The sequence below is a fragment of the Rhipicephalus sanguineus genome, chromosome 1 (genome assembly GCF_013339695.2).
Source record: "Rhipicephalus sanguineus isolate Rsan-2018 chromosome 1, BIME_Rsan_1.4, whole genome shotgun sequence".
Classification (NCBI taxonomy): Eukaryota; Metazoa; Arthropoda; class Arachnida; order Ixodida; family Ixodidae; genus Rhipicephalus; species Rhipicephalus sanguineus.
The window spans coordinates 270382612-270447230 of NC_051176.1; the positions used below are offsets into that span (position 1 = coordinate 270382612).

Consider the following 64619-nt stretch of genomic DNA (forward strand, 5'->3'; position numbering starts at 1 on the left):
GTGGACAAAGTAAGAACGGTTAAAGGTAGCAAACTCATCCTCACAACACTTGTAGCTTACATATTAGGGAAAACGAAACCACCTTCTTGTTGCTTAATTTTATTTAAATTATGATCATTCAGAAACTCACCGATAGCTTTGCCACATGACACGTAGATAACAGCCACCCACGTGAAATCATATAAATTCATACAGCTGGCGTGCCTGTCCAGAAACTTACTGAGTTGTGTTTTTTATTGTTATGTTTTTGCTTCTACGGCATTGTTATTCGGGAGCAATCGCCTCAATATAGCATCTTACTGAGTGAAGATACAGCCTCCTGTCTGATGTTTCTTCGTTCTTTTGTTGTCGTTTTTTAAATGAATATAAATGCGCTTCAGACCCTGTGTGGTTCCCGTCGGAAGTCTGAAGAAGTATTTCTGGGCCGTCTCAGTAGCCCTTTCGTAAAGAAGGAAGCCAAATAAAACGCACCATACTGGATGGTGCAAGTACGAAATTACGGAAGGAAGGTTAAATAAAACGAAAGTATCCGCACGACGCGCTATAACGTTTCTATCGCTGTGCTGAAGTATCCAAACGGTTATCCAGCAATACGGCATGCCCGACATTGCCTATTGCATGGATCACCGCCGCCTGCGCAAACAAGGCCTGTAATTTTGTCGTGAGAATTCCGCGTAGTGGGAACGCAGTAGCGAACGCTTCAGTGCGTCTCTGGAAGAAGTGAGTGCAGACCCGAAATTTTGTGTGAGACTAATTCTATGAATTAGAGAAAGCCGCCTGCCATTAAAGCCAGCGTCGTATAAATACGAGGATTGTTTTCACGATACGAGGCTTTATTTTATTTTATCTTTGTGCCTGTGTTGTGTCTGCTTTTAAGCATACGAAACTGACGCGCCTTTTTCGATATTGGCTCACTTGTTTTGCTAATGAAGCATTCTCAAAAGCAGGCAAGTCATTGCTTATTGTTAAAACCACCTTTCTTAAGAATGCTAAGAAAGTTCTCGTTTCGAGAGTAGCTTGCCTTTTTACAAAGAGAGGGCGCAGCGACGACCCGTGCCACAGTTGTAACAAAATACCATAAAAACATTCATGGAGAAGGAACCGTGACGCATGTCTCAGCAAAGAGGTAGGTATGTGCCACATCTCTCCTGTTTGATCCCATCGAAGGCAATTGACTTGTTCCAACGGTTTTTATACGCAAATATAACAATAATAATTTCATTTGAGTCTAAGGCTGCATGCACTAAGCAATTGCCATTCTAGTCATCCTTGTTAAGTCATGCCGACTGGCTCCGAGTTATCCCTGCTGGTACAAATTTTCACAGATATAATAGCTTTATAGCCAAACGTTTACGATTTCATAGAGTGGCTGATATTTGGTAAACGTTAACTTAGCTTCCGTTTGCTGCTGCCAGCATGCCTTTTCTTGAAGCTTTTACAACCTTACAGATTTGAATGAAAAGTTTAAGACACGTCAGTCACTCGTTCCTTTTTTTTTGTGTTTTTTTCGTAGGATATACTCTAGTCACTGTACTTGTTTTTTTTTTCTTTTGTTTTTAAGTCGCAATAACTTTTTTTTTTAGACGCTCGATTCACCTGATCTTACTTCGCGCACAAAGTGGAACCACTATTTTATTGCGTGTTTTCGGTTTAGTCTACAGAATGTAAGCGCACTAGCACTGACAAAGAGTCGCCAGTCGGTATTCTCAGCGTGCCCTTAAGGTCATCAAAATCGTATTTGTCAAAGGAAAACAATTGTCCGATCGTCTAGTAATATATTTTGCCCGCGTCCAAACGTCCCTGCTCGTACATTGCTCATTTTGTGCCGAGCTCAACTTGAAGAAAATCAATATCTTCGATTTCGCGCCTATAGAAGGCACAGAAGAGCACAGAGACGCAAACATCGCTATGCGAACACACTTTAGGGATGGTTGGAAACGAAACAAAAGCTGATCAACGTTGAAGCACCGCCAAATAATAATAATTAGAAGGTATAAATGCTAAGACGGTACTCTAACGCGTTGCACCAGCAACCGCTGTAGGTGGTGCATCAACATTAATTCTATCCGTATATATCAGCTATGCAACTGATAAAATGTTTTGTTGTCGTTGTTGTTGTTGTTGGTTGGTTGATTGGTTGGTTTGTGGGGTTCAACGTACCAAAGCGACTCACGGTATGAGATACGCCGCAATGGAGGGCTCCGGATAATTCCGACTACCCGGGGTTCTTTAACGTGCACTGGCATTGCACAGTACACGGGCCTCTGGTATTTCGTTGCCATCGAAATGCAACCGCCGCGACCGGGGTCGAACTCGTGTCTTTCGGGTCAGCATCCGAGCACCGCAATCACCGTGCCACCGCAACGGAACGCCATCTTCGAGGCAAATTTGTCCCCTAAGTAGCGTTTGACTATGAGTGAAAGTTATTCATGTTTATGTTAAAAAATTTCTGCATGCATGGTTATACTTTGTGTTTTGTACGTATTGCGTGGAACTTGGTTCCTTTTTTTTTTGCTTACTGTATGAAAGAAAGCATGTTAACGAGGCTTTTTTTTTTGTCCCTACCCCTTTCTTTTGTTTGTTAGTGTGAAGTATTTTGGTTATTTCCTCGCTATGCTTATCTCTTCTCTGGAGCTTTATTTTACGTTCCTATTCCAGAAATATCAGCCTGTTTGCTTGCCAACCTTTTGTCGCAGTTCAAAATTAGTTGCTAACGTACGACTTTGCACCGCGAGAACATGAAAGTATGCTGTTGCCACACATCGTTCGCCACATTAGTCACAGCCTCTAATTTTCTTGTTGCCCTCCGGCTCCCCAGATTCGAGTTCCTCAGGTCTCCAATAAAGTTCTTGTCATGTCATGTCACATACAGTAATTAGTCGCGCTTACTTGATCATTCCGTTTTTTTATGTAATGAATTTTTTTTAAATTTCATTGCCTTTTCATAAGATCATTTACAGTTGCGATAATCTGTATTACGGCGTCGTAATATAGATCGCTCGTTATTTCCTTAAAATGTGTGTTAAAAGCTGCTCTTTCAGGCAGACTTCGAAGATATGCGGAGAACAGTGTTCATGCTACTGCCCGCATTGCCTTATCTCTCTCAAAGTTATTGATAATACATTACCGTTGTGTTAAAGCAGCTCATTTCTTACGCGATTATTGGCTCCTTCAGGTTAGAAGCAGGAAGTGACGCACGAAAAACGGTACACGTGTCTCTGTGCGGAGCGGTTGTCACCATTGCAAATACAAATGTTGGAATTAAGAGGCTATTTCTTTGAACACCACAGCCTACAAGAGTACGTACGAAGTTAGGCTAGTTAGCTGGTCGTCGCTAGCGAACAGCGCTAATGACGGCACAAGAAGGGCTAGTGGACCACTCAACGCTGATTATATTTTGACAGCAATACATACATGTATAACAACACACGTAAACACATAACCAGTCTCCTATTCGTCAGTATTCGTTTCTTTTTTTTATTGCCGGCGCTATTCGCTCTGTTGAACTTGCCATCGCCACATACGCTTAACGAAAAAAACCTGGTGTCACGTTAAGACATAAGACAGCGTTTTGCCTTAACCCTTAACAGGACTAACTGAACGACTTTGCATCGACTGGCCCTGGTACAGGTCTTGCTATTAAGTAGTCCTTAGAGAACACGTTCCGCAATGACTGCCTAGTATACAGTACCGCAATGCAATAGGATAATTCAAGATTAAACGACATTTCACCCATCTAAAGAACGTACCTTCCAAAAAAAAGAAAGAGTACGGGCATCTCAGATTAAGCTAAAAAAATGGTCATATACTATAGAACAGCAACATCCTACAAATTGTATTCCTATATGTCTGGCGATAACCCTGATTACAACATTGGGACATACTTTAGTGTGTAAAGTTCTTTTTTCACTGCTCACTCGGCTAAAATGGGAAGAAAGAAAACAAAACGAGACAACCCGTAATCTCTAACTAAGCTCTGGATTTGCAAAACGCTCCTTTTTTTCTTTCCTTCTTTTTTGGAGCGGACACGAGGGGGTTCCCGTCTGTACAGAGGATCCGCCAGGCACCTCGCGTGCGAAGGCGCGCCCGCCGCCGAAGGGCCCGCGTCGTCCTCGGGGCAGAGAGATCGCGTCGCATCTTTACTGCCGCCGGCTCAAGCCACGTTCGATCGAATGTTCTCAATTCGGTCTCTCTGTCCGGGGCAGAACTTGCAGCGCAGAGAGCGGCCCTCGAAGATCTGCACGTCCTTCCTCTTGCAGTAGATGATGACAGCGAGGAGGAGCAGGAAGCCCAGTAAGCCGCCCCAGAGTAGCAACTGCTCTTGTCTGCACCGACAAAGAGAAACAAAAAGCAGCAGCTGCTGCAGCTACAACTACGCAAGCACCAATGGGCGCGCTTATCGACTCGTCGCGTTCGCAAATGAACGCGAAGGCAAGTATGCACTGAACCGACTGTCAGGGCCTGCGGGGAGAAGGCAGGAGAGCGGGCCGTCTGTCTGTCTCTCTCACTCTCTCGATTTTGCTCGTCCCCCCATTTTCTTTATTCGTATTTACGCAGCTTCCCGTACTGCTTTGTTTGAACGCAACGCGGACACATCGTACTCGCTCATTCGCGATGTGCCGCATCTCGAGAGAAGCCCCGAAGGAAGAAGAAGTGCGTTATTCGAGACCGCCCTTTGTCCGGGCGAGAGCAAAGAAATGTACAATAAACACACGGGGCCGATAAACGGCATCGCGTCGTAGTCCTATTGGGTGGTACTGCAATGGTTTTTACTGCTCCGAAGCTGAGGCGTGCACACGTGCGCGCACTTGGACTTGTAGAACGCGCACCACGGCCCATTGTCTGTCTGTGCTATGAAACAGATTCCCTTTTTTTTCTCTCTTCTGCTGTAGTACCCTTTTCGCGAGACTGGTGAGTCATTTTTTCTGCAACACAATCACCCGCAATACGAAGTTTTGGCGGCATGGATTTCATTCCTGCTTGGTAGTTTGAGTGGGATATATAACAGAGCGGGGATATGTCAGTGGTCGTCGCGACGTTATGTTTTAAGTACACATAAGGAGCACTTCCGAAACATTATGTTTCTCCTTCGCCACCCATCGCTCTGATGTCTTGAACCGCTTCCGTGCTTTTAGGTTACATCAAGCTCCGATGCCGTGACCGCATTAACAATGTCAATAGGGCCTCGTTTTAAGTACACAAAAGAGGGCCCTGGCTTTTTTTTTTCCTTGTCTGGTAAAGATGTTTAGCTAAGAGGGCACTAGGGGCATTGCCCTTTGACGGCCCATCGGAGCATAATTGTACTGAAAGCTGTCGTGCGTGCGTGTAGGTCTTTTCTTTTGCGTACAGTATCGACCGTGGTCCCAAAGCGATCTCGTCTATATGCATCTAGGCTGCATGTAGACGAGGACACAACTTGATTTACGAATCACGATGAGCAGCGTAGTAACCAACAATTTTAGGTAATTAACTCTTATGGGGCTAAGTGCAAGCGGGTGTTTCTATTCTTTCAAAGAATGTCGTTTGTCAGGGCAGCTAGATTTCATTTTTTCGGGTTTTGTTTTTGTTTTTTGTTGTTGTTTTTTTTTTTCAGAATAAGGGTGCACAAAGACATCTATCAGCGACAGCATGAGAACCAACAGTTTCCTCGCTGCTGCAACGCTGGTGCTGCTGCGTTGCAGCAGTAGCAGCGTTGTCACCCATTCCGACGCGGAAAGGATAGTATTTTGCAAATGCTACACCAAGCCACACTCGGCAATGTGCACTGTAGCCTCGATGCGGAATACTTGAGACGTGGGATAAAGTCCAATAAGCGATGAACGTGGAGACCTAAGAGTCGAAGGCGATGTACGTAGACGTGTGTGTTGGAAACTTGGTGTGTTTCGCAAGGACTGCGTGGCATCGTTCGCAAGTACACGAGAAGTTTCGCTGCGGTTACAGTTCTTGACAAATGGGTAGGTTCCTACATGCCCTGTTCGTGAGCAGATCGACAGAGTAAGAATCGGTCTACACTACAAACTTAAGAAATAGTAATCGTAGTTGCTAACTATCTAATGCTTACTATCGTAATTGCTAACTATTACTAACTGCGTGTCGCATGTGTTAGAACCGTGCTAGTAACCGCAGTTAGTAACGGTAGCGTGAGTAATATAATTGGTAGTGACCGTTACTAATGGCGCTCCTGTATCCACAACCTTGTCAGCGTTATGAACCAGACTGAATTACCAATACGAAAAAAAGCAGCCTTGTGTGAGCGTTCTAGACAACAGTTAAGCCGCTTCAATGCAAAGGCATGACCAGGAAAAATGAAGACAAATACGGGCTGCATTAACACGCTAAATTTTAATTGTGTTCATTATTAATGGAAAGTGACGGTCGTACAAAGAACGTGAAGGGGCGAGTGACTGGTTGTACACTTGACAGAGGTATATAAAGTAAACTGCATCACACAACGCAGTGAACAGGATACTGCGCAACATGTTTAGCTCCCTCAAACGCATGTTTAGTCAGAGTTCCAAGGACAGCTTGTGCCGGTACGCACTTATGTATTTTTAATCACAACTAAAGCTGGGGTAGTAAAATTTCTGTAGTCTAATGCATCCACGCATGGGTGTAATGAGGGGTAACTTAAATGTTACTCAAATATAATGAAAGAAGCTACAGTAGAAATAACTTTGCACGTAAATTACCGTTACCCAGCACAATGTGTTACTGGCAGGATGAGGTAGTAGCCATTACTAACTTACTACGGTTGTACCTCTAAAGTTGTAGCATTACTGAATTACTGAATAGGCAGTAAAAGGTTAGTAGGTGTTGTTAAAGGGACCGACAACTGCCCAGAACATGAAATGAGATGACTCCACTGATTGAAAGATTGTCCGTCGCATTGACTCAAGCCAACCCTGTTTTTTTCGTGAGAGGTGGATTTTCATTTTTATTTCTTAATTGAAAGTCGCGAAAAAATGACCTGTGGCGCCTCTGGCGGCAAGAACATGAACGATCCGCTGCACCCGGCCACGTGACCGTTCATTGCTGCACGCGGTTGACGACTATTTTTGTTAGTATTGAAATATTGTTCGTTTCTTTATATTAAATGGTATTACTCCATAAAAATGTACTATAGGCCTGCGTTAGTAGTATACATTAAAGTGGCGCTGCCTTCGCGTGACGTAATGATCCTATGCTCGTCAGCGTGTCTTGAGCAACTTTTCAGCGTGCTCATGCAACCGTGCAAGCAGTTTCCAGGTCGCTATTTCGGAGCGACATAGTTTTGCTACCTACACTTTGTCTCAGAAATGACGCGCGCTGCTACTCGGCGCGGCCGCGCATATGTGTAGTGACGTTTTTGATGACTTGGCTTGGCTCGTGCATCGGGAGAGTAACGACGCCTGGACAAGCCACCCGTGACACAGGCGCAGGCAACCTTGGACGCATGCGCACACAACGCTGTACAAATACAGCGAAGGTGTATAATGTCACATCATCTCATTGTAACAGCTCGTTATTTTCAAAAATAATTGAAAAGCTCTAAATAAAGGTGGTTAAGCATAGTTGCAGGAACTCCTGCGAAAGCAAAACAACGATAGCTTTCACAAATCGCGAGAAGAGCTGGCGGCATCGCTATCAATTCTCAGCGTTGCTGGAGGAAAGGTACGTCCGTGTTTAGATCCTTTCAGATCGCGAAATACTGCTTGTAAAATTACTACGTGCTTTTGGGATTAACTACGGGACCTACAAGCACTGCGTAGGGTGAGCTTTCTGTCGCGGCGTAAAAAAAATGGGTCGAGAAAAATCGGTTGCCGATCCCTTTAAGACGTGGTAACACCTACCGTTATAAATCTTTTGATTGCATTTTACCAGAATTTTACTTAATATATTGAAGGATGATTTAGTTAGTATTTTTGAAGAAAAAGTTTGAAGAATTTTTGAAGAGAGAAGGCTTTGCGTGTTTTTTTTTTTTTTTCGAAGTGTTTCTCTGTATTGTAAACCTATCTGCATAGGCACATGAAAGTGTAAGCTCTGTCGCTGGAAGTTAACAACAGCAATGCTTCGCAATTTAAAAATACATAACAGACAGTAAACATACATGATTTCAGACTTTGCCTTCTTGGCGCAGCAGGAGTGCTTGCCGTATTCGGTGCAGCAATCGGAGTTCACGCACTGGTACACATTGCTGGGATCAAACCATCCTTTCGCCTTGTCTATCAAGCAGTCTTTCTTGGCTGAATAAGAAAGAGAGAGATGTCATTGCTGGAAAAGAAGACTACAGAGCCCTTATAAACTTTGCGGCAAAAAGAAAAGTGTGAAAAGCGAAAGTCTACTTCGACTAAGGCGTAGCATGCTGGTTATATCTTACACAAAATAATAAAAGTATCCCTTGTACGTTCCTCAAAAGAATATGCACATTCCTTTGGAGAACGTGTGTTCAGTTCATTTCAAAGAAACTACGAAATTTTTCTTTTATGAAGGAGGGTCGGGAACAAATAAGTGAGAAAAGACAAAATTAAAATAAATTCCAAGGTTTTACGTTCCAAACTTACGACAACTTTCTGAGGTACGCCGTATAGTAAGAGACTATGGAGTACTTCAGCGTGCACCCAAGTCCAAGTAAACAAGCGTTCCTGCATTTCGTCCCCATTTAAGCACTGCCACCAAGACCAGGATCGAACACACGACCTTGAGCTTGGCAGCGCGACGCCATATAGCCACTAAGCTACCACGGCCAGTCGGCTCTTACAAATACAGAATTGAGATGCGCCAATATGGCAGGTCTTACATAAAACAAGCACAAAAAAATGGCAGTTGCTATTGGCAAAAACCTGAAACTACGCGAACTCTCCGACAAATTCACTAAACTGTAAAAGTGAGCGCATAGTGGACCAGCGCATGAATGCATGGCGGCAATCTTTCATGATAGTGTCTAGCTGTTTACAAAATAATAGCACTGTGCAAGGGAACGTGCTCACGAAATGGAATGAGAGCAAGAGGGGTCAGGAAAGAATTGCACAGGCCACGTGCTGCCCTCCACACTTTGAGGAATCGCATTTATAATGACCAAAAATCAGAGCTCTCAGTGTTTGTACGGGCTCCTTACAAGCCTCACAAGATTGAACAGCGTCAATGTACAGTCGCATTCTGTACAGTCGCGAGTGAACACGGGAGTGCGTGGCTTTCCGAGCTCCCAGCGCAGTTAAGCGGCAGCAGCGAGAAGCGTTGCTCATGCCCAGTACGTCCGGCGTGCGAGATTTCCACCTTCGCGCGCACTGCGTCAGACAAGCAAGCGCGTGTCGTCTGCTGCAAGCGTACTGCAGTAAGGAAGCCGTGTGCTTCAAAGCGGCAACAATGTTGGGCTTGCATTTACGTTCCACACGATGCACGAATAAACTTCGCTGAAACTTCGATGTAATTGCGTTCTCAAGATCATCATTGACCTGTAGCTAGGCGCTTTTTCGGACGCACAGTTTGTGTTCCAGCATGACCTGGCGCCGGTACACACTGCAAAAGTTGTGAAAGAGCACATAGAAAATCGTAGGATCGCTGTGCTCCTCTTGCCGGCGTGAACATTTGTGAAAATATGTGGTATTATACATAAAGGCAGCTATGGTGCAACTCCGTGTTTACGCGCCGACTGCGGACGAGCCCAGGAGCCGTTCGCGAAGACAGAGAATATTCGGGTGCATCATATTTTGGTGCCAGCGCTGTACTCGTCAATGCCCTTAGAATGGCAGCAGTGTTTCTTTTTTTTGCAGAGGGGCACATGAAAAAATACTAATTAATATCAAGCTTACTGAAACTGCTTCCTTAAACGTAAATTTTTTGTGTGTGTGTGAAACGTGCACCAAGTAACAGTTCAAATGTTTGCGTTTATCTGCCTGTTCGCTGTACGACTACAAGAACACAGGAGAAAGAAGAATGCCAGAACTAGGTGACACGCCAAGCATAAGAAACACGCCGTTTGAACTGAGAGCATACAAATTTTAGTTGCCGTTAAAATACGATCACCACCGAGGCCGAGAAACAGCTAGTAGGCGACACACAAGCACTCCGGTGACGTGATGCGCTCGAAGGAAAGCTACCCTCCTCGCGCATGCGCGCATGTGCTGCGGTGCGTCGCCTAACGGCTTTGGTATAGTACACAAAGCCACGCACTCCTGTGTTCACTCTGAAAAAGATTTCCACTGTACATGCGTTTGGTTTTGTTGCAGGCATCTGCTCCTCATGGTGTTGCAACGAGCATAAACTCACTGCGTGAAGACTAATGTAGATGAAGGACGAAGCCTGAGGGTTGTTTATTCGCGCTCCATTTCTTATGTAAAAAATGACGGGAAAGTGATTCTGCCAAATGAAACTTTTACTAAAAGATGCGAAAACTTGTTATATATCCTATATAAAGTTATCTGAGGTATTATTATTTATTTTCAGTATGCGTAAAACATTCTTGCTTACATATGCATTCTAATGAGCTCGCATGCATGGCCAATAGGCCATCCTACGTCCCTTATGGGAAGCGGGACGTTCGTGCGCAGTTGGTTACTATTATTGAGTTATGCCTCAAAGGGCTTTCGAGCGCCCCAGGCAACGTGGACAACTCTCCGATCTCTAAGGGAGAGACCTTCAACATTCGATCGGTTCCATTCACGTCGGCGAGTATATTTAAAAGTGCTGCTGTGTTTTGTAATTGCTTCGGTATCGCGTTTAAGTGCGCGCATGTAGCAGGAGAATAGCCAACCTTATCGCACCGCTTCGCTTTTTGAGACACAGTTTACCATTTAACATTTTCACCCACTAAAGGGCTAACTAATCAGAAATTCGCGCTTGTTGTACTCGCTGTCTTTCCTTAACAATAATTCTGTTTGAATCTCTCCTCGGAGTAACTTTGAAGAACTTCTTTCAACTTCCTTCTGCAGAAACTTTTTTTTGTTGTTTAATATATTTTAGAAGATGAAACAACTATTCCCTCATTCTGTTCTCTTAATAAAGAAAGAAGGAAAGAGAGAGGCGAAGTGGCCGTTTGCTGTTCCTGTGAACTCACTTTGACAGAAAACAAGCAATTGGTTTCATATAAGAAAAATTTACGTCAAGATCACGATGTGATCAGTGGTATATTCGACTTATTGAGCGCCATTATTATTCCGCTAGATTTAATCGATGCTTAAGAAACCATTTTCAAAATCTATGGATATAAAGAAAATAAAAATATCAAAACTTACACAAGGACCTCCGTCACAGGAAAACACAGTTCTTCGTTATTTGAAACGATACCTAGAAGTGTGTGTCTCTGGAGCCCAAGTTACTATGCCCAAACGCGAAAACAAAATCTGTGGTTATCAAACTCCCGTACAAACGCGTGATTTAAATTTCCAAAAGGGATGTGATCAAAACAAGGATTTAGGGTCGACTGTAGTGTGCAGAACTGGTATTATCAAGAAGGGACGTCTGGGCAGCGAACAAGTCTCCTCGCGGAGGCGTTGGCGTCCAGTTTGAGATACCTCTTATTCGATCACTGATGATGACCTTAAGTCACGGTCTCATTGCGAACCTCTGCCTTGCTTGAAGGAATGGGGCATTCAATAGGCCTGGCAAACAAACACTTGCAAGCTTTCGTCTAAGGCCATGCTTCAACAAGGTGAGACATTCTTAGCATCGCAGCTTCATTGCGCAAGATATGCTGTCCACGTTGCTTACGAAGGAGCGCTTATCACATTTACAACAAAATTGCTTTTTATTATTTGGGCTTCTTCGGAAGGCGGCAGTGGGGAATAGTGCGCTTTATGTAGGCATCTACAAAATATACTCTGTAGTATGTAGACTGTTGACACCAGCACGAGTTACAACCAGAAGCATAAATCGTACTGGATGTGGTACGCGATGTGAACACAGCATAAGAGCCTCGATCTTTTCAGAGAATAAACTCCGTTTTCACTGTCTACCAATGAGAAGAAAAAAAAAGCAATGTTTACTCACCGGCATATGCAATGTAGGCAAATGAGGAGAGCCATAGCGCGACCAGCGCCGACGGCAACAACTCAGAGCGGCCGCGATGCGGCATCCTCGGCCACGTCGTAGTACTCGAGCGCGTGTGCTGCTGCCGGTTGCGTACCGAGCCACCTGTACGACAAACAGCGCTACGAGCGCCCCGGGTCCGGCGCCGCGGGCTGAGGCCATTGCGCGGCAATTCCTCCGTCATGGTCTGTGGCACAGAGGTGTTTGGTGGCACCGTCGTTATGGGAACCGCTGCCCGAGAAGAGCGCAAACGACTATGTAACGCACCTCGCTGGAGGGGGCGGGGAACGTTGGTTGATAACGAATGCCTCGGTCTACTTGGGATTCTCCGGAACGGGTCACAGGCGTTGGGGAGCTCGGCCACGGGCCGACACGCACTACGTGGCCCCAGCCACGACCACGATCTGGACACGGGGGCCAAACTGGGCTTCTCCGGAGAAAAAGAAAAGATAAAAAAAACACGTATGATGCCTTCGTTCGCTAATTGACGACCCCATTAGTGAGCAGCCCTTGCGCAAGGGTCAGTGGTTGGACAGTGTATTGTTGCGCTTTCAAACATTTCTTCCGCGCGGAAGTTGTCGAAATGGCCTCGGTGGTGTCCGGTGGCGCATCAAACTGGACCATTGCTGCTACCAAAGATTGAACTAGTGAACCGAGTTAGTCGGGGCCCTATTCCATCCTAAACCTCCCTTCTTATTATTTTCTTTTCCTTCTCCAGAGATCCGGCGGTCACGTGAAGCGAAGCGGGCGCTCGCGAAAATGGGTCAGTCACGGCGTTCACACCTGTTAGCTTATGAATGCGGCATGTTCTTATCGCACTCGAAAATCAAGACGAAAGTAATGGGGAACCCTGGATGTCGCACATAATTCCTTAATGACTCATGTTGCCAATAACAGCACAGCTCTGAAAATTCAATCCGAAAGAAACAGAGAATTCACGCGCCCGTGGATTATCAACATTGTTTTCTTTTTCTAAAGAAAACAGATTTCAGAAGTTTACACACCTGACCACCACATTTCCCGCTACCTGTACTTATTGTTGTTTTTGTTGTTGCTGTTGAACCTGGACGTCTATATGGGAAGATGGCTCCATGACATGGTCTTTCGAACTTGTTTTGTTTGTTACTGGCCATTGATCATTTACCTTGACCGGCAGAATTCGTCCTGTAACCAAAGTGAGCAGGTCAGCACCTACTCTGGCACGAAATCAGTTCAGAAATGAAAACATTCATATCAGTTTGGGCGCCGATGACCGTTGAATTTATCATATAATCAACTCAGCTTCAAAACGTCGTCGTCTGCGTGAAAAATTGACCTCTTTCGTTTATATGTTGCGTTTATATTTCACCATCTTGAAATATATAATCTTGGCATCATTTTTATGAATAATTTGTATTGGTTGTTCTGACTAACAACTCTCTATTTAAATATCGCCCATCTAACATCAGCTCCTAAGGATACTAAGCTATTGCCACGTATGTAAAGCGGAGGGTAGACTATGGAGGGCTGCTTTGCTGTCGCAGAAGATAGACCACGAATTAGGTGTCTGCTCCATGACAAATTGAAGAGCAGCACGGAGCGCTACTAGTTCAGCAGCTGTAGTTGAGGTTGCGTGAAACATTTTGAGCTGTATTGTGATAGCTCTTGCTGGAATTATTACGGCGGCGGTTGAGCTTGTAGTCATAACTGAACCATCAATGTAAATATGGGTGTGAGCAGTGTACACCTCATGTAAATACTGTAGTGCAGCCTGTTTAAGGGCAACCGATGACATTCTTCTTTTCTTCGTAATTCCAGTTATGTTAAGGCGCACTTCGGGTCGATGTAGGCACCATATAGGCGAGGATGGTCTTGCTGCAGGCGTATAGTTCGATGGTAAAGAAGTACTATGGGCAGCAATAATGTGGCTGAATGCTTTACGTCATGGCTCACATGAGCAGCTCGTCGCGGAAATCAGGCAAATCCACCATAAGCAACAGAAAAAGGGCACCGAGTAATATTCCAGTGGCTGCCTAGTCACTGTGGCATTCAGGGAAATAACCAAGCGGACGCAGCTGCCCGATCCGCTCACGACAGTGTCAGCAGTATCACCATCCCCTGTCAAGATCGGACGCCGCAAAAGAACTTCGTGTGCTAGCCCGTCGTATAACGTTATACTTGTGGAAGTCATCGACATTTATAAGTGCACGGCTGCATACCTTGGACCCTGACCTTAAATTACGCATCCCGTCCAGCTTATCACGATGTGACTCTACCCTGCTGGTCCGTCTATGGCTGGGAGTGGCCTTCTCAAATGCATATTCGTTTATTATTGAAATGGCTGAGAGCCCGTCATGTGAAGTCTGAGGGTGCAGCGCACCTTCTCTGTGAGTGCGCCCGCTTCAACTCCGAAAGAGCGGCCCTCTCAGCCGCACTAGGCCAGCTGGACAACCGCCCTCTCACGGAGAACAAAATCCTAGGGCCCTGGCCTACCCAGTCTTCAGCACGAGCCGCTCTGAGTTCGTCGTTGCGGTTTGTACAAGCAACCGGATTCAATGTCAAACTGTGACTGTTGGCAGAAAATGTTGCTGTGTAGTACTTGGACTGCGGTCATGACTGTGTTTTTTGTTGTTGTTGTTGTTGTTGTTGTATTTTGTCGCGTGCTATCGTCACATCTCTTCTTCTTCTTTTTCATTCTTTTACATCCCCTTCCCACGTACAGGGTACCAAACCGGAGACTGCTTCTGGTTAACCTCCCTGTCTTTCCTTTCTCTCTCTTCTCTCTCTCTCTGCCACGTATGTAACTCCTTTGCCTCCGTCGTGACATGCATCTGTTTGTTCCACTTGTACTGCAGTGTGATACTGACGGAATTGAGCCTGTTCAAAATAAAGCAATACGATCAATTTGCCACTGCAGCGATTAATTTTCACCTTCTACTATGTCGTTGCTAGGCCTCGCACCCCTCTCGCAAAGCCGCGCTGTTGAACTAATAAAGTTTCTGTACTGTATAATATTTGGTTCTTGTCTTCTAACACGAAATACTTAGATATACCCTTTCAAACAAGGAATTTCATTTAGCTTATAATTTCATGCGTTCCTTTGCGCGTACTTATATATCGAAGAAGAAATTTTTCATATAATCATCGATCATTGGAACTCTCTATCAAGCGACACGCGTTCGTTAGCACTAGATCTGGTTTTACGCACAATTAACGATATTAAACTGCTTATTTGAAATCGCTTTGAATCCGCGTTATTCGATGTGTTCTTTTCATGCGCGAAAGGCTGCGGAAATTTCGTGTTGCTTTTTCCTTCTGCATATGTGCTCCACATCTACCATAGCTCCAAAAGTGTCTTCGGTTAAAATAACTAAATAAATAAATAAAACATTGCGTTCACTTTGCTTGGTTACTCTCTTTCTGCGTGGGCCGGAATATAGAGTGCTGGCCCATCTATCATATATCTTTTCGGGTAGCTTATATCGACATTACAGGTATTTGCGCGAAGTAATTATGAAGGATTGTCGAAGTGAGCATATAAAAACACAAAAAAGAGAGGGAAAAAAAGGAGTGAAATAGCATCATGAAGAACGGTGTTGCGTACAAAACGCATGACCTTACGCTTAAACTAACTCTACGTAATCTGCTTTTCTATTTCGGTTTCATTCACAGCCAAAGAAACTTGCCGCCACGCTCTCTTTCATTTAGCTGCATACAGCGCACGTGTTACCCTTGCGCCAAACGATCGGCCCAGGTTCGATCACGCCCAACCGTATAATGTGCCGCGTCTGCACCCGCGTCTGCGTCCTGTGTACACTGACGGGCCGCCTCGCGACCCCAGTCCCTCCGTGCTAGAGGGAAGTGAGGCCGCATCAAAGCTATAAAGGCTCTAAGCGACCCTTTCAAGTACTAAAGTTACATATATTAAGTGAAGTTTGAATGCAACCTGAATTATTTGCACTTGCGCCTAAATATGATTACAAAAGAGGTCATAGGCGACCATGAACGGCGCCTCTACGGCAACAAAGAAATGAGGACCCGCCTGAAATGACTGCCTATCGTTTGGTCAGCGTCGTTGCCATTGCTCACCCAAGCGAAGTGGATATAGACCGATAAATATAGGACATATAGACACGGGTTGTAAGGCACTGCACGCCTCCGGCCATCGACCGACGAAGCGAGGAGGCCCGACGAGTTGAAGTGTGCCACGGTCGGCGACGATTAAAGTGCCGCCGCCAACTGAAAGTACTGAAAGCGTACACACCATATATAATGGCCCGATTGAGTCTTTTTCCGAGCCCCATCTAGCACGCTCGCGAGCAAGCCCGAGTTTTGCTCGAACTTAGCCAATGAGTCGGCTCGTCGACAAACCGTAGGCAAAGCGGCAACTGAGCAGTGGCATGGGAAATTGTAGTTGCTATAGAATCGCAACGGCGTCACATTAGCGCACCACGAACTGTTAAAGTCCCGCAAGCCCAAATGAAGTGGTGTCTCTGAAAGATAGAGAGATAATAAAACGAGAGAAAGGCAGAGAGGTCAACCAGAATCGTAGCATCCGGTTTGCTACCCTACATTAAGGGAAGGGGGAAAGAAAGATGGAAAGGAAAGCGGAGAGAAGGGCAGGCGCGCGATAAAAAAAATATAAAAAAAGATGAGCGAGCAAATAGGAATAAGTGACTGCACAAGTATCATTCACATACGTATCCTTTCGTCGTCTTTTCGACACACAGAGAAGGCGACAGTACTGCGCTGCTTCCAGGTTAGGTATATAATGCATATACGTGGTGAATTGCGAGCTTGGTTTTAATTGTGCATATGGCATAATGGCAATGTCAAAAGGCATTTTATAAACACGTAAGCGATGACTCGATATGTCAAGCGCAGACTTCTAACTTGAACATCCCGATATAAGCATATAAATCCCCACCAAAGGCTCTGCATTTTCCCGAACATTGATTCGTCTAGACATAAACAACACTTGACAGGCCACTGCATTTTTTATTTTTGGTGCGGCAAGTTTTTAATCTGTCTGAGGAAACAGACAAGCTGGATAAACACGGCAGAAAATAGTACTATACCGGATTAGAAAAAAAAACTGCGAATATACAACAAAAATGAAGGACAATTTCATTGCGTAAGAAAAGCCCATGCCGAACGTGAGATGGTTGGATGTGACACAGTTGAAATCACGGCGCCCGGCTCCTACGCTGCTGCTACATCTCGTCATTGTTTCTTCTATCAAATGGCTTTAGAAAAAGGATTTTGTGGAAGCGCGCCCTTCGCTTTTTTCTATACTGCGAGAAGTCCCGCCCGTGTCAGATGAAATAAAACCGTTCTTCCGACGCGGACGAACGTTTACCGCGATTGCTCTGTGCCCCTTATGCAATAACGTTAAGTTAAAATTCTGAAGGATGTGCCCCAAAGGGAATTACAAATATTTCAGCTGTCGAAATTTAATAAAGAGTGGTCGATTCTTCGTCTTCTTGCGAAAGTGCTATTTTCTCAAACAAAAAAGTTTGTTGCACTCACGACGTGCTATGCTAACGTAGACTGCGCTACAGATAGGTTTGTTGCTGGGTATAGAGATTCCGCTCTCACTGTACTGCAGTACTTTTAAATCGTAATTATCAATGGAAAAATTAGCTCGGCTACGACAAGAAAAGACAGCTCTGTTTACGAGGCATCGTACATTCCCATGTTTCCATTCTTCATGTGTTAAGACCTCGTTTATGCGAGGTATCTATCTATCTATCTATCTATCTATCTATCTATCTATCTATCTATCTATCTATCTATCTATCTATCTATCTATCTATCTATCTATCTATCTATCTATCTATCTATCTATCTATCTATCTATCTATCTATCTATCTATCTATCTATCTATCTATCTATCTATCTATCTATCTATCTATCTATCTATCTATCTATCTATCTATCTATCTATCTATCTATCTATCTATCTATCTATCTATCTATCTATCTATCTATCTATCTATCTATCTATCTATCTATCTATCTATCTATCTATCTATCTATCTATATCCTTCAGTAAATATTTGATTGCTCTTCTGAACGGTCAAGTACAACAATAAGTGCTTGGGCCTTGAGTCCTGCTTACGTGGTAAGTATACGGCACTGTTGATCGTGTAACCTATACGGTAAAACTAGTGTGTTGCCTGTCAGGTTTAGCGGTTTATCTCTTCGTAGTGCTTGTAAACCAGCACTATAAGAAAAAAACACTTTGATGGCTCTGTGAACTATGGGGAATTTTCGCGGTTTGTGAGGTGTCATGTTAAGAAAACGCCTGTGTTACCGTATTAACCTCGCCTGCGGTTCACTTGTTTGGCGCTGTATGCCGAAAGGTATCGCCCAGATTCTGTCCGGTTATTCCCTAGCAAGAACTCCACCATAATTACGCTTTTCGAGTACGCCTCAAACGCATATAGAGGACAAACTGAAGCTAAGTAACGCGGGTTATGTTATAATAATCAGCAATCCTGTGGATGCAGTGGAGAATGACAACGTGACAAACTGAGACACTGGCCAGAAGTAACGTCTAAGCTAGAGACGTTTACTGGGACTGTTCACGTTATTCTGCTTCCCAGGGCCTCTGAGGTATATAGATTGTGACCGTAATGCGTGTTATATCTGAACTTCTGGCCTTAATTTCTGTTTCTCTGTTGAGCTTCTCCTTTTCCTATTTCCAGTTTTCCCTCCGCCCTACATTCTAGGCCTTAGCCTTCCAGCTCTCCCCTCTCAGTTGTCTCCCTGATTAAGTACCACTCTCACGGCTCAGTATTTCACGGCTGCTCATCATTCGCCATTGCATGTTGCTCATCCTTCGCTTTAAAACACGGGCCACAGCAATCAACCCATTCGGTTTTTCTGCCGTCATTTTTTGGCATAATGGCGCCGGTGTGTTAAGTCTTCAACCATCTCATTTCTGAAGTTTGAACATCACGGAGTGTGTTACAATACTCACCGTAGACGGCTAAATAGACAGCTAAGTGGACAGCGGCCATCTTAAGTCCCATCCCAATTCCGACGTAGACGGCAAAATAGACAGCTTCGAGAAGACGGCATCGGAGACAAAAACAATGCAGGCTACTTTGCTGTCCAAACAAGGTGGCGGCTCAGCGAAATCTTCGGATAGCTCGGATCTTGCCGGTATGGTCGTCTGCTCACAAGCAGACGCTTTTCCAGGCGCTCAATGTGAGCTAAGTTCAATTTTTCATAGATTTGAACACGAAAGAAGTTAAAGAAATAACAATTACGTTAGCTTTCTCTTCTCGACGCGAGGTGGCGTCACGTTGCGTAGACGTCATGCAGAGGCGTTCCATTTCACGGGCAACGTGGGCTCGCTGCTGTCTTCTAAGCTGTCAGCGTAGACTGTCTACGATGCTATCCAGAATTGGAACACAGCCATAAGGCACTACGGGGCACACGCACCGCTATACCTGTGTTGCCCATTCGTGAAACTTCTATATGAAAGATTCGCTACCCTCTTTTTTGACGAAACAGCGCGTAAGTAAACGAAGGACGAGAAGGGGAGTGCACAGGACATGCGCTGAACTCGCAACTGAACTCGTCGTACGTTCCTATATTGTAAGTGTTATTTTTTCAAATAAACTTCGCTCGCGAGTTCAGCGCATGTCATGTGCACTCCTTTTCTCGTCCTGCCCCGCCACGGTGGTCTAGTGGTTATGGCGCTCGACTGCTGACCCGAAGGTCGCGGGATCGAATCCCGGCCGCGGCGGCTGCATTTTCGGTGGAGGCGAAAATGTCTGAGGCCCGTGTACTTAGATTTAGGTGCACGTTAAAGAACCCCATGTGGTCGAAATTTCCGGAGCCCACTACGGCGTCTCTCATAATCATATCGTGGTTTTGGGACGTTAAACCCCAGATATTATTATTATTATCCTTTTCTCGTCCTTCGTTTAGTTACGCGCTGTTTCATCAAACATGGTCTTCAACCAATTCGCTCAACTTGCCATCTTGTTTCGCTACCCGCTTCTTTACATATACCTCAATCAGCACTGCACGGATACCTCGCGCACAGACCTGCGTGTGCGATCCTGTCCGTTACGCAGCGCCGTAAAACACAGCATGCCGACTCTCTTGCGTCACCCTTTTTATCCTACGAGCATCAGCCATATATTACATGTCACTGCACTCATTTGCATGGTCGTCGCTAAATGGCTGCAGCCTCACGACCAAGCAGAGGAAAATACGAAGTCTTAGCGTGGAAACAGCGTGAGAAACGAGAACTGAGGGAGACGCCGCACTACCCGTGCCCAACTTTTCGAAAACCGACAGCGAATCTACTTGCCATGTTTCACAATATTCAACAAACGGAATTTCTGACGCCACTTCATCGAGGCAAGGATTCTCCCTAATCAGATTTTCTGTCGCCGAAATGTTGAGGCACTCTACTTCATCCTGCAACCATGCGCAATAGGAATGTCTTCAACAGTCGGTAAAAATTCACAGCGATGCAAGAGCGCAGTTCTCTGTCGACGTCGACAGAAGAGTTTGATCGGATCACTTTCACTCTTCCTGGTTTGCATCTAAAAGGAGGTCATGAAAAGCAAACCTCCCATTTGAGTGATGTTCAGCGGCTTCTAAAACAAGCACATGACTTCGAAGATGTTACCTTAAAAGGATATTTAAAAATTCACTCTGGATCCTCTGCCAACTCATCCACCCGTTTCTTTGATCTTTCTCGGTGTTTTATTGAGTTCCTTTCTTCAAACAAGGCCTCGTATTTTTTCTATGAGACGTTGCCCCATGAAGCAGGCACGTAGGCAAGGGGGGGGGGCCGTGCCCCCCCCCCCCCCCGAAATTCGTCCAGCCTTTTATATTCCCGGGCAACTTTTTTTCTTTTTACCATGAAAAGACTTTCTTTCGAATAATTAGGCCTTGCCCCCCCCCCCCCCCGAAAAAAAATTCTGGCTACGTGCCTGCCATGAAGAGTCAAATGGTTTTTCTTCATCTTTCTTCAAAGTAGCTTTTTAATCAGAATACTGGACGAACTTTATACGCATTCGCCAAAGATCAGTAACTACGTTTTGTGCGCGAGCTCGAAGGTAAAGTTCCAGAAAGACAACATCCGGGCAAATCCTGTGCAACGTCTTTGAAGCCATCTAGGGAGTTGTGCACATGGTTTTTACATTCTATGTTAGATCATTCGCTATAGAGTTTGGCAGCTGATCTGGAGGTTACGTGTTCTACACTGGCTGCAGCGATTGTAGCATGAGTACCAAAATGCCAGCGTGCATAGATTCAAAACTGATCCAAAATCTCAACACTGTGCCTTCTCTTTTAAACCCATGTACTACTAAATACTAAACGGCTCGATAGTTCATTAGATTTTTAAAGATAAGAAGCGTAATTCTCAAGGTACTGAATTATTACAGGTTAGCTTTTCGAGATATCCATAAGACATTTTTCTTGCTTTTAAAATGAAGCAGATAACCGTCTTCGGGAAGACTTTTGACATAGGCTTTAAAGACCTATCTAAAATGCTCTAAAATGCTCTAAAAGAGTACAAGGAAAAGAGAAGGAAAGAGATCGATGTTGACCAATGGAAGTGCCAGCTTCCATCTGCCAACATCACGGGAAAAAGAGAGGGGGGGGGGATATACAATAATGAAGGTAAACACATAGCACACACTAATGGGACGCAACGTGATGATACTTTCAGCTGAAATGCTGAATTTGGTCCAATCCTCCGATTCTCTCGTTCAGGTGACCGGCTTTCAGCGTACGTTGCAGTCAAACACGTGAACGAGGCGCTGAACGAAGCAAACGTTGAACGAGGCCCTGCAGTACATACCGTTAGGCTTGAATCGAGAAGAGTATTTCCACAAGCGCATGCGCAATGCGTACTGCAACCTCAACGGCTGTGCGTAATTGAAAACAACATAACCACCGTCACCACACAAATCGAATACCTGCTAGACTTGAATGCCTAAAGAAAGGCAAGAAAACAATGCGTATGTTTCTCAGTCCTGAAGACTGCATCCGGAAGGCGGTCCCGTCAGTTTATTTTAACTCAAGGAGCCGGACTGCAGGCATGAAACTAGAAGCTTCAAATTTTTTCGTCTTTGACCGCCTATGTAAACTAGCAGTTACATTGCATAACGCAGAAATAACCTGCAATAATCTATCAAGTGATTATTAGAAAGCTCGTGATGGTTAGCGCAAACGGAACACGGACGAAAAGAAGAAAAAACGACGACACTTTTCGTCCGTGTTCCGTTTGCGCTAACCATCATGAGCATTTTCCAACTCGCCCAATTCGCTACCCTCCTTAGAAAGCTCATTCACGATGCTTTGTAAAACGTCTATATATGAAATTATCAACATTATTTTTCAGAAAATGAGGTATTTCTCGGGAGGCCCAGATACATTATTTGTTTTAAGTCAGTTTCTCACTTCAAGCCTGCATTCACTTGTACGCCATTATTTAATATAATGTATATTCTTGAAGTTTACGTGAAAAAACCATGACATCATAATGAGATATGCCGATGGAAGGCGGGGATTCATTTTAACCATCTTGAGTTGTTTCACGGGCACCTAAGTCTAAGTACACGCGAGTTCTCGCATTTCGCCCCCTCGAGCTTAGCAGTGCAATATCTTAGCTGCGAAACTAACACGGCGGGGGCGCCTTTATCCTATATATACTTGATCTATAAATCGCCCTAGTGTCCATCTGAGGAGAATTTTCGCCAAACGTGGCTACTACATACATGTTTCTTGACAAGCGTGATCTCACCAGACTGTATTCAGTTCTGCATGCTCTCTCCGCACCGCAGAAAATTCTGCCAGCCGTCTCAAACTGCGAGAAGTCTCGTAGAAAAAAATTTAGCTTCATATCTAGTAACATTTTCGTTTCGTTGTATCCTTGGCAATACATCAGTTTGCTGTTCAATCATAACCTTTTAACATAAAACTAAACATACCGCCTCCCTCGACGCTTAAGAAGATGTCCAAATGAAGACGCCACACAGGAAGTCATTTGCTCGAATCAATTCTTGCAAGAACAAACTTTCAAGCAGTTTTTTTCCCGCTGAATGTTCCGACTGGAACCGTTTTCCTAGGGTCATCTTCCAGTCCCCTAGTTTTTATAAAGCTCTAGAAAAGTATTTGAGTGAATGAATGAATGTTGTATACACACCAGGGCTGGGCAGTATCGCGATACAAGAGTATCGCGATAGTATTTCAGAGATACTTTTGAGTATCTGTATTTCTGTATCGGGATACATTTGAAAAATGTATTTGTATCTCAGTAGTGAAATACATTTACGATGTATCGTTTGTATCGCGATACTATGCAGGACACGAGCATCTCGTTACATTTTTTTTGTCGGAAATGAGTTGAGGCGTGTTTCCAAGGGGGGAATGAGGGTTTTTTTGTTGTTTGTTTCTGTGCCAAGACAAGCAAAGGCGCGCCGCCGGTTGCCGACAGAAAGGGCGGCGATGGTTTCCCCTCATGCACAGAATGGCCCTTGTGGTTAAGCACGCGACGCCACTGGCAGCAGAATCGCGGAGGCAGTGCTGTCGGCCTCTGCCGACCAAGTCACTGTCTCTCAAGGCCAGTGCAGCACGCCTAATTTTTTTCGGGTGGCAAGCGATTACTTCGTAAACCACCGCGCGGATACCGCCTTGGACCAGAGGCTTTGCAATGCTTCGCGTGCGTTCAGTTCTCAAAGCGGCGGCACTTCGAAAAGCAGCTATCATTGTCGCGGCGGAAGTGACTAGAAGATGGCTCTCTTTGTCCGCTTTCAGCCACCTCTCCACCGTGTCGGGGTGCGTTCCTAATTGATCACAAGCGTGAAACGGGCTTTTGTGGTACCAAGCTCTCCCACCGCTGGAGCCGACTTCGCCTGTTTCGGCTTGCTGAAATGGGTGCTGGTAGCGTCGGTGGTGGTGACAGCTTTATCGAAGAGTGACCCTTTCGGCCCAGGCGACGAGTGCTTGCAGGCTCGGAGCAGCTGTCCCTGTTTCCACATCTGTTTAGAGAGCTGGCAGGAGCGACTTGGGAGGGCTTACACCCTCTTACCCCCAAAGAACGTGATTTTAGGAAGCCAATGTTTGAATTGTGCAGTTTTGACGTATTGGGTTCCATTGCGCGTAGGTAATTATGGCCGGCCTATATGGGCAACGGAATCCTCAGCCGTCTGGCCCGGCGCCGACCGGGCCAGACGGCTGAGGATTCCGAAGATGGGGACCGACTTCGGCTTCTGGACGGTCAGAACAACCCACGTGAGGGCGGAAGTGTTTCGGTATCTATATGACCCGAGAAGAGATATCGCCACGCGGCAGGGCTGCCCGGCTATGAAGGCGGTATTTATTCACTATAACACGAACTTGTGCTCGTCTGCAGCGGTATAGATATACTTTTCTTCTCTCGCAAGTCTTGTGCTGAGGCCGAACCGACACTGTCTAGAAGACAGCCTATTTGAGATGCTCACACAGCAACCTTCTCAGCGACGCAGATCTTGTGTGCAAAATAAGTGTGCACTTTTTTCAATTCACTGGTGTTCACTGGTTATTCAAGTGATTTGCTTAAACTGTGCTGTTTCTAGCATAGCTCATTTTGTTGTCACCAAGTATGTCGATTTCGGTGTTTAATGCTTGTTACTCTCGCTGTGAAATAGTGTATATTTTATTGCAGTTGATACGTGTAGTTATGTCATTATTACTAATTATGGACTTTGTAACCCCCCTGTTTAATGTCTTAATGGCACTGATAATATAAATGAACTGAAAGTATCAATGCGCTGCAACTTGCAACATTATGCTGCACATATAAATGTCTTTGCAGAGTATGAGCATCCTTGAAATGAAAAAAGTATTCCAGTATCTGTATTGCTGTATCTGTATTCCGGAATACTTTTTTCGTCTTATTGCGAAAGTATCTCCGAAATATCCCGTTACGTTAAAGGCAAATGTATCTTAGTATGTGTATTTTAGGCTTCCAGTCCATGTATTTCGATATCTGTATTCCGGAATACTTTTCCGAGTATCTCTGCCCAGCCCTGATACACACATATAATCTGTTTTATTAATAACAATCTCAAGTGCGATTTGTTGTGCCACATTGTAACTTCAAGTATTGTATAGAAGGCTTCTGCTGTTGACCTGTAGTATTTTGAAATAAATAAATAGAAATGATAACTAAAATAAAAAGAATCAGTGTACTTGCCTTCACGTCAATTACAGTGCTCGCTGCTGTCACACATAACTGACAGACGCTATTTAGTTTTAACCAAGAAGAAAAGGTACTCGTAATATACGCTATTTTTTTTATTTTTTTCCATGGCATGTTTTTCCTGCTCTTCCAGATACCTTGTCAGTCTCAGTGCGAGAGACTGCCAAAGTATTGTTGTGACCCGGGTTTAGATCCATCCCACCGCTGCAACCAGTTGGTTGTTGCGACGTTAGGGTTGCGTCGGACCCGGACTCCGTTTGGTAGCGTGACTGAGTCTTCGGGTTGAGGAACTGATGCTCTATAGTTGGGAAAACGAAAACAAACAAGTTTAATGGCACTTTTTGTACACTTATTTGCATGGTAAAGAGGTAAGAGTTCAGCGACGAGCGAACTAGATGAGCCATTAACCCAGGGCCCAGAGCGTCTTGTCTCACTCAGCACAGTCCATATAACCCCTCAGGCTGGCTCCTCCTTCTCGAATGTAGCCAATAACACACGCGACACCACCCACCATAACACCAGCCAATAACATCTTGTCGCCGAGGGGTCGTTGCACTCGTTGATGCAGCAAAGTTCCTGCAATCAGGGCGGAAGGAGGGGAGATCGGGCGAGTTCTTCCGCCTCTCCCCAGAAGGGCAGGAAAAGGTTTACGGCGACTTATAATTGCTCTGGTCAAAACATCCGAGACAGGTCGGTACCGTAAGCACCTCAAAAGAGCCATAATGGCCCATTGTATAGGCGGCGCCCACTTTGACGTCGCTACGCTGTCTATCAGAGTTCGCAAGATTCTCTTCCCCTTGTGGGGCGCCCGTTTCAGGGAAGGTTCAAGGGGTCCCGAATTGTGGGAACGCATCTTCCGTCTACTCTCATTGACAACGCGTCTCCTGAGACGGCCAGTCATAACAGTATCTTAGCAGTCTCTCGCATTGGTGGTTTTGCTGGGGTTCCAGCATGAAACAGAAGGTTTCCCGCTGATATTCAGCCGCGAAAAATACATTGCGAGCTTTATTCTCAACATGAAAATTTTCCACCTGCTGCACAGCATGGTCCTCCCAATGGTGCAATTTCACGTTTCTTTTATCTCTTACCAACCTATTTCACAGCCACTACAGGTTCGCGCTGTCAGTTCAAGCAGACTGCGCAGACTCACGCCACCATGCAAGGGTAAACAACAAAAAAAAAACATTAGTGAGAGTTATCCTACAGTAAGGTAGCTTCGAATACACCAAATTGCCAATTAAAATTAGTCCCTGGTGTGAAATAAAAGCTCAAATTTTCGTGGTAAAGGTCAAGGTACCATGGTTGTCGCCTGCACCAGCGTGAAACAGTTGCGACGGAAACGGGGCTTTTTGAGGGTATAAAAGCCATGCTGTCCCTATAGCTTAACGGCGACTATATGCGTGAGAAATGCTTCTATGACCGTTGAAAAATGATTTCCAGCAAAAGCATCATTGAATAGGCGCAAACGTTAACGACACGTGCGGGAAGTTTCCGGGGAAGCCTCAGCCGAAAAAGGGAGAGAAAGGACTCCAAGGCATCATCTTGCGGCAGCCATGCAGCGACTGTAACGAAAAAGCCCTTTATGCCAGCACGACTCAAATTTAGAACTGAAATCATGCACCCTTAAATATTCGGAAGAGCGGGCGTATCATCTTCTAATTGTCGCGGAGAGTATACACACAAATAAATAAAAAGGAGACAGAGTAAACGGAAACCCAATTTTTAATAATATGCCTTAATAGGAGTATCAGTGTTCCTTCGATGAAGTGTTCTATTACCAAGATCGGCGAACTTAAGCGGCATTATTAAAGTTTTAGAAATGGCGTACACAAGCAGCTTAGTCCGCCGAAGATATGCAACACAGCGCATATTCAGAAACCAAACTTTCGCCTCTGGGCTTTTCTTTATGTATATTAGAGCCTGCTATACTTCTAAATATCATCAGTGGCACGCAATTTAGGCATGCGTTTCCACTTCAATTACAAGTAATAATTGTTAGGGTTTAACGTCCCAAAACCACGAAATGATCATGAGTGACGCCGTAGTGAAGGGCTCCGCAAATTTCGACCACCTGGGGTTCCTTAACGTGCACCTAAGTCTAAACACACGGGCCTGAAGCATTTTCACCGCCATCAAAAATGCGGCCTCCGCGGCCGAGAATAGATCTCGCGAATTCAATTACAAGTGCTGGGCCTGTTTAGATAACTTATGCGCTATGTATATAAGCAAAGCTGGCGGTCTCCGTGGCTGCCTCCGATTGCAATTTCGCTAGAAGCTTCATAATCAAGATTCTATAGTAGGTGAATAGCGCAATAAAGGCTTTGACGCAGAACGTTTACGTCGAGACTTGATAGTTTCTAGCCTGTAAATACACCGCAAATAGTCGGCAGTGCCCCGCAGCGTGTATCGACCAATGTATGTGCTTCTGTTTAGAATGTTCGAAACACACATTGTAGACTCGCGCCTTACGACCAAGCAAGTATGTTTATACGGTAACGTAGTGCACACAAAATATGGCAGAGCGGCGCATTGCCTAAGGGTGAAAAAATGGAAGCCAGCCACATTCTCGTGTAATATAAATCATGTTGGCCTGAACTTAATAATTAGGAGAAAGGGAGAGGAAAAGTCACACAGTCATTTATGCATTCGCCTAAGACCACTTGAAGGCAAAAGTCATCTTCTCCCCTTCTTTCTTTTCATCTCAGCCATTGTCATGATCGTCCCATAAAGCTTTCTGCACCTAACGTGGTCGCAGTGCCTCCGGGATCGACCCAACTTTGGCCAAGCGACGATGTCATGTGATGACGTCATCATGTGACGTCTCCTTACGTGGATCAGTCACATGATGACGTTTTAATGGCGTCACAAATGTTGGCGATCTGTGGCATCATGGTGACGTGATATGACGAGGTTATCACTTTTTTTTTTTTTTTTCACGTCACTTCGTGCTGACTACGACACCACTGACGGCCACTTCTCGCGTTTCATGAGGCATGCTTTCGCCTTAATAAACGTTTATTCGTCGAAACGCTGTCCTTAACAAGGCCCGGTATCACCTTGACGTGGGAGGGTTCCTTAGCCGAGAACCCCGTGGCGCCGGCTGCCCTCTTGTACGCGGCGACGAGTTGTTGGTCTTCCTGGTCCACGAGGGCGAGCTTGGCCTCTCACGTTGCGACTACGACGTCTTCGTTTGCTTGCGGTGCTCGGTTCGCATCTGTCTCTGGTCGCATTTCGTGGTTTGCATGCCGCGGGTATTCCAGGAGCGAGTGTGCCAGGGCATCGGGTACGTTAGAGAGCGGAGAAGAGGTTCTTGATGGAAAATGGAAAATAGAAAGGTGGGGGAGTGATACAGTAACTGTCTCTCAGTCGAGGACACCACAACCGCGTCACTTTAGGGTAAGGGGGGGGGGGCGTAAAAGGGAAGGAGGAGATAGATGGTAGGAGGGAAGGGAAGGTCTCAAGGCGCTTTGTTGGGCTAGTTGGTTATGATCCATGAGGTATCTTGAATTGTCACTTTGAAGGAGGTGGGTGCAGATGTGATCAGTGATGACGTGCACGCGGTCAATGCTGTACTATTACATGTCTTTTCTTGGTTTTATCGATCGCCTGTTGCTGTATAAAAAGGACACGTGTGATCAGAAATAAAACCATTAGTTGAAAGTTAGCGCTGTGTGTGTGTGTGTCCTTCTTTTGTCCTTGTGGGTGTGCGCTACGCCAAACAGTCTCATGGATCATAACCAACTAGCCCAACAAAGCGCCTTGAGCAAATTCATTTCTTGTACATCGGGCATTCCGTTGTGGTACAGCACCGACCCATGCCGCATCATCCCGCTGATCGCGATAGCGGCCTGCAGAGCCCGGACGCTTGGTTTCTGCATACGGCGCAAAGTGTTACCCCCTGAAGTGATGGCACTATTCGGCTACTGCTTACCCTCTCTCAACCACGGAGTTCGGATTTGCAAAGTTATGCGATCCGAGTGGCAAAGGCAAACTCGCTTGTACAGAGATCAGCTGAGACTACTGCTGGGACCACGAGCAACTTGCAAGGACGGGCGAGAATATTCAAGACTGGCTGACCGAACGACAGAATTCCTTTGGCAGCAAGTCCTACCGGGTCTAAGGCTGCAAGTACAGAAGAAGTCAGCCGTTCCATCGAACCCTCTTCACCTTGTGGATGACGTGACCTTACCAGAGAAGGTGCAGCCAGGTGCTGAAGTGTGGACCGAAGTTCGCCGTCGAGCCACGCAAGTCCGGCCCGGAACTTTTGGGGATGGTTCGGCAGGTGTCGAAACAGGTCCTTGAAGACGACGTTGACAGGTGTGTATCCGAAGGTGTCGACGTACTGATGCGTGGCCGCCCTCCGCGCGGGAAGTTTTCCGTATTGGGGACAGTGAAGTACTTGAAGGACAACTCGCTTGCATTGTTACCGGCCGATAAAGACGGCGGTTTCGCGGTGATGCCTAAATCTATGTATCAGGGGAAAGCGTCGGTTGCCATTGGTTCTGTTTTTGATATTCACAGTGATGTTTCTTTGGAAAAAGTGCGGTCGGCCGCTAAAAAGCTATGCAAGAGTTTTAGTCTTGATGGCATTGCCAAGTTGATGGAGAAGAAGAAAAAAACGGAACTAGAAATCTTCTTCAGTGCCAAAACGCATAAACTTGCTTGCCCATTCCGAGTGATCATCTCCGAGAATGAATCCTGGCAGAAGTGCTTAGCAGTGTTTTTACAAAAGTACTTGAAGTTGATACCCCTTAACGACCCATTTTTGATAAACAAATCGGAACAAGTGTTAGATTTTTTCAAAGACAAGCAAAGCGCAAACCTTTTGGCATTTTCCATCGACGTTAAGGATCTTTATTACAGCCTTCCGCAGACCGATTTGGTGGCGTGTGTGTCCGAGGGTATCGACAGACTAGGAGCCATTCAATTCCAAAATGCTGCCGGGGTGTCGTGTGAACAGTTTTTAGAACTTCTTTCCTTTTATCTAAACTCGACATATGCGACGTGGAATGGAAACATTGTGAAACAAAGAAATGGCATTTGTATAGGTTCCTGCATCGCTCCATACTTGAGTGATCTGTTTTTAGCAAAGCGTAACCAAGTTCTCGACGTACGTGTAAAGCACACGGATGTTGTTGCTGTTTTTAGATATGTAGATGACTACCTAATCGTTTGTAATAATGAACCTAACAGTTTTGACGCGGTCGTTTCAGGAACGCTAAACATGTTCACGACTGAGTTATCTCCTCTGGCCTTGACGCATGAAGTACCAAAAGACAACTTCATAAGATTTTTAGACCTCGGGTTGTATTTTTCGTCAACAGGTGTGTGTTGGGGTTATGAACCGCGAGGAAATAAGCCTGTACTTTCGTTTACATCTGCGCACTCAAAGTTGGTAAAGCGTGCTGTTATAAATTCATGTTTTCAGAGTTCACTGATGAAATCGTGCCGGCACAAGCTTGAAGCGAGCTTGTGGGCCCAGGCTAAACGTTTAATTGATTCTGGCTATCCCCTGCGCCTGTTAACCGCCGTCGCCGAAAATATCAGAAAAAAAGGAAGAGCGAACACCAGTAATCAGACCGCCGCCACTAAGGCAACCAAGGTTGCGGTGGTGCCCTACATGCACGCCATATAGCATAATTTGCGCAGGATAGCGAGAAAGTCCGGTGCGGACGTAGTTTTTTCCGCTCCCGAACGTCTGCAAAGGATATGCAAAAAGGTTAATGCGGACAGCAAAGAGAAGCGCGAGTGCACAATCAAGCACCGCGAAAAGTTTGTAAATTGCAGTGAAAGAGTAGTGTATTAGAATAGAAGAATAGAAGAATGTTTTTATTTTCATTGAAATGATTTACAAAATTGCTGCGAGAACATCCGGATCCGTAGCCGATATGGCTAGTTAAGGATCCGTTAAAGACATTGCATATTGTGGTTTATTTAGCGAGTACAATGTTGATATATAAGATTCAATCACAATCACATTTTACAATACGATCATGCAGAAAAAAAAATAAAAAAGAACAGAGGTCAATGTGTATGTACACAGAGTTATTAGTTCGGTATCAATATGGTGACTGGTAACTCCCCGATAGGAAGAGTTTTCTGAGTGATTGCGTCATATTTGGCAGGCATTTAATTAGGGTAGGGATACTGTTCCAGATTTTTTGCACCAATAAAGGATACTGTTCGACGGCCCGTAAACATTGTGGACTATCGGCAGGTAAGATTTAGTTGTTCCGCCTGTCGAGTGTGACCTCTAGGTTTTATTAAGACTGATGAGTGAAGGGGCACATTTTTATTCATTATTTGTGTACTAATGTTGCGCTTTTGTATTGCCTAGCCATATTAAAAGGCATTATGTGAGATTTCTGAAATTTCAGTCGATGGTGCATTCTTGGGTGCTGATGCAATGGTTCGTACAGCTCTCTTTTGCAAAATGTTAACGACGGAGCAATATGAAGCATATGTGTAGCTCCATGATTCAATGCAATAGGTTAGGTGAGAGTGAAAAACGTTAAAGTATAATATACGGAGTGTGTGTAAGTTGAAGTAGTTCCTAGCTTTTAAACAATGTAAAGCATGCAAAGCTTAGTTTTCTACACAAATTGTCTATATGTGATGTCCAGTGGAATGAAGGGTCTAGAGTCACGCCAAGGTAAGTATACGCGTTTTACCTTGTCAATACGTGTTTCCCAATGTACAACCACATGTTTCAGGTATCACTTTTCGGTTAGAGGCGAAAAACACGTACTTGGTTTTTTTGTGTTTAATAATAAATTGTTTTTGTTTAAACCACTGAGAAGTTGCTTGCAGTTCTTATTGCGAGTGATTCGGCTTCCTGAAGGGAGTGACGTGCTATAAGTAAGGCGGTATCATCTGCATATAGAGCTGCTTGCATATGGGTTAAGGATAGAGGGTAATCATTAATAAAGAGGGAGAACAAAATCGGTCCAAGTACTGAACCTTGCGGCACACCTGTTTCAACGAGTTTCCTGTTTGACTTGTTACCGAGTATTTGTACATACTGAGTCCGTTGCGACAAATAACTGCGAAAGAACTTTGAAGATATTCCTCTAAATCCCATAGCGTTTCGAGTTTGTTAGCAATATACTGTGGTCTACGGAATCAAAAGCTTTTTTTATATCTAGGAAGACACCTATGACGAACTGGTTTATCGTTTAATGCTCGGTTTACTGTTTCTGCCACAAAGCTTACCGCAGTAGCCGTACTGTGTTCTTTTCTAAAGCCATGTTGATTCGGAGTTAGGATACCGTATTTTGTAATAAAGTCCATCATTCTTTTGGCAACAAGCTTCTCAAAAAGAGTGTTCACGCAGGATAGAATCGTTATTGGGCGGTAATTTGCTATGTCGTCAGGGCATTCGCCCTTTGTGGATTGGTGTCACCCTCCCGATCTTTAAGCTGCTCGGTGTATACGCCTGTCGTGAAGGACTGGTTGAAAATAACAGCCAGAGGTATGGATAGGTTTCAATGTTGTCCTTCAATATTTTAACTGGTATTTCATCATGTCCCATGGCTTTGTTGATGACATCTGACGTACAATTGCAATAATTTCAGCTTCAGTAATTTCTCGGAAAAAGAAAGTATTCTTGTGAACAGTAGGGAATGGTGAGTTATATCTTGCGTTTTACAGGTTGCCGACTGCTTTCCTATGGTTACGAAGTAATCATTAAATAGTTCTGCTAGTTCCGTTCCATTACAACCTACTATATTTAAGTTTGGTAAAACAGGTTGTTGGGGCTCCGGATTTACAACTGCCTTATTATACGCCATATTTCTTTTGCGTTACCGTAGCTTTCGTGATAAGGTTACTGTAATATTCCTTTTTTCGTTTTCCTCATCATCGACAACGACAGATTGCGCGCGTTTCTGTATAATTCTTTATAATAACAGTTATCTCTATTTTGCTTCATTTTGGTCAGCCAATGTTCTCTTAATTTAATAACTTTGAGTATTTCTTCGTTCATCAAGGGCAAACTGGTGTAGACAGGTACGCTGATCTGCGAGATTTGCACTGTCCTTTTATGCATCGTGATTGCAAGAGTGATGAAAAATTTGCGTAGGCTGCGTTCACATCCGTATCGCTTGAATCTAAACATTGCGTTTCCTGGATTGCCGTGTACTCTTTTGTAATCGATTCTAAATGGCTGTGCGGTACTTCGTTCGCTGCCTCTAGATAAGCGCCAGAAACATAAATCAAAAGTTGGGAGTGGTCTGCCACGTTTTCTGATCATCCGCCGGCAGTGATAGCTTCACTATCAATGTTTGACAAAATGTGGTCAATTGTTGTGGATGACGTTGGTGTAACCTCGTGTTGGGGGCTAAAATATGATTTATAAAGCCATAACTTAAGCTAAGTGCTGCTACTCCGCGCTTGTTCGTTTGCTTGTGTCTATATTAAAATCGCCACAAAGGACGACTTGCTTTTTCCCACTTGTAAAATGTTGTAAAGTATGTTCTAATTTGTCAAGAAAGGGCTGAATCTTCGCATCTGGTGGCCTGTACAAGACGCCCACGATGACGTTATTCGGCATTCAACGAACACATCTCTAGTTCTCCTAATTTGTTTCCGTATTTTTTTCTAGCTTTTTAAGGTTATATGTGATGATATGTACAGCGCCACGCCGCCGCCTCGGGAATGTGATTGTCTTGGAAGGGACACAAATTGCTAACCAGTAATGTTTATGAATTCCCGTCTTTCAACCATGTCTCGGATAGGGCTATAACATCGTATTTAACCACTTTGCGACTAATAAGTGCTATCATTTCGTCATAATTTTGGTTCAGACTTCGTACGTTGACAGTGTAAGAGGCGCAGCGTTGTGGAGCTGCCATATTTATCGTATTAGGCGTAACGGTGTCCATGAGCATGCAGTTACTCAGAGTAAAAGTATTCAGTCAATTAGACGATCTTGGACAGTGCCCCACAGAGCTATGTGAACTACGCTATATTTTTGCTTTCCTAGCCAGTATTTTGGCCTGGGAAACCCACCAAACTTCCATCCCTTTTCTTCTATTCCTCTCACGTGTGAACGCGTCTATATTGGCCAAACCGGAAGGTGTGTAAACCAGAGACTCAGAGAACACTCGTATATGTCAACAAAGCTGTGTCTGTCCACTTGGGCATTCACTGCCAAAGGTGTGGTTGCGTTCCAGAGTTTAAGAGCACTCGTATTCTATATAGGGCTCGAGACAAAACACCCGGGAAATAATCGAGGCATTTGAAATTGAAAAAGTGAAAGAAAATGCGTGAGTGCGCCTTCTTTAGGTTTGTCCGATAAAGAAAAGAGGTATCTTGAATTGTCACTTTGAAGAAGGTGGGTGCAGATGTGATCAGTGACGACGTGCACGCGGTCAATGCTGTACTATTACATGTTTTTTCTTGGTTTTATCGATCGCCTGTTGCTGTATAAAAAGGACACGTGTGATCAGAAATAAAACCATTAGTTGAAAGTTAGCGCTGTGTGTGTGTGTGTGTCCTTCTTTTGTCCTTGTGGGTGTGCGCTACGCCAAACAGTCTCATGGAAGGGAAGGTCACAACAGGTGGAGGGCTGGGGGCAGAGGAAGGGGGAGATCCGTCGTTGTCGTTGCTGGTCAGGCGCTAAGCACGGCCTAGAGGCGGTCTGCGAGTTGCGCGGCATCAATGTACTCGAGCACCGCGCGTAGGGCACCGCGAACACGGTCCATGGCTCCGGCCGGGTGCAGCACATCGTTCATGGTCGCGCAGGGTAACCCTCGCCTCCTGAAGGCGCGCGCGAGGTGCTCCCGTTGCGGAGCCAGAGCGGTACAGGAGATAAGGAGATGCTGGAGTGTTTCCTCCTCGCCGCAGTCGCCGCATAGGGGTGAGGGAGCACCGCGAAGGCGGTGCCGGCGCTCGGCGGGCCAGACAGAGCCGGTCGAAGGTAGCCGTAGAGCGTCGAGTATAGAGAGTGTGCATTATCGTTCCATGAGTATGTGTTGTTTTGTAGGCGTCTGAAGACACCGCTTTCTTATTTGGCCAGTTTTGGTTACGGTGGAGGGCACACCCGGCTCTGGAGTCTTTAGTGCTGTATCGCCGAATAGGTGGTGTGCATACGGCCCCCGTCTCTGCCGTGGACCGAATACCGCGTGGGGCGAGGGCAGCCGGGCTGACGTGCTCGCGGACAGCGGCGTGGGCTGCTTCGTTCCCTTCCAGTCGCGCGTGTCCGGGTACCCACGTTGCGCAGGCGTACGGCAACGGAGTGTTTCGTCGTTTTAGGATCTTGAGGGCATCAGCTGAGATTCCGCCCGTCGAGAAGTTGCTACAGGATGCCTGAGAGTCGGTGACGATGACCGCTGTGTCTGTATGTGGTAGTGGCTAGTGCCGCTGAATCTACCGTTTCTGGGTTGTGCGCCGTAGACGTGGCCGATGTTAACTCACTGTCTCGGGATTATACGACGGTAGCAGCGTACGTGTTTCGATGCGGATACTTGGCCGCTTTGGTGTGGCGGGCATGCGGGTCTTGCTTGAACTTTCCTTCGATCGCGTCAGCTCTAACTACAATTGTCATGCGGTCAGTCCGAAAGTTGCTGACGTACTCTTAACTCCTATAGTGCTGCGGCAGATGCCGTCGAGGTTGTTGAGGCTCGCGTTTTGGCTAATGTAATCGAAGACGTCGACTACCAGTACGGAGTACTTGCTTCGATTTTTAATGTGATCGATGAGGTCTTTTGAGCAGTAAGATTATGTCATGCGTTGAAGGTGCTTCCTGAAAATATAGGTACGAGGTGTGCACCATCTGTTCAAACTGCTTTTTTCACGCGCGAGGGTAGGGAGATCAAGTGTATAGGTTCTCGATGCCGTTATGTTACATAGGCAATTGGGGGATCATGGTGACCTCGGAGTGCTTCCGTACCACCGGCAGATCTTTCTACTAGAAGTCGTCGTATCGGAGGAGAGCCGCGGTATGCAGTAGTTAAAGTTTGTAAACTATACACCGCATGTCACACCCTTTAGAACGTTTGTTATTTGCACATGCAAAAGAGGGCTTCCGGATTGGCTGCTTATACCGTAGTTGAAGCGACGTGAAGTTAACACTGACTAGTTTCTTCGCTTCTTTACCGAATTTTTCACACAAGACTAGTTTCTGTAGCTGCATGAGTCAGTGTAACTTCCCATTGTTTTCATGGCTCATAAATGACAAAAGCGACCAGAGAGAGATATATATATAATAAAACGAGAGAAAGGCAGGGAGGTCAACCAGAATTGTAGCATCCGGTTTGCTACCCTACACTAAGGGGAGGGGGAAAGGGAAAGAAAGATGGAAAGGAAAGCGGAGAGAAGAGCAGGCGACCAGAATCCATAAGAAGCAATGAAGAATCTCAGATGATATTTTTATTGTGTTCACAGCTGACGTATCAAGAAAAAATAACGAACAAACGAGAAATAAATATTCCTGTAGCTTCGTTCACAAGTGGGTGAATTGCACTACATGTCAATGTTATAATGTAATTTTTAAACATTGTTTACACGATGACAATTCACACAGAATAAAACAATAAAAACTTGTTACGCATGCAATTACATATCTCTTTTCTCACTGATAGCAGTGCTTAAACTAATAACAATGAAATCCTCAAACGCGTTCATTTTGCGCTATCGGCAAGATTGGAATGCGTGCGCAGCTTCGGAGCCCGCTCAGATGGCCCCGAAGCGCCTAACAGTGATTGGTAACACGACTTGAACACGACTTGAAGGAATTTATCTAACCTGAAAGGCTCCCAGCGATCACAAGTATTTAAATAAACGGTGCACGTCTGGCTTCTAAATCAAGGTCCTACCCCGTGTTAGAATGCCATAGCTGCGACTGACCCAACTTTGTCAACTTCGTCGCTGCCACGTAGCCGCGCGAGACGCTAACCACAAGTGCGAGCGTGACCAGCGGCTCGTGTGAGCTACGAAGTTCTGCCGATGAGCGCGGTGGTATACGTTAACTTATAATTGATCATCGTTTCACTTGCCACGTTTAGGCTTGCGGTAGGACCGCTACTTACAAAGGAAATGCACTCGCGAGCGTGTGTCTCGCCGATGATCAATCAACCACTCCACCAAGCATACTGTCATACGTACGACACAGCCTTTCTTTTAAAAGATTCTCGCATGAGAAACGAACTTTCTCGTAACCCTCGAATACACAGCGGCCCCTCATGGCTTCACAGCCACACACGGAGAGTTTAAACCCACTTCGTGCGCTTCCTTCAGCTTAAATAAGGGGGGTGTACCGCACCACTGTGGCAATAGTGCGGTGCACAGGTCCACGTCAGAGCATCGCCGTCTGTCCAGCAGAGAACGTGCAGAGTCCTCTGGCGCCGTGTAGCCCGCTGAGGACGCCAGAAGAAAGGAGACTTGCACGCAGCCTCCGCGCTGTTTCACAGTGTGTGGGAAGAGAGATGGGGGCTAAGGGCGAGTGCCGCACTTCCAATTGGAAAAACACTGTCCGAGGCCACCGTGTTTCACTGAAGTGTCATGTGGCCGGGACGTCCTATCGACCAGTTTTCAAACAGCACCCTGAAAAAGGACGAGCTAAAGGTTAGGGGGCGTGGCTCAGCACAGCGGCAACTCGCGTCTGCACTATTAAAGAAACGCACCCATTGATATTCGTTTTCTATTTTCGCTATTCCGGCAACTTTCGGATTAGTTACTGTTCGTGCTTTTCGATTGGCACATGTATATGGAGCAGAAACATACATTATTTGATCCCATAGGTTCACTATGACATGTAACCCCAACTGTAGAAGTTAATTCAAAAGCCCATAAAGTCTCATCTTATTTTTAAAAGCACGGTGGCCTTGTTCTTAAATAATAATGCACTCATCGCGTGTCTCTAGTCTTAGGTTCACTGCACAGAACTTCAAATGTGGCGCTCGGCCAGTGCTAAATCCGGTAGCTCTTCAGAAGACCCTGCAGATAATACCTCTTCTCCTCCATCATCACAATGGGGAATGCAATTTCAGACACTTAATGCACAGTTTTACAAAACGGTGTCAAGGCGATTGCTTACTTGGCCCCGACGAGGAGCATGATGAGCGCAGCAACAGTGCTAAGCACGGCGTCCATGTACCAGACCTCGGGGTTGGAGTCGTACACCAGGTCGCTCACTATTATGGCCACGGCGCAAAAACTGCTAATTAAGGAGTTTATCCCTGAAAAACAAAGGAAAACAGACGTGACTGACAATTGGAATGCAAAAATTGAACGAGTTTCCTAATCTGAACGAATGAGGCCAAGACACTCGGGTTAGTGGAGATGCGACACTAAAGGGTTACTAGCAGGGGCGTAGCCAGAAATTTTTTTTCGGGGTGGGTGGTTCAACCATATACTTTATGTATGTTCATGCGTGCGTTTGTATGTGTGCGTGTATATATACACATGCCAAATCGAAAACTTTCGGTGCGCCGGGGCGCACCGAAAATAACACTGGCGTAGCCGGGAGGGGGGGGGGGGGCGTACGGCTACGCCACTGTATATTAGCCTAAGGTTGACCTTAGTGACGTAGTGTCCTGGTTAATATATTAATACTGAACGCTACTTCAGCATTCTCACTTGAGTATTCTCCCTTGCCGAAGCTTACATGCCTGGTAATACTTCTTACGCTTCCGCACGAAGCCGAGTTGATCAAACCACTTCCAGCACAGCAAGCTCAGTGCCTAATGTATCACTTCGACAAATAAATACGAGCTGATGAACGTAAGCAAGTGCGTAAATTAACACATAGAAATCAATGTAACTTAAATATGAGTGTAATTAACGAGCCAGAATCTTTGAACGCCAGCGAATAAGCTCGCGTCACTGATAGAAAAATTATAAAGTCAGGCAAAACTGTATGATGTTATTCGAAATTAGACGACACATTCGATAGTTAACTCAGCCATGACTCTTGATTTTTGGCCGTTGTGCTGCAAAATGCAGCATGGCTGCACAATGCAAACAAGTATATACATGTAACTGTTCCCCAGCACTTCTAGTCTATTTTCATATAATATGAATCTAAAGAAATGAAACTGTGGTATGTTGCGCATTCCGTGGCTGTTTCGAATATAATAAATGCCAAACATGCAGCCACTGTGCATTCAAATGTCATTCTTTCGTGTTCAAGTTCGTCTTGCACTCACCGGAAGTGCAGGACGAAGTGGGAACAGCCAGTTTCCAGACGTTGCTTCAGCAAGCGTATAACAAGATTTGTTGTTGAACAACACCACAAATGGGTGTACTGTAATGTTTCTCAAATTCAGGTAAACGAAATGAACAGGGGGGGGGGGGGAGGGGGTAGTTAATTGGGCACATCAGACGTTGAGAGATAGGCTAGCTACCCTATTTCGTATTAGGAACTACCTCTGGAAGTAATTTCTTTAAATGTATCGCTTTCACTCACCGTCAAGGACTAAGGACAAGCTTCCTAATCGCTTAGCCAGGATGAATTTGATAACCGCCAAGAGAAAGCAGGCTGCTGCGCCAACTCCGGCAAGGATAATGAGGACGGGTATCTGGAAGAAAATAACGGAAAGGCTAAATTTTGACCTAAACTAGTTTGATTTCACAGTGGGAGGAAAAAGCGAATCTGCCGAAATACCCTGTGTATGTATATCCATAACATAACCGACCATACCGAGACGTACCTATAATAGTAACAAGCACTTTTTTTTCATTGTGACATGCGTGACTATGTCTACAGGTTCGTGTGCCTACCCTGTATCATCTCAATGCTTTCCAGTTTCGATTTGTAATTAACCGCACTTTATCAGCCTTATACCCATGTTACACAGGCAAAGCAAGCGCGGTTACGACCAACCACGGTTGACCGCGTTGAACCGCGGTTAGCGCCAACCACGGTTCGCCGATGTTACACAGCGCGGAAGCATCCATCCGGACTTGCTTTGGCGTGAATTGGTCTGCGTCAGGCGGAACTTCGGCGTTTAACTCGGCTGTAATTGCCGCGTACACCTTTGCATTGCGTGACGTGCTCCGCAGATCACGCAAATGATTTTCCCACAACCTTATCAGGCTTTCCGCGGTCCGTGTCGTCCAGTTCGTTCGTTTTTCACGCGCGCTCGCCGGCATGCACTCATCGGTGGTGGGCGCCGCCATTTTCTCGGTTATCTGCCTAACCGAGGTTGCCAAGCTCGGTTTCTTAAAACCGCGGTTAGCGGCATAACCGCGGTTTCGTGTGCCGTGTAACATCAGCAAACCGCGGTTAACGTAACCGCGGTTTAGGCTGCCTGTGTAACAAGGGTATTAGAGCAACCGTTTTAACTAGAAGAAATACAGGACCTCGAGTGTACAGCAATGGAGTGCTCATTAATGAACATACAACATGTGATCTATTTAATGGCAAGAACTTCTGCTTAGAAATTAAACTAAGTTGGTTACATATAACTTTTATAAAATGTTTGGATGAGTAACCTCCGCGGAAAACGTAGCTTCGCTCTGGAGAAAATTGTATTATACTATTTCTTGATTGAACGTGGTTTACACGGGGTCTGTGCAAACCGCATTGCGAATTACTTTTATTATTGTCTTCTTCATGACGCTTACGCGAGTATTTCCGCACGCGCTCGAAGAACACTGGAAACGGATGAGAGGTTGCCTTATCTGTGATCTATAGGAGTACAGTGAACTGGACTAGTTGGTACTGGTGCATTATGTCAGAGCGACAAGAACGAGGGAAAATGGCTAAGGCGCACATACGACAGGACACAGCGCTGGACACAGCGCTGTGTCTTGTATGTGTGCCTTAGCCTTTTTTCCTCGTTCTTGTCGCGCTCTAACATAATGAACTGTGATATTCATTAGGTTGTCAAGCTGTCCTTTCATGGCATTTGAAACCCCTCACAAGTGTCGTTGATGACGTATACCAGATGTCCTTGTTAACATGGTTGCTAAAACAGCTGGCTGGCAATGAACGTGGCAGCAGCAAGCACAGGACAGGGTTAATTGGAGAAACATGGGAGAGGCATTTGCCCTGCAGTGGGTGCAGTCAGGCTGACGATGACAGCAATGAACACTCAACGTTCACGAGTGATTCTGCCTGCTTTTCCACCGGAAGTTTCCGGTTAAGATCATTCATTCCCAAATTACGCCTTTCACCTACACTCGGGTCATGCTCAAGAGTCACTTCAGCGAAGCTAGATAAGACTGACTGGCTGACGGAACTGCAAGCGGAAGCGTGTGCGCTTTCACGCTTCGGGAGACGTATCGATTTGCAGCAGGCTTCACGACGTATCGGTCTCCACGACCAGTCCTATAGGGCATTGCACAAAACTTCGGCGTCTTACCCAAGTGGGGCTCTCCCGCACGATTAGGTCGTCCATGGCTTTGCTGATAATGGCTACTGCGGAGAGTATAAAGAACAGTCCCAGAAGCATGCAGGCTCTATAAGAAAAAAAAGGCACACTTTAAGCACCGAAACGGGGGTAATACGAGTGTGACTGCCGGCAAACGCCTCACCAATTACGTTGAGCCCGGCGCGTCGGCCAACGGAAGATAGAACAAAAAATAAAAAAAGAAATGATAGCGAAACGCAGCAGGTGCTGCACATCGTTATCGACCATAGCCAAAGCACCGGAACAACAACAACATAAGAAATGACGCCGCTCAAAGGAGCACATATCCCAATGATTGTGGCAGCTACAATTGCGCTACCAAAATGTTCACAAATCAACATTTTGCTGCACTTAGTGCTTTCAAGTTGATTTTATAGGGCAATGTGTTAAATTAATGTGGAAGTTTGTTTACTTCTGCACTAGTGAATCAGTAAGAGCGCGAATCGGCGGGGCTACACGAACCTAGAGCATACTGTAACATTATATATAGCCAAGGTTGATTTAGTGCGCTTCTTAATTGAAATATTTTGAAGTGAAAGTTAGGTGAAGGATTATTCGGCATGTGAAATACATTGAACAGTTTATGCTTCGTAGCGACAGGCATGGCTTCAATATATGTGAAGTTAATCGAGGTACATAAAACAACGCGCATATCGACTGTGTACTATAGTAATAAATTCTGTTAGTCTGGCATATACAATTACAAATACACAGATAACCGGTTCCATATATCTACAGGAAAGGCCGACGTTCTTATAGCTTCAACATTCTCGTAACAGTGGCTCAATTGCGTGACGTTTATTGTTATGTGTTCGTTCCACTCAAGTCGACAATATTTGTGGATGTTTGTAATGAAGTGCCATCTGTGATCTCGATGAGAAAGTCGGCCGAAACTCTGACCCTCCATAAAGATTTGGGGGCACACTTTATCCGCGCGCAGTTGAACTACCTGCGGTTACCAGGCCTGTATAACAATTTCAACCAGATTCCCGAATCTGAGCCCTTACAATATGTACTTAGGTTGCTCACACTTCTCTCTAGATACTCGTGCTAGCTGCAGCGGTCACCCTGTCGCACCTCATAAATCACATGGTCACATAAATGTGATCAAACTTCTTAACACGAATTGGTCGGTTGCTCATTAGTCAAGTTCATTAATCGCATAGATATAGCTCCGCCTAAGCGGTTGGGAAGGGTGAAACAAGCTGCATTGGGACAGGCTGACTAGACTCACCTAAAAACAAAGGCATACAGAATGGGTTGCATAAAGTGGTCTCTGCATTTTGCATATTGTGTGTGTATCCGTGCCTTTAACGCAGGGTAGAAAATCAAATTTCAATTCAGGTTCTCTGCCTTTCCCTCGTTTGTATATATATGCAAACACACACACACACACAAACACAAACGAACACACAAACACACGCACTCTCCATGTAAGCATAAAAGAATGTAAGCTGAAATTACAAATTGGTCTTCGCTTTACTTGTTTCTGTGCACTGTGAAACAAATTACGCCGAATACACTGAACCTAGTGGTCCACAATGCAAGTGACATGCTAAGTATGCGTACTTACACACGTTCTCTTGCAAACGAGTAGTGTGGCGTTAAGTACTGCCATATCACAATTATCGAAGACAGCATGTCCAGAAGGCACTCGGCCTGGAAGAGAGATAACCTCGTAAAGCAAATAAATCAACAGCTCACATGTTGCATCGACCAACAGAATACTTCAGTTAAAAAGAGACAAGCTTACCGCGAATGCGTATATCGAAGCACTGTTCCTCTGGAACGCAAACACTGGAACAAGAAAAAAAATGCAGTCAAGACGTACTCTATTCCTTACAAAGTCACTTCCATACTTCCCACTAAGAAGCCGAGTCCTCAAGGCTCTTACGGTGTGTGCGACATCTTTCCGCAATAAGACTTTCGACACGATGTCAAAATAAATCTTGATAAAGTAACATCAAGTGCAATGACATGCTTTGTTTTATTACTTCCGATTTTTCTATAAGAGCACCCGTACGTTTCGTAGAATCGGGAGCACTTTTACGGCGATATTTTTACAAACAACGCTTGCTGGAAAGGAGGCGTGTCTATGTCATGTGTTAGTAGTAACATAGCAAATGAACGAAAGGCACACAGCGTATTATTTAAGAGCTTACGCACCATCGGAGTAGCGTGATGCTTTAGCTTAGCTCGTTTACGTTACGCAAGGTTCACAAGACATTCAGTATATACTAGAGCTAGATGAGAAGACGCTTGCACGCAAACTTTAGCGAGTCGCACTGAACGCCAGATAATGCTGCGCACTATGATCCACCTCTTGTCCGAGTGCCGCCCTTAGTGGCCGAATGACGGCACCGAGGATCTGAAGTGCAAGCGCAACTTCACTGAAACGCGGTGTTTGATGGGCTATGACAACCGTTCTATGTAAGACGCGTCGTAGCGGCTGACTGCGGATTAATTTTGACTGCCTGGGGGATTCTTTAAGGCGCACCTAAGTCTAAGTACACGAGTGCTTTATTGAATTTCGTCTCGATCGCAATACGGCCGCCGTGGCCGGGAATCGAACTCGCAACCTAGAGCAAGCAATAATGAGCGAAATACGAGCGCAGGTCCCCGTGCCCGTCCTTCACCTAAAACTCTCGGTCATTGTTCCGCAACATGGAATTCACTTCCTGCCCACGGATTCGCAATACCACCTAGAGCATTGTGTACCATTGCAGAGAGCACTGAAAGAAATCCGCACAGACTTTCGCGTGAAGCTGCTTATTGGGACAGTTTCAGTAAACTGGTCTCGTAAAAACTTAATTTCGATTTGTTTTTTAAAGAGGGACACGGAAGAGACATTGAAAAGGCATTCGGTAATTTTGCACGTTATTCATACAAGCTGCTACAGATAAAAAAACAATCACGTACACAAACACGACACAGTAGCAAGGAACAAGTCCACAAGTATTTATACCAAGCACACGTCGGGCTGTGGATATGTGTTCTTTTCTTATGCAATAATGAATCACGGACCCACCCAAGTATCTACCTTAGCACGCCTGTTCCCCAGTGCAGAGTAGCCAACCGGGCTGTTAACCTGGTTAACCTCCCTGCCTTTCCATCCTTGCTAGTTCTCTCTGATGAGTTTAGAATATGCTCTTATATTCTAGCTTGCTTACTGTGGAGAGTGGGGTTTGTGCCTGAACTGAACCGATTAACTGAACAGGTTACTTGTACCGCTACATTTGGAGACCTATTGTACCAAAACACGCATTACCGCTCGCTGAAACAACTTAAAAAGAATAACTAAGGTATTATATTAACCTATATATGCCCAAACTCATAAAAAAATGACAAAATAAATATTTTTTTTCACGAAATGTGTACTTCTACCCTCAAAAGAAAGCACAAGTTCTTTATTTACTGCCAGGTAAACGCAACACTGTTTTTCAAGCCGTCCTATACATATCGGACACTGGGCATTAGGGGTGCTATATGCGGGTGTGATAAGCCTTGAAACATTTCACGTGCACACCGACATTGCACTTATTCCTCTCCATGGCGTCTTTCACACAAAGCACGCGTTTGCCCGGAGAAAGCGGTCGGCACGCGGCAGCATGAAAAGCAATCAATGTCTAGGCTTGCACACGTTGAGGATAAGGCCTGCTTGATATGCTGTAGGTGGCGCTAGTCATCAGCTAAAGAAATAGCGATGTTAGAGCGCATCAAAGAAGCGTCCTATATGTAGGACACTGGGCATATATGGGTTAATGATTCCACGTAAAAGATCCTACAGAGGAAACGAGGTTTTCGATACTCACCGAACCCCGTGCCCCCGACGACAATGTTGAAAACGACAGATACGATGCTCAGCGTGAGTACACATTTCCGGTTGAGGTCACCTCCTTCGTAAGGACTGTTATCCAAGAGCTGGGAATCAAGTTTTAGCGGTGTTGTCTCTGCAAATACAAAAAGCAGAACCACCGCCTCAATAACGATGGCCGAATACTAACAGACTGAAGTTCAAATACCCTTGTGCTAGAAGGCCAAGACGCATCGCTGCGAGTCTAATTCGGAGAAGTTCGCCATCGAGGCGTTGTAAACGTTAAAAGTCACGATGCGGTAAGCAGTGAGCAGCATCCGCTTGCTTTTTCATTAATGCCTTCGTGCTTATGCTCTTTCTCTCTCTCTCCTGCTAAGGCCTTACTCTGCGATGGATGTCTTTCCACTCCGAAGTAGCCGGCAGTGTACATAATGAGTGCGTTTGCTTGTTCAGCCCACAAGGCTGCAGTATTGCTCATACATTTCTCTGAGTGGCGGATCAGCATTTGTGTAGTTTACGTGCCGACTCAGAGTAACAGTACAGAGCAATTAGTGTGCCTTAATAGAGGCAATACTACGCGCATTCGGCCAACGCCTCCTCTAACCACATGCCTGGAACGTCGCTTCCCTTTTCCATAGAGAGCCTCCTGCCGGAGCCGATCCCGGAGGCTACGCGATCGCAATTAGGCACCGTGGGAGAGCGCTCGCCACCGTACGACAGTACCGCTTAGTCACGTGACATGACGTTCCCACCTGCTCGGAGGCAGCTGAGAGCCGTGCGTGTTCACAAGGAAACGCCGCGAGAGGCCGAAAAGGAGGAGAGAACAGGCGAGGGAAGCGCAGCGCGTTCGCGGCTTACGTTCCGGGCATTGAATTATAGGAGGCGTTGATTCAGCTAAACGTCGCAAATACTAAATGCTTCCTATTAAAATCAAGCGCACAAGATTGCCAGTGGGCCCTGCGTGCAACGTTCGGGAAAGCATTGCCCACGTAATCTTCGCTTGCAAACTGTACGTATACTCTGGAAGAAGAAAGGAAGAAGACCCTCAGTACCCACACTGAACAGTTCCATCAGGGACCTTCATTGAAGACACATTCTTGGCCCATGGGCTAACGCTGCGGTGCAGCTCGCGCCCCGAGGAAGGTATTTTCAAACTTCCCAGGAGACACGGGCTTCAAGGAGATACTTCAGTTTGTTGAGTGCCACGGTGTGCGTTTCCTTTCCCCGTGAAAGGTCCATATTCTATTTTCTGTGATTGTTCCTTGGAGCAGCATACTAGGTATACGCGACCAAGCAAACTTCTCCAAATTCGATAAACAGCCTCTCTTCACAATTTTCATTCAGCACCGGTACTCAATTTTAAGCTCAACGAGCTAGTCGAGAATGCGCCATGTCGCGTACAATTGCGGCATAGTGCAAATTAAAACGCACTGCTGTGGGAAATGTAGTTCTCTTATTGGTTCATCTTTGTTCAAAAACACACGTTAATTGCCCATCCGCTAGAATCATGAGTAACAATCCTGAACCTGATCCCTTAACTAAATTTTAATTCATATCCAAGGTTATCTTCAAGCAAAGTGGAAGATTGGGCCAGTTGGCGATACATGATCGAAGTATACTGCGCTGTAATATCTTGTTGTCCGTGGCGTCCACCGCGCAGTATACTTCGATTATTTTCAAGATTTACTGCAAATACTTTAAACCGGGCCATGATATATAAATGCCCATTTACAAGCAGTGCTGAGACCATATTTGCTGCAAACTCATAATCACCAAAGCGGGGAGTTATACTTAATAACGCCACGCACTCATCTCCAAAGGCATTCCGGATACAGTTTCGGACATTATGGGCAAGAAGACATACATTTTGCTCAAGAGAGAGAGAGGGAAGCAAGGCAACGCAGGGAGGTTAACCGGTTTGCTACGCTGCACTGGGGGAGAGGGATAAAGGGGCGAAAAGAGAGACAGAATAAAAGTGATTGACAGAATCACGTGCGCACTTGAGGGAGCACATCAAGTCTACAGGCAGTCGCACAAACCTTGGCTTTAAGTACGCCAGTAGCGCTTTCGTTGCCTTCTGCGCCTTCAAGGCTGAAAATTTTTAAGATTGCTATACTGCAGCTGGTGCTATAATGCGCACTCTGAAAATGAGTGCGCATTCGCCGAGGACCTACGTGCTTCAGCTGCACAGCACATGCACCAAGCTTTACACAACACACAAAATTACACAACACATGCCTATATAAGCTTGCGATACGATATTAAATCCGCATACGGGACGTCCACTTCAATTCAATTTAATGTTTTGCGCGCCAAAACCATGATAAGATTATGAGACACGCCGTACTGGAGGACTTCGGAAAATCTGTTTTGTATTTTTTCACCATCTAAATGCTGCCTCCATTGCCGGAAATCGAACTCACGCCCTCGTTCTTAGCAGCGCAGCATCTTATCCGCTAAGCCACCGGGGCGGGCAACGTGTATGCCATATTTTGCTGGATGAAATCGACTATCTTTACCTTAATGCTTTTATATATATATATATTGAGAAGAGGTTTATTGGCGGTGCGTTCCTGTGGTGACGCTCTGACCAAACACAGCGAGTCGGGGCAGAGAACCGTCCAGAAAGATGCCAGCGACAAGCAGCGCGAGGCGAGCGTTGGCGATACTGCTGACCGGCGACGCGTCTTCTTCTTCACAATTCGCCCCCGCCGGAAAAGAGCCATCCTGGCGACCTAGGAGTCTGAAGGCAGAGGGTTGTGGTATGGCTTGAGACGTGCCACGTGGACGAGGTCACGTCCACGCCGGCGCATGTCGTCAGATGGGGAAACTGGCTCAATGATAAAGTTCACCGGGGATGTTTGCTCCAAAACACGGTAAGGCCCTTCGTACTTTGGGACGAGCTTTGAGGAAAGCCCAGGAGCTTGGTACGGAACAGCCAGCCATACAAGAGATCCAGGGGAATAGCTGGGACTTGGAAGTGAGTCGGCGTTGTTTTCCTTCTGGCGCTGTTGTTCTTGGGATGTAAAGGTGCGCGCGAGTTGGCGGCACTCTTCCGCTTGTCGGGCAGCTTCGGACACAGGTGGGCATTCGGAAGCGTCCGGACGATATGGTAGGAGAGTGTCGATGGTGTGCGAAGGTTCGCGGCCATACAGGAGGAAGAAAGGTGAGAATCCCGTGGTAGCCTGTGTCGCGGTGTTGTATGCGAACGTTATGAAGGGAAGAACGCGGTCCCAGTTACCATGATCAGATGTCACGTACATCGCGAGCATGTCACCGAGGGTGCGGTTGAATCGTTCGGTGAGCCCGTTAGTCTGCGGGTGGTATGCCGTGGTCCGTCGATGAACAACGTGGCATTCGGAAAGCAGAGCTTCGACGACTTCCGAGAGGAAGGCTCGACCTCTGTCACTAAGGAGTTCCCGAGGTGCGCCATGTCGAAGGATGAATCGGCGTAGGACGAAAGACGCTACGTCCCGCGCAGTGGCACTTGGCAGAGCAGCAGTTTCGGCGTAGCGTGTCAAATGGTCCACAGCGACTATGATCCACCGATTGCCATCCGGTGTCATTGGAAGTGGGCCGTAGAGATCTATGCCGACGCGGTCGAAGGGGTTGGCAGGGCACGGAAGTGGCTGCAAGGCTCCAGACGCGCGTGAAGGCGGTGATTTGCGACGCTGACAGTCGGGGCAGCACTGAACAAATTTTCGTACAAAGTTGTACATGCCGCGCCAGTAGTAGCGATGGCGAATACGTTCATAGGTTTTGAAAACTCCGGCATGGCCACATTGTGGATCTTCGTGGAAGGCAGCACATATTTGTGATCTTAAGCTTCGGGGAATTACCAAGAGCCATTTACGGCCTGCGGGAGCGTAGTTCCGTCGGTGTAGCAGCCGATCACGAATGGCGAAATGGGCAGCTTGGCGGCGGAGAGATCGGGATGCAGGAGTGGTCGAGGCTCCCGAAAGATAGCCGAAAAGAGAAGCGATCCATGGGTCACGGCGTTGTTCAGTAGCTACGGAGTCAATGTCGAGAGATGTGACTGAGTGTGTGCAGTTCGTTGCGCAGGCCGAGTCTGGAGGTAGAGGCGAACGAGACAAGGCGTCCGCGTCAGAGTGCTTGCGTCCGCTGCGATAGATGACGCGAATATCGTACTCCTGAATTCGGAGTGCCCAACGGGCTAGTCGGCCAGACGGATCTTTCAACGTGGCGAGCCAACAAAGGGCATGGTGATCCGTTACCAGGTCGAACGGGCGACCGTACAAATACGGGCGGAACTTGGTAAGCGCCCATACTAGAGCTAAGCACTCCTTTTCAGTGACGCTGTAATTGGTCTCTGCTTTTGTCAGCGTGCGACTCGCATAGGCGACGACGTATTCGGAGTAGCCGGGCTTACGTTGGGCGAGGACAGCGCCAAGACCGACCCCACTAGCGTCTGTATGCACTTCAGTTGCAGCTGTTGGGTCGAAATGGCGAAGGATGGGAGGAGAAGTGAGCAGACGACGGAGCGTAGCAAACGCGACGTCGCACTCAGGAGACCAGGAGGAGAGGTCTGTGTCGCCGCGTAGGAGCCGGGTCAACGGCGACATGATGGACGCGAAATTTCGGACGAAGCGCCGGAAGTAGGAGCATAGTCCGACAAAACTTCGAAGCTCTTTGATGGTAACAGGCTTCGGGAACTCGGCGACGGCACGAAGTTTCGCAGGGTCGGGTAGAACACCGTGCTTAGATACTATGTGGCCTAAGATGGTCAGCTCCCGCGCGGCGAAGCGGCACTTCTTAAGGTTGAGCTGCAGTCCAGCGTTGGTTAAACACGTCAAAACCTGTCTGAGCCGATGTAGATGGGTAGGAAAATCGGGAGAGAAAACGACAATATCGTCGAGGTAGCATAAACACATAGACCACTTGAGGCCACGCAATGTGTTGTCCATGAGTCGTTCAAACGTGGCAGGTGCGTTGCAAAGGCCAAAAGGCATCACGTTAAATTCGTACAGCCCGTCAGGTGTACTAAATGCAGTTTTCTCGCGATCAGCTTCAGCCATCGGAACCTGCCAGTAGCCAGAACGTAAGTCTAAGGACGAGAAGAATTCTGCTCCTTGAAGGCTGTCAAGGGCGTCGTCGATGCGCGGCAAAGGATAGACGTCTTTCCGCGTCACCTTATTTAAGCGACGGTAGTCGACGCAAAAACGAATAGACCCGTCCTTCCTGCGAACTAGCACGACAGGAGATGCCCAAGGACTGTGGGATGGTTGAATAACGCCACGGCGTAGCATATCTTCGACCTGGTCGTTGATGACGCGACGCTCTGCAGCAGAGACGCGGTACGGTCTTTGACGCAACGGCTGGTGCGAACCGGTGTCAATGTAGTGGTGGACTTCCGACGTGCGGCCCAACTGCGGCTGAGAAACATCGAACGAAGTCGTGAAGTGTTGGAGAAGTCGAAGAAGCGCGGCGCGTTCTTCGGCAGTCAGGGTATCAGCGATTGAACTCGTGAATATTTCACTCGACGAGCCCTCCTGTGTTGAAAGGGCAAGAAGGTCGCTCGAGTCAGTATGACACGATTCGTCTGGCACGTTCAGAAAGAACGAAGGGTCAAGCTCTTCCACGCGACCGAGACATTCGCCGACAAGCAACGTAACCGGTGCGGAGAGGGAATTGTAGACAAAAATATTGCTGTGGCCGGCAGCGATGTCAAGAGCGGCAAAAGGCAGTGGGACGGCTCTGCGACTCATGAAGGTGTCGGAAGGTGTGAACAAGACCGTAGCATCGTTGAGGCCACCGCAAAAGACAGGGACAACGGCAAGAGAGGCAGGCGGAATGTCGGTGTCCTCGCGCACGACGAGTTTAGGCAGCTGAACAAGAGCGTCGTGGAATGGCTCTGCACACAGCGGCGAAAATTCAACTTCAGCGCGTGCGCAGTCGATGACGGCATTGTGACGTGACAGAAAATCCCACCCGAGGATGACGTCGTGCGAGCAGGCAGAAAGAACAATAAACTCCACGACGTACATAGTGCCTTGTATGAATACGCGGGCAGTACAGGATGCGAGAGGTGTGATGTGCTGTGCGCTGGCCGTGCGTAGCGACAGTCCAGAGAGCGGCGTGGTCACTTTGCGTAGTGAACGGCAGAGCTTGGCGGCTATAACAGAAACGGCTGCGCCGGTGTCTACAAGGGCAAATGAAGGAAAACCATCGACAGATACGGCGACTACGTTAGCAGGGGAAGTGCGAGGACTTGGGCAGTTCGAAGATGGCGCAGTTCTTGCCTCTTGAACTGCGGCGTTTAGTTTTCCTGGTTCGAGGGTCCGGGTCGGCGACGCATTGGGGAGAGCGATCGCCGTCGAGGAGATGGTGAGCGGCGCGGCGGAAAGTCAGGGTGGTCAGTGTAAGCATCCGACGGTGAGGGTCCGGTAGGAGATGGGCGCATGGGATGAGCGCCGTATTGGAACGGCCGGGTAGCGTCGCTGGATGTTTGAAAGCGACGGCGACAATATCGAGCAACGTGCCCTGGAGTACCGCAGGCGTAGCAAATGGGGCGATTATCAGGAGTCCTCCAAGAAGTGCTGACTCGCGGCTCGGCCCAAGATGTAGGAAGAGGTGCAGATCGGTGGGCATATTGCTGCATAGGTGGGTAAGGCTGCTGGGGAGGCCTACGCACCACCTGGGCATACGTAATAGGTGAGGCTACGGGCTGCATAACCGGCGCATATGTAAGAGGCGCGGCCACGGACTGCTGATGGTGAGCGACGGGAACGGCTTGAGCGACCTCTTCGGCAATAACAGTGCGGAGCGTTGGCGGCAGACGAGAGGGCGGCTCCTGTGTGAAGGGGACCAAGGAAAGTTGACGAGCAACTTCTTCGCGCACGAAGTCCTTGATCTCCTGAAGCGTCGGCGAGTGCTCGGGAACAGTACCAAGACTCGAGAGCGAGTCGGCGTGCGATGAAAATGGCCGAGTCAGGGCGCGCTGCTTCCTCAACTCGTCATAACTTTGGCATAAAGTGACGACTTCCGAAACTGTGCGAGGATTCCTGGCCAGGAGCATGTGAAATGCGCCATCGTCGATCCCTTTGAGGATGTGCTGAATCTTGTCCGACTCAGGCATGGCGGGGTTGACACGGTTACAAAGATCGATGATGTCTTCAATGTAACTTGTGAACGTTTCGGACGGCTTCTGTGCTCGTGTGCGCAAGCGTTGTTCGGCGCGGAATTTACGGACAGCGGGTCGGCCAAACACTTCAGCGAAAGACGTCTTGAATACTGACCATGTCGGGATGTCGCTTTTGTGGTTGTGATACCACATTTCGGCAACGTCAGTGAGGTAAAACACGACGTGGGTCAACTTGTCGGCGTCATCCCACTTGTTGTGCGCGCTCACCAGTTCGTAGTTTGTGAACCAGTCTTCTACGTCGGTCTCACCGGCACCGCTGAAAACCTTGGGGTCCCTCAGCCGAGGAACTCCGGTGCCGCTGCCGGACTGGGCGGACGGGGCCGGTTGGTCGACGTTGGTTGTCATGACGGGCGGAAGTGTTCTGCTTCGCAGCTCCAGGTTCAGTTGACGGGGACCCTCAGCACCCTCCACCAATTGAGAAGAGGTTTATTGGCGGTGCGTTCCTGTGGTGACGCTCTGACCAAACACAGCGAGTCGGGGCAGAGAACCGTCCAGAAAGATGCCAGCGACAAGCAGCGCGAGGCGAGCGTTGGCGATACTGCTGACCGGCGACGCGTCTTCTTCTTCACAATATATATATATATATATTGCCTGCCTTCAACCGAAAAAAATATGCTTGTCACACGAATGCACCCTGTTTTGATGTCAAGTTCACCTATAGTCGGATGAAACTTAAGAATTCTAGAAAAGCCCCGCCCACGTGACCGAAGTGCGGCAGCCAATCGCCTCCGCGACTAAAGAAATAGTCCCGCTCATGCACATGGCAATGTTCTCCGGAGGCGGCGCAGCTGCCCTCCGGCTCATGACACCAGTCTGGAGTGCGCGTACATTGGTGCAGGCTTGTGTGTACATCCGTCTTTGATGAGGAAATGCCGCAGACTTCTCAAGCTGTATCAGTTCACCTATAGTCAAAAACTTAATTTCTCTATTTAGCTATTGTGAATCGGCAAGCTTTGTTTCCAGATTTCAACCTCACAAGACAGACTTGGTGCAGTGGCCCGTCACGTATTTACAGCAAATGCACGAAATCTTTCCTAAGGATTTGTTTGTATGGGGGATAATTCTTTAGATCAGAGGAGCACGCGGTTTGGCAGTCGGGGTAGATGCGCCCTGTGGCATGGGGCAGTAAATTACCATGGCGCCGATAGCTTTGACTGCACTTTCCCAGATTGTGTGCAGTTTCTAGGAGTCCGCTCACGTGAAGTGAGAACAAAACAAGGCTCTTCAAAGATAAAAACGCCAGTAAATCGGTTAAAAGCAATGCGGCCAACCATCCGCTTCCCTTCGCCGGAGCAAGGTGAGATCACATGATCCAAGCCTGCACGTCACAACTATTCCAGAGCCCGCGCCTCCAGCGGTGAGCCTCGCGCCCAATAGCCGCAAGAGCTGTCTGTCGTTCTCTTTCGCTTTCCCTGACAGATTTAACCATTTTGTTCCGAGACAGCAGCTCTAACGGGGCCATGCAGCTCGAACCTCTATCATTTCATCTCGAAACATCAGAATGATTATTAAAGTGACAGTATCTAGTGCCAGACAATATTGTGATATGATACCTAATTCGCAACGCAGAAATAACCCTTCTTTAAGAGCCTATTGGGAATCCGTTCCACCAATACTTTGACTTGGTTGAGTTGGTACATACTTTGGACGAATAATGCAGCGCCATTTTGACGAAGGCAGGAGACGGCGCTCGTCTGTGTTTCTCTGTGTCTCCTGTCTTCGTCAAAATCGCACTGCATTCGTCCAAACTATTGGGAAATAGTCGTTCGGTCACTATTGATGCCAGTGGACGCTGTGGCTTGAATCATTGACCGCTATATCTCAAAAATGAAAAAAAGTGTACTAGGAACGCATATGAAATATATGAAACTGGTTCGCAGCAGGCCGCTGCCAATCAATAGTTCTGTGCAGTGCCGAAGACGAAATGCTTACCCGGCTAAGTGCTCCCTTACTTCACCCCCCCCCCCCCCCAATTCAACTGCACCTCGCACAAGACCAGGAAACATATTCCGCAACGTTCGGCTGTGAAAAAGACGATTCCTGGTGGTGCACAATCAACAGCTCGAGCCGCTGCCAACGCGGCTCATGAAACTCTGCACGGGGCTAATTCCTGGGGATAACGGCCGACTCGGCGAAACGAAAGCTATAGCGAAGCGCTGTCGTCCTCGACGCTGACGTCATCAGGTCTCGACAAGAGTGCCGGGAGGACGATATAGCATTTGCAACGCTGCCTCTGCTGTAACCAATGCTACCGACGACAGCAGTAAAAACTTATGCAACGTGCTGAGAGTGCAGGGTTACGAACAATAGAAAACCACCGAGCATGCCCCCTTGAAGTGTTTACGCAGTCCCGAATAAGAAACGAAGTGCAGGTTGTTCATACTGAAGAAAAAGGATCTGTCGTTACATAAAACTGTCATCGTCAAAATCAAACAGGCATCGAGATAACGTGTTGCGTACGACGAACTGTGATGTACTTATCCTATTCCTTCATTTCTATTTCTATAGTTCGGTTTCCTTCATGTATTTTGTTCACATTTATTTTCCGCCGGAGTTTCTTTTTTTTTTGTGGTTGTGGAATAGTTGGCCATTCAGTCACGTGTACTCTCGCGATTCGCGTCACTTAATGAGAAAAAAAAAACACTCTATTTGGGACCAAGAGGGAAGACTTTTCTCGTGTACTCCCCTGCAAAAAATGAACTCACAGAAATACACCAGAATAGTAGGATGTTAGTTGCAAAGCATACTAATAACTTGAAAGTCTTTATCACGGCAGACATTACGAATTGCAGACCTAGTATTTATTACAATAACATCTGCTGAGAACATGATGGCTGAAGAATGAAGTAAATAAGAACAAATAAACGAGATAAAACCGCAAGAAGGCCGTGAACGTCTCTTAGCTTAAGAGATGACAGTATTTGGTGAATGTTCAGTTCGGACATTAAGGTTCTTTCTATATTAGAAAGCCTGCAAGGGCAGATTACGTGGACTACCACTTCCCGTAGGCTGCATACTCATCTCATTGAAATACTTCAGTTGAGTGTTTTGTGTATGTTCTGTGTTTGTCTGTACCACTCCAGTCTTCATTACATATAGCCATCTGGAGTAGCATGCTAGGTCTGCCGCCAGGCAAACCTCTCCAGTATTCATTAGACCCCCCTCCCCTTCCTCCCCTTCTCTCATTATAAAAACGCCATTAACATAGCCCGCATTTTCAAGGCAGTTTTCACGCTAAAGCGGTTCATAAGAACGAGATACTCGCAATGGCTAACGGGCCATAAAGTTAAGTCGGTTGCTTTATAGAAAGTGCACCCACCAATATCAGAAGGTTCGTGGATGCAGCCATGCACATCACACTTCATAATTAGCGGCGCTTCTCATATTTCCCGTTCTCCTGATATAATATGCCCATACTTGTATCTGACATCAGCCACGTTCGCCACGTTTCATTAACACAGTTGTCACATGATCACATGAAAGCAGGCGAGAGAGAGGGTGCCTTCATAAATGTGCCTGAGCATTTGTGACAATGCCCATACGGTGTGCGTACGGGTGTGCGACAAGCGTCTTGTAATAGTGGATGATTTTAAGCGCAATCTCGAAATAATATTCCTGCGATCACTCTTATTATGCAATCGCACAGTCCCACAAGAGGAAATGTTTATAATGCTGCGCATAACTTAGCTCTTAATAGCCACTATTTACTTTTAAAGCGATGAGGACACATCACAGATCCACAGTCCCATTCATGATGCCTCATTTTAAAAATGCTGTTACCGTTAGTGCGGCAGGCAGCAGGGAAAATACAAAACATTTTTCAAGAACAGTATATCGTTATTTTAGCTCTTCCTCTCTGCAGCAGTCTCAATACAGTCTGCACCAACCATACTTCGGCGTCTGAAACATGGACTTAATTGCTACGAATAAATTACAGGGCTGTCATGAGAAATCCCCGCCTAGCGCTGGGCAGAGTACTAGCATAAATGTAGAGTCAGCACGGGGCTTCCTTAACGACGGTTGAACTCTTATTTTCTCCGAGCCGATGATACCGTCAATTTTGCTTCCTGTTTCTTACGTCATAGCTGACATTTCCATCAAGACAACCCTATTATAAACAAGCTTTTTTTCTTACGCTCGTTCGACACTCGGCCCTGTCATTTCACTATGAAACATCCAGTCACCCTTACTTACGATGCCAAGCAGGATGCCTAATGAATCTATAAAAAACGTGGAGCTTATTCGGTTCCCCCCTCCTCCTCCTCCTTTCTCCCCCCGCACACACACGAAACAGACCTGCACTTTAGCGAACACGAAAGGTGGAGAATAATGACGTACTAAAGTAAAGCGCAATGCTCGCTATAACGAACTGTAGCACAGCCACTGATGCAAAGCGGAAGGAGCCTAGCTCGTGAATATTGACGTAGCCGCCGTGCACCTAAACTAAGCTTGACTTTTAGCCATCATTAGTCGTATTTAAAAAACACTATCAAGCATTATCCGGCACTAGCCAGTGCAAAGCAGTGCTAGCAGCATGAGCGAGTACAGTAGAACAGGAATCCTCTGTTCACATTTCACCTTTCAAAAATCGCGAAAAGGGTCAAAGGAGAGGGGGGGGGGGGTGGCACACGCCAGCACAGTTTCTCGCAGCTAAACCTAATCCTGCAGGTAGATATTTTCTGACGACAATCCGAGCCTACACGAAAACCACAAAGCGTTCGGCATTCTCAAAAAAATAACGAATTACAATGAATCGCTAGTGTGCTTCGAATGTTGCGGTGAACGATGTCGCAAATTGGTTGACTTCAAAAACACACGTGTCAAGAATAAGACCAAGCTCTCAGCATCTCTTGTTTAAAACATCAGTGTAAGTAACTCTTCGTTACTCTCAGTGTAACGCTACAATACTGAACAATTGGCTCTTGCAGAATGAACATTGCCGTTGGAAAACAAGAATGTTCAGTTTCCTTCTCTTTGACTCGTGCTGGCTAACTGTACAGTACTAACGTTGCATGACAGACTGCGTTTCAGTAGCGATACGGACCCACCGTTTCCTCGACCGATCGCAGTTGCAGTAAAGCGCTACAAAAGTTCGTGCGAGACGACAAGGAAGGAAGGAAAAAAGAGCGAACACGTACTTCCCCTTTCCGCGGAACTTTCTTCACTGCTACGCTCGGTTGGCTATAGCGTACGTTTAACTCAGCACGGGACCTTCGTGGTTCCCTTCGCATCTGTAGAATGTATGTAGTACATATATAAAAAATACGCTGCAACGTTTACTGCTTCCATGCTTGTGAGTAACACGGCACACTCCAATAAACCAAAACGCTTTTTTTTTTTTTCACGCCTCTACATTAAGCACACAACCGTAACATCCACTTTGATTATTTCGAATTGCAACGGAGCACACTTAGGGTTTGCCTGCAGATGTTTGAACTTATCAAATGCTCGCTTGCTGTTTATATAACCAACACATTTGCCGTAAACAAGGAAATCAAAGAGGAATACGACTGACACGCTTGAATCACACTCATTGCAGAAACAAAAGGGAATAAAATTCAGTCGGAGCAATAATTGCTCAAGAGCAGAAAAAGTCAGGAAAAGCGTTATCACTTCAAGAATGCGCTACTACAAAGCGATAGCTGTTTTGGCCGGCTGCCATGGGCGGTTCAAATTATCTTCGCCTTCGAATCCCATCATGAGACTCACGCCCGAGGCTACGCTGCTTTTGCCAGCCATGGGAGTGGCCTTTACGAAATTTCGCTGGACAATGAGCCTGCGAAAAGTACTTTGATCTTGTCTGATATTCAGCGTGCTATACGTGCTCCTGCGCTGTGGTACTCTGCGGTGCCCGCGATCACGTGTTTCTTCTGTCGCCATAGTTAGGACACGCCAAACAAGACAATCTTGTGTTATAGTTAGCCACTGTACTCTCGTCTTTTCCTTCGTTTCTTTTCTGCCGATAAATTTAGCCTGTTCAACACTCTTCATTATTCCGATTGTGCGCACAGCTATCTACGCTGAAACTTTTGCGTAAATTTATATGCTGATGTGATTCTAGATAATTTATATATAAAGTAAACACGCAAACTGTTTTGGTACATGTGCACAGCCTAAACGCTAATACTTCCCTATTCATATGAAACTGTCACGAAGAACTTGAATAGCATTACTCTGAACAAATTTGGCCCCGGCCCTAACGTACACATCGTGCAATATGAAAGGTATGCAATAAATTTAAGAGTTCAAGCAGTGATTACACTGAAGGTCTATCTTATAACTATAAGCGTATTCACTTATATAGTGAGAAACAAAGAAAAACGAGCCCTTCAGATTTCCACTTCTTTCCTTCACTTATATAGTAGTTATGGATGATACCTGAAGCACAACGACTCGCTGCGCCTTACGCACGACGATACTTTGCATAGCCACAAGTGCTTGACATTCTCAAGGATGGATGCACATTTTCCGTACGCATCGGAAAGACTAATAACACCGAGCAATATGGCCGGACGAAAGCTCAAAAACGCTGAGGCAGTAAATGTTTTTCATTCGGATGTTCGCACCTCACCGAAATCAATACTTGCTCTCAAATCGCCTGGGCTGGCAGCCTGCACTGCCACGAGAAAGTTCAGTGCCAGCTTAATATAGTGGTACCACTTCCCGAAGCAAGCCTTAATTGCGCTCATATTTCTCAGAGGTTACCCGCTAGCCAGGTCTGACCATTTGTACGACATCACATCAGCATATATCTGCGTTATTCGCTTCCACGTTTGGTCCTCGTCTGTAAGACAAGCAAAGCATACGTGAGACTATAAAGCTTCGAAGTTTGCTGAACACGCACGCATCTAAATTGACCCATACATCTCGGTGCCTTAGCAATTTTCGAGGCAAGCTTTTTTTTTTTTTTTTCAAGTGCTATATGAACGAGTTCCGTACAATGAGGAAGCAGGCAATGTCTCGAGCTTCGGAGAACGATGTGCTGAGCTGCGATTTGACGCTGTCGAACATATGAAGGGTTTTATACGAGACTTTCTTTGCTTAACCCATACAAACCCATACACGGAATAGGACGCGTGACAAAGACCTAAAATGGCACTTGCGAATCAGGACACACACACATACGCACGCACGATATGCTAAAGCTGTTCGTAAAACAGGCAAATGGTAAAAGCACTTACGAACGAAAATATTTGTGAATTCGAGCCCATAAGTCAACAAATCAATGTGCCACACCACAAACAAAGCGTATCACCTTCTCATATGGAGATGCGCGCTCAATTATTATCACGGCTGCTTATACTATATTGGTGTTATCGAGTTATGAAATTAAGAATAAGCATGTCCATCATTTAAAATGGCAAGCCCCGGCACAATTACTCGGATAATGCAGCCGATTGCAGACCAAAAATGAAATTCAAGATTTTTGGAAAACGTTAGAAACTAGAACGTCGTTCTCCCAATGGAGAGCGCTAGCACGAGCTATCCGAGGCTCATCTAAAGAAGGGATGTTATTCAGTGAGGATTTGAGCCACTAGATTGCATAGCATCCGCAAACATCAACGCTTCTATTTCGTGGCATGGGTGCGGCGAGGTGACAGACGAAGTGTCCGGGACACAGAAGCTGCACACGAGTCGGAGCGCATCCCTTTCGTCGGCGGCAGCCGCGGGAGAAAGTGCGCGCCTCGACTCGGGCGAAGGCCGCCACCGGCTGCGCGGGCGCACACTCACCGTCGGCGTAGTGGAAGTGGTAAGGCTCCCAGGAGTGAAAGCCCATGGTGGTTCAACGGCCCGCGCGGGCTGCTGCTGCTACGTCCATGTCGACGGTCCCCGTAGCCGCCAACGCAGCCAGAGTGCGTTTACCCGAAGGCCGCCGATGCAGACAGGGCTGACCGATATAGGCGGCCGCTTTCCTCTTTCGGAGGCTCCAAGCGGGCACCGGTTGCAGCGAAACAAGGCCCCCCGCGCGTGAGTGAAAGAGCTGCCCTTGGCGCGCCGGAGAATCTCCTCTCGCCAAAGCGTGGTGGGGCGAAAATCTAGGTCGGCAGGCGCCGCGAGAAGGGGCTTTCCTCCGCACTCGGGCCGGCACAACCACGACCGCCAATTACTGCGGGCAAGGTGACTGGACATGGGTCTGCCCCTCCCGCCAGTGTGAAGCGCCGAGGAAGCCGGGCTCGAGCGCTAACACCCACTGTACCCATACACTCGGTGCGCGGCAGACCCCGGTCCCTTTACAGTATCGTCCAGCCTTTCCTACGCCCCTCGAACCATCGGCCGCGTCCTTTCACTTTCTTTCCTGGAGCTCGTATTTCCGCTCCTGCTACAATCGCCCGTCGCCCCTGTAGCAGATGGGGCCCCCTAATCCGATGCCGCTATTACGGGGCGGGACGCGAGCACGGTTGCATTCCTCCGCCACATTCCTTTGTGGATGAGGCCGTCGACGGAGCAACGTGCCCTTATAGACCCGTCGGCTCAACTTTAGTCTGATTTCTTTGCTTTTTTCGGTGGCGCAGTTGAGAGATAGTCATTTTGCGTTGAGCTGCAGTGAACAACGGGAGGCTGGCGACAAAGCTGGAAATTGTGCGCTGCCAGGGGCGTAGCCAAGGGGGGTTCAACCCCCCCCCCCCGAAATTTTTCAGTTTTGCTTGCGTATATATACACGCACACATACAAACGCACGCACGAACGAACATACATAAAGTATGGTTGAACCCCCCACCCCCCACCCCGAAAAAAATTTCTGGCTACGCCCCTGCGCGCTACGTTTCATCAGCAGCCCTACAACCAGTACTCGCGCCGTGAGAAGTTTGCGAACGTTAGGAAGGTTAAGCCGGGTACTGTTCATAAGTATAAACTAAAATTTTAACCTGGAGAAAGTATTTGTAACGTGTTCACTAATTTACTGTACGCAACCTATCCTCCGACCGCGTTAATTCTCCTCCGTAGATTCTGGTTACCGAATTTAAACGTATATCTAAGTGCAAAAGCACAACCTTCACTTCTGGTGAGAGTAACTTACTATGTAAAGCCAACTCGACGCTGCAAAGTCGCCCCGCACACTCGCTTTAATTAGAGAGGAAGACGCACTGCCAGGTGTGTAGGCCGTCATTGCTTATTATGTCGATAGACTTATTTACACCCAAATTCTACAACATACAAAATAATTCTCTGAACGAAAATTACGGGAAATAAGAGAGATGAATACATCTCCCCCCCCCCTCGCTTCCCCTCTTCCATGCAGATGCAACCAACATGTATCTCAGCGTCCGCTTTTTGACAACTCTGCACCAGATAAACGAGAAAAATTTCACAATCTCCCACTAAAGGGAACCATGTGGGGATGCGAAGGAGCGCATGGGTCGACTTAAAGTTCCGTTCATCACGGGCACCTTGCCAGATGTTAACGCATCCTTGCATGTGGAGCGCACCATGAATTCACTGTAGTTGCTGTTGCTGTTACTCGTCCCGAACTCTTGTTGGAGCACGCCACGCAGGTTCATCGCGCGTCTGCAGAATCTCATTTCCCGATGCCATCACATGATTGCTGAGAGAGTGTAAGGGGGAGAGGCCACAGCGTCGTACCCAGCCCCTTACACAGGCCCCAACGCGCTAGCACGTGCCAGCACACGTGGCTTTGTCTGCGTCACGCCAAGCTAGGACAGCATACGGCAGCCCGGGCCCCTAAAGTGCTCTGCACGTATCATCATCAAGGCGGTCGAAGAACAAGACGAAGAAGACTTCTCCTTGGCGCGAGCGAGCGCTCAATATGTTACAGATGGCTATGGTAGGTTTTAGAAAGCGGACGGTCGCCAATGGAACTACGGACAAAGCCCAGCGCAAAAGCTGCTTCGCATCTAAAAAAAAAAAGGGGGGGGGGCGACAATAATTCCCTTCTCTGCAGCGTAGAGAGATGGACGTAAATACGTACCATATTGAATAGCCTAGCTAACCATTTTTTACAACGATTCAACTAGCCGTCATTGCATATTTCACTGAACCATGTTCGACATTGTACTAACGGCAGACGGCTTCGACTGATTAATCTGCGAATCAACAAATTAGTGTGCTTATTGGACTAATTTAGCGCCCACCAGTACCTTATCGATGAGTGCACCGTCGACAGACAAAGTTGGCGGATACATATTCGTATAACTCGGAATAGAGTTAAAACTCGACCTAACGAAACCCTATTTTACGAAGTTCCTGATCTAACGAAGAAATTTCTATTCCCCGGCAAATACCCATAGGGCTCAGTGTTATCATAAACCCCAATTAACTAACTTGGCCACCAAACCAGATTTAACGAAGTTTTCTTCGAAATAACTGAGTGGAAAAGCTGTGATTTCCTTCTAATTTTAACCGAGACGGGTTTTTCTTGGAGTGCGCGCTCTAACGCCATAGCGTTAAAACATTTAGGAGCCCTAGTTACGGCCCTAGCTTTATTTTGACGAGGCTGCACGCCGCGCCCATGCATAGAACCACGGACTCGGCAGTCGGTAGCGCTCTTACGTATCGGATGATGCCATAGAGGCGGCGGTGGTTGCTTTGGTTAATTCATGGTCTATGCGACAAATAGCACTGATCTCCTCACGTCGTTCGGCCTGCTCACACAATCACTGCATTCGTTCTCCGCGTCAGCGAATATCGGCATAGTTTGTCATATCTTCACGTGACCATCTACCTGGCCTGCATTTCTCAGGCATGGTGTCCTCTACATCTAGACCACCCACGCGGACTTTTCAGACGTGCAGGCGTGGGTATCCGGCAAGAACAATGCCGTGGTACCTTTTGAGATTCACTACGTTATAATTTTAGATTTCAATAGACAGAAAAGTCCTTTGCTCGGTTTTAAGAAATTCCTGATTTTATGAAAAGAGAGAGAGATAAAGGTTGAGTGAAAGGCAGGGAGGTTAACCAGAAGTTTTTCGGTTTGCTACCCTGCACTGGGGAAGGGGTAAGGGGGGATAGAAAGGTAAGGAAGGAAAAAAAGAGTAACAAAAAAGAAAAGCGCACACACACTCAAGCACGGGAGCATCATAGTCGTTTAGCGAGGTCGGTTGAGCGGAGAAACTTCAGCAGCGCCTTCGTCGCTTTCTGGTTGGAAGCTAGAACCTTTCGGCACTGGATCCGAAACAACAGTCCTCTGCCGCCTGTGGCTTGGAGTGTCTTTCACGAACAGCTTTGCTTACCGAATCGGAATGGCAGACAGTGCTGCCTGTGCTCACTGTGGCAGCGAGGAAACCATTGCGCACGTCCTGTGTCATTGTCCTCACTATTGCTCCCAAAGACAACAGCTCTCAGCAACGCTAGCGCGCCTCGACGACCAGCCGCTTTCTGATTTTATGAAATAATTCGAGCGTGGTCATAACTTCGTCAAATCGAGTTTCAACGGTACTTAATTTACAGAGAAAGCTTGGAGAGCATTTTATACGAAAACGCCTTATTATTTACATAGATATGCATATGCACCGCGAACACTGTGCAGAGATACCCACCGATATAATGGACCCTCACCTGAGGAAGCACAATGACATAATTCTATATGGCAGAACAAGAACGTAAACGTAGCACAAGCAACACGATAGTAAGAACTGCGCGTACATGATCGCATGGGCAACCACACCATGTTGTGTAGCTCTCGTGGGAGCGGGGGACTTTTGCCGCCTACAAGTTCCTCCCGACCTGGATTCGACCTCAAACGCAAAGTGAGTCATTTGTCACTCGCGAGCCGCGACCACAATTTCGCGACGTCGCGCAACCTGGAAGCCAACCACGCGACAGCACTCATCGCTCGGCCCGCGGATACGGCCCGCCGACTTTCTATGGAGTTCGTTCGTTTCGTTACTTGCGTGGAAGTAAACGAACCGAAACGAAGGGAAGCCCCGATGCTTTGGAACGGTCTTCAGTTCAGGACACAGTATATAGCGGCTTTAGTTGAGAGAGAAACGAAAGAAAGGAAAGCTATACCGAAGTTAACCAGAACAGCGTCCGGTTTGCTACCCCGAAGCTTGGGCGTGGAATAAGTGGAAGTAGAACGATAAAAACGAAATAGATAGAAACACAGCACGTGCACGCAATCGCTG

At 46.6% G+C, this 64619-nt stretch overlaps 2 protein-coding genes across 2 annotated transcripts; both read right to left on the bottom strand.

The window, feature by feature from the left end:
* Nucleotides 1-2869: 2869 nt before the first annotated feature.
* On the bottom strand, nucleotides 2870-12147 carry LOC119388142 (uncharacterized). The gene is made up of 3 exons (XM_037655794.2): nucleotides 11965-12147; nucleotides 8087-8222; nucleotides 2870-4325 (listed from the first exon to the last, which is right to left on the bottom strand). Exons 1-3 carry the CDS (start codon nucleotides 12047-12049, stop codon nucleotides 4154-4156), a joined length of 393 nt encoding a protein of 130 aa, XP_037511722.1. The 5' UTR covers nucleotides 12050-12147; the 3' UTR covers nucleotides 2870-4153.
* Nucleotides 12148-36558: 24411 nt separating this feature from the next.
* LOC119378956 (transmembrane protein 163) lies at nucleotides 36559-60479 on the bottom strand. Its single transcript, XM_037648064.2, has 8 exons — nucleotides 60268-60479; nucleotides 45373-45510; nucleotides 43314-43357; nucleotides 43134-43219; nucleotides 41513-41609; nucleotides 39613-39724; nucleotides 38242-38383; nucleotides 36559-37748 (listed from the first exon to the last, which is right to left on the bottom strand). Exons 1-8 carry the CDS (start codon nucleotides 60311-60313, stop codon nucleotides 37694-37696), a joined length of 720 nt encoding a protein of 239 aa, XP_037503992.1. The 5' UTR covers nucleotides 60314-60479; the 3' UTR covers nucleotides 36559-37693.
* Nucleotides 60480-64619: the final 4140 nt, after the last annotated feature.

Coding starts and splice junctions, on each gene's coding strand:
- LOC119388142 (XM_037655794.2), bottom strand. CDS start 12,049: ATGCCGCATCGCGGCCGCTCTGAGTTGTTGCCGTCGGCGCTGGTCGCG. Junction 8,223..11,964: donor TGCCTACATTGCATATGCCG/GTGAGTAAACAT, acceptor TTTCTTATTCAG/CCAAGAAAGACTGCTTGATA. Junction 4,326..8,086: donor AAGGCAAAGTCTGAAATCAT/GTATGTTTACTG, acceptor TTGTCGGTGCAG/ACAAGAGCAGTTGCTACTCT.
- LOC119378956 (XM_037648064.2), bottom strand. CDS start 60,313: ATGGGCTTTCACTCCTGGGAGCCTTACCACTTCCACTACGCCGACG. Junction 43,358..45,372: donor CGTCGGGGGCACGGGGTTCG/GTGAGTATCGAA, acceptor TTCTTGTTCCAG/TGTTTGCGTTCCAGAGGAAC. Junction 39,725..41,512: donor TGCGGGAGAGCCCCACTTGG/GTAAGACGCCGA, acceptor ATTTTCTTCCAG/ATACCCGTCCTCATTATCCT.